The sequence below is a fragment of the Urocitellus parryii genome, chromosome 16 (genome assembly GCF_045843805.1).
Source record: "Urocitellus parryii isolate mUroPar1 chromosome 16, mUroPar1.hap1, whole genome shotgun sequence".
NCBI lineage: Eukaryota > Metazoa > Chordata > Mammalia > Rodentia > Sciuridae > Urocitellus > Urocitellus parryii.
The window spans coordinates 20,574,962-20,647,050 of NC_135546.1; the positions used below are offsets into that span (position 1 = coordinate 20,574,962).

Below are 72,089 nucleotides of genomic sequence, written 5' to 3' on the forward strand. Positions count from 1 at the left end.
AACTTTCACCCAACAAGTACATGAAAAAATGCACACCATCTCTAGCAGTCAGAGAAATGCAAATCAAAACCACCCTAAGATACCATCTCACTCCAGTAAGATTGGCAGCCATTATGAAGTCAAACAACAACAAGTGCTGGCGAGGATGTGGGGAAAAGGGTACACTTGTACATTGTTGGTGGGACTGCAAATTAGTGTGGCCAACTTGGAAAGCAGTATGGAGATTCCTGGGAAAGCTGGGAATGGAACCACCATTTGACCCAGCTATTCCCCTTCTTAGACTATTCCCTAAAGACCTTAAAAGAGCATACTGTAAGGATACTGCTACATCGATGTTCATAGCAGCACAATTCACAATAGCTAGACTGTGGAACCAACCCAGATGCCCTTCAATAGATGAATGGATTAAAAAATGTGGCATTTATACACCATGGAGTATTACGCAGCACTAAAAAATGACAAAATCATGGCATTTGCAGGGAAATGGATGGCATTAGAGCAGATTATGCTAAGTGAAGCTAGCCAATCCCTAAAAAACAAATGCCAAATGTCTTCATTGATATAATGAGAGCAACTAAGAACAGGGCAGGGAGGAAGAGCAGGAGGAAAAGATTAACATTAAACAGGGAGGAGAGGTGGAGAGAAAGGGAGAGAGAAGGGAAATTGCATGGAAATGGAAGGAGACCCTCATTGTTATACAAAATTACATATAAGAGGAAGTGAGGGGAAAGGAAAAAAAAACAAAGGAGAGAAATGAATTGTAGTAGTTGGGGTAGAGAGAGAAGATGGGAGGGGAGGGGAGGGGGGATAGTAGAGGATAGGAAAGGCAGCAGAACACAACAGTCACTAGTATGGCAATATGTAAATCAGTGGATGTGGAACTGATGTGATTCTGCAATCTGTATTTGGGGTAAAAATGGGAGTTCAAAACCCACTTGAATCTAATGTATGAAATGTGATATGTCAAGAGCTTTGTAATGTTGTGAACCATATCTCCCCTGGGAGGACCAAGATGGAAATAGTGGAGTTTTTAAGCCCTACGTGTTAGCATCTTTACCAGTAAATCTATGGGGAAGGGATGTATTCGGCAAATTAGGATTATTATTGATGACTCTGAATTCTGTGAGTTCATTTGAGGAATTTAATCAAGGGTTTCTTCCTGGGGATCGTGAAAAAAAAATGATCAGGATGAATATCTGCTTACGAGCCAGTCTCCTCGACACAGATTCGTAAATACTCCAGACCCCAATTTTTTTTACTAGGGGCCCTGAGTGTCTCCCCGATCCAGAAGACAGCAGAAAAAAATCATCTGGTTCACAGAAGAGCCTATATGGATTTCTCTGTGACCCATCTCAGGGGAGAGACTGAAGATAACTCATAAGTTGGTTGAGGAACCACTTCAGGCTGGTCCTATAGAATCAACGCTTAGTCCTTGGAACTCCCCCAGTTTTTTGTTTTATTAAGAAAAAAAATCAGGTAATTAAAGGTTGCTACAGGATTTAAGGGCAATAAATCATGCAACTCAGCCTCTGGGACCATTGCAGCCTGGACTTCCTTCTCCTACAGAAATTCCTTTAAATTACAGCTTAATGGTGATAGATCTAAAAAATTGGGTTTTTTTCCCTCAATAAAATTACATCCTGAGGATTATGAGAAATTTCAATATCCCAACCATTCATTTTAAAAAAACCAGTGAAGAGAAAGGTTTTGCCTCAGGGAATGTGTAATAGTCCAACTTTATGTCAAAAATTCATAGATCAAGCAATAACTCCTATACGGAATGAATTTCCTGATGCATATATTATTCATTTCGTGGATGACATAGGATTAGCTCCTGCTCATCCAGAAGTACTTTCAGACATTTTTACTCAGTCAGAGGCTTCCCTTACAGCAATGGGTCTGTGCATTGCCCCCTCAACAGGTATAAGAGATGCCTCCCTTTCAATAGTTGGATCACGTAATTGAAGGACATACAATTTGTCCACAAAAATCTACAGATAAGAGCTAAGGAGTTACATCCCCTTCATGATTTTCAAAAACTATTAGGAGATATCAATTGGCTGAGGCCATCCTTAAAACTAACTACTTCTGATTGAAGTCCTTTATTCCAGATGTTACAAGGAGATCCTTCTCCAACTTCTCGTCAGCTGACAATAGAGGCTAGAGCAGCTTTAGAAAAAGTTAACATTACAATTAAAAATGCACAGCTTACTGGAATTAGTCCTCAAGGACTGGTAGATTTATTAATATTTCCAACCACTCATGCCCCCACAGGAGCTATATGGCAAAGATTGGGAGTTATTGAGTGGATTCATTTAGCCCACTCTCCCCCAAAGACATTAATTCCTTCCCATGACTCTATTGCCCCATTAGTAATAAAAGCTAGAACGAGAGTTTTACAACTAGTTGTGTCAGAAGCTGACATTATAATCATTCCATTTTCTGATCAACCAAATAACGGGCTTTTTCGAGCTTCTAGTTTATGGCAAGTAGCTTTTGCTGATTTTCCTGGTCAGATAGAAAGTCATTATCCTCATGATAAAATTATTCAATTTGCATTAATAACGCCATTTTTTTCCAAAGATGGTACGTGCCCAGCCCAGAGATGGAGCCCCAACAGTGTTCACTGGTGGTTCAAGCTCAGGTAAAGCAGGTTTTTATAGTCGTGTTCACACAGAGGTAATACAAACCTCATAGGCTTCTGCCCAAAGAACAGAGCTAGACGCTCTCATTTGTGCCTTAGATTACTTTGCAAATGAGCCTATGAATATTTATTCTGACAGCTTATATGCAGTCGGAGTTACCAAAAATACGGTAACTTCAGTTATTGGGTATATATCATCCCAAGAGCTATTTAAATTATTTCATAATCTACAAAGGGCGATGCAAATGCAAAAATACCCATGTTTCGTAGGACACATACGAGCTCATAACTAATCTTCAAGGACCTCTAACTTCAGGTAATGACAAAATTGATCAATTGGTAGCTGTTTGTCAATAAATGTCTCCCTATGATTGTGCACAAGCCTCACATTCTTTACATCATCAAAATGCTTCTAGTTTGCGTAAAAAAATTTAATATTACCAGAGAACAAGCTTGTCAAATTGTAAGTCACTGCCCCAAGTGTGTTATTCACACTCCATCTCTGCCATCAGGGGTAAATCCCTGTGGATGAGGACCAAATCAATTATGGCAAATGGATGGAACTCGTATTCCTCAATTCGGTAAACACTGTTGTGGGTCCCCTTGAGCTCTAGGTTGACAGCCCCAGGGCACTGGTGAGTCGATCATCCTTCAGGCTAAAAGTGGCCTGGGGGCGTGCGCCAAGGGGACCGCTGTCCCCCCATCGCCCCAGGGAAGCCGATCCCCAGAGACAAGAGAGGCACAATAGCCTTCCCTACCTCCTCTGTCCCATCTGGGTGGCCAAAAAATGTTGTAGGGACCAACGAGGCCAGGCACCCAAGATAGCAGGAAACAGTTTTATTGGGCTGCAGCCAGGTTCAGAGGGCACAGCTTTTGCTGTCATCCATCCATCCCCTGAACCCCGAGTTCAGGGAGTTTCAGAGTTTTATACCCAGCATGCAAGGGGAGGGGCTCACAAGTTCACAGTCTGCAGAGGTTCACATAAAAGCAGCTTTTGCTTTCACTGTTCTGGGCAAGTTCACTCTTCAAGGACAGCACCTGAGAAGGGGAGAGCTTCTTCTCCCCTTTCTATTCTCTCCCTGCCAGCTGTTACCATGGAGCCCAGTTGGTGACTTATCTTAGAAATGTGGACATCTCTGTGAAGCCCGGCTCAAGGCCAGAGGCCTTGTTTGCACAGTTCTACAAACTACTGCACTGGATACATTTGCTCCAGCACCTGGAGTTGCTGGTGTCTTCCCGGCCAGTGGCCAAGTAAAACAGGGCGACATGAAAATAGGAAGTTTATCTGCATTGAACTTCTGCAGTCAGCCCTGGTGAAGATTTCTGGAAAAGCCCAGGTAAGACTTTTCTGGGGACAAAGAGGGGTGCCACTTCACAGTGGAGCCTGGCCAATGGACGCTGCCTGAATGGCAGGCTTGGTGGTAAGCCCACTATTTCCTCTCAAGTTAGCTGTCCTGTAGCTGTACTTGGTCCATCCAGCCCTTGTCTGTGTGTGTGTGTGAGTGTGTGTGTGTTGTGTGTGTGTGTGTGTGTGTGTGTGTGTGTGTGTGTGTGTAGGTGGACAGACCGCCTTTGTTTTCCTTGTCTATTTTTAAGTGGTGCTGACAATGGAACCCAGGGCCTCCTGCACGCCAGGCAAGCACCTTGCCACTGAGCTACAGCCCCAGCCCTCGCTCGTCTTTCAAGTCACGCCCCCCCACGCGCACGCCCCCCCACGCGCACGCCCCCCCACGCGCACGCCCCCCCACGCGCACGCCCCCCCACGCGCACGCCCCCCCACGCGCACGCCCCCCCACGCGCACGCCCCCCCACGCGCACGCCCCCCACGCGCACGCCCCCCCACGCGCACGCCCCCCCACGCGCACGCCCCCCCACGCGCACGCCCCCCCACGCGCACGCCCCCCCACGCGCACGCCCCAGAACGCCTCCCCGTCGTGCGTCGTGCGTCGTGCGTCGGCGGTGGGTATTAAAGAGGATGCGCTGGGGAACCTGTGGTCAGTGGCTGAGGTGCCAGACCTGGGACGGCCACGGGGGAAGTAGGGCCTGGGCGACGTGGAACAAGGAGCACGCGATGCTCCGAGGTTTCCAGTTCCCGCCCTGGGTCCGCAGCCAGACGACAGGCTAGGACGGGCCACGGCAGGTGGTGGCGGGAGGCAGTGGGGGCCTCAGACGCCGGGGCGCCCTCCCGCCGCTGGTCCTGGGCTCCCCCGGGACATAAGCGAAGACCCTGGGCGCGTCCCTCGCGCAGGCGGTGCTACGGGCGAGGCTCCTCGCAGGGAAGCGGGCGCCTCAGGCTCAGCTGGGCCGCCCCGAGCGGGTAGCGCGTGGCGGCTGCTGCGGCTTCCCTGCCGCCCGGGCACCGGCTCTGTCCCCGCGTGGTGTTGGGTTCGCGGGGGCAGCGTCGTTCTGGGCGTGTGCCTCTGCCGGGGCTCCGGGCCTCGCTCGGCGGGGCAGGGTCGGGGCCTCACTCTGCGCTACGGGGTCGGGGCTGGGGCCTCGCTCGGTGCCTCAGGGTCGGGGCCAGGACTGGGGCCTTGCTCCGCGCTTTGGGGTCGGGGTCGGGGCCTTGCTCGGCGCGTCAGTGTCGAGGTCAGGGTCAGGGTCAGGGCCAGGGTCAGGGTCAGGGCCTGGGCCTGGCTTGGCTCGGTGGCGTTGGGGCTGAGGCCCGGGCCTCTCTCTGGCGCGTCAGGGTCACGGTCAGGGTCAGGGCCGGGGCCTTGCTTGGTGGTGCCTCAGAGTCGGGTCCGGGGCTGGGGCCTGGCTCGGCTCGGCGGCGTCGGGGCTGAGGTCGGGGCCTCTCTCGGGGCGTCAGGGTCACGGTCAGGGCCGGGGCCTGGCTTGGCGCCTCAGACTCGGGCTGGGGCTGGGGCTGGGGCTGGGGCCTGGGCCTCGGCCTCGCTCGGCGCGTTGGGTCCGGGGCCTGGGCCTGGCTTGGCTCGGTGGCGTCGGGGCTGAGGCCCGCGCCTCTCTCGGGTGCTTCAGGGTCAGGGTCAGGGCCTCGCTTGGCGCGTTGGGGCCGGGGCTGGGGCCTGGCTCGGCGCCTCAGACTCGGGCTGGGGCTGGGGCTGGGGCCTGGGCCTCGCTCGGCGCGTTGGGTCCGGGTCCGGGTCGGGGGCTGGGGCCTGGCTGGGCTCAGCGGGCGTCGTGGCTGAGGCCAGGGCCTCTCTCGGCGGGTCAGAGTCAGGGTCAGGGTCAGGGTCAGGGTTAGGGCCGGGGCCTGGCTCGGCTGGGTCAGGTTCGGGGACGGGGCCTGGCTCGGGGGTCAGGGCGGGGGCTAGGCCTGGGCATTGGGGGCCTGGCTCCTTTGCCGAGCCTGGCTTTGAACCCATGATTCTCCTCCATGTTCCACGCCGCTGGGGTACAGGCCTGGGCCGGGGCCAGGCTCTTGTTTTCTGGTTTTGGGGTCCCTGTGTCTTACCTTTTTAATGGACTTTTCTTGTCCCTTGCCGTGGAGGCGGGGGTGCTGGACCACAGTGCGGCGGTCCCTGCTGCTTGGATGAATGAATGGATTCGTCGGTCTGGAGGCCGGGTCTCCCTCAGTTGCAGGTGGCCTGGATGCTCCTGAGGCTGGCTCTGGACCTGGGGTCCTCCCGCCTCCTGCTCTCTCCTGTCTTTTTTCAAGCGATTTTGTTATATGTGAGGCAACGATTTTCTGCCGACTGATTACTTCATTTATATTCCTTAATGGTATCCTACATGTGAATTTTATTTTAAAATAAAATTCAGTTTTTTTAATAATGTTACTTAGCTTTTGAAACAATCATCTTTATTATTACTATTATTATTATTATTATTATTATTATTATTTTGGGTGATTGAAAACAGCTGTGCCCTAGTACTCAGCCACCTTTAAGTCCTTTCTAAAGTTTGAAAAAGGACCTAAAGGTGGCTCACAAACTTCCTCCAGCAGACCTTGATCTTGCAAATCTTCTACCCTTTCCTTTTAAGTAGCTGGTATTGCAGTCACACAAGGCTGTATCCACTGTTTCAGTTCCGCCCTTATAACTTTGGCACATCTTGTGTTTTTCTTCTGCATATGAGTATTTGCTTACAAGTGAATGACTTATTGAGTCATATCAGGAAAGGCTACAGTGGAATTTTTTGTCATGCAGATATCCATTGTCCCAGCAGCTTTCTTTGGAAAGGATGTCATTTATTCTCATTTTCTGCACTATAGTTTCTTTTATCATCGTCTAAATGGCTAGAGGCTTAAAGGATTCCGTCTTTAGTTCCACAGGACTAATTACTCTTCATGAGGTCTGTGCTGCTGGGTATGATGTTGAATCCCATAGTCATATGTGGCACAATGTTTCTGTCAATGATGGACTTTATGTACACTGATGGCTAAGTTATACCCTAGGTATGTAATGGTCTGTGCCATCTAGGATTGTGTCAGCACCCCGTATTATTTGCAAAATAACAGAATCACCTTATGATGCATTTTCCAGAATGTATCCCCATCATTAAGTGAAGCAGCATTATATATGATCATACGTGTTACAGTCACAACGTATGTAAATACTACCAAATTTTTACTCATGAAATTTACCAGAGCTTTTTCAATTTTATTTCTATTCTAAATGCAATATCGGGAATTACTTATACTTTCTATGATATGTTCACTGTTAATACTTCAAATTTTGCTCCTTTGCTTAGTGTTTTTCCTTACTGTCTTTATAAATATTGAGACTGATATTTAGCTAATGAATTCTTAGTTTTATTTTAAATTTATCATTTAATAGTGTTATTTCTGTTTAATCTCATCTAAGATACATAACATTTTTCAGGTTTATTCATATAATTACTATACGTATTTAAGATATGTACTTTGTTCTTTTGACATATGAACACATCCATAAAACCAGTTCAATAATAAACTTATGTATTTATTATCCTAAAGCATTTTTAGTACCTTTTTAAAATCTCTGCTCTTCTCCACCTTTTTTTTTTAAAAAAATTTTAGTTATAGTTGGACACAATACCTTTCTTATTTATTTTTATGTGGTGCTGAGGATCGAAGCCAGCACCTCACATGTGCAAGGCGAGTGCTGTACCACTGAGCCACAATCACAGCTCCTTCACCATCTTTTATTTAATGTATTTGATATTATTTAACAAGGCAAATACTGGACTAGCATCAAACATGTACAGATGAGCAAATTATTACAAAGGGAACATATATATAACTACTATTTGTATCAAAAGTAGAACATTAATGATGCTACAGAAAATACCTTCATGTCCTCTTGCTTTCACATACCCTCCAGTCTCCCTAGTGGTAATTTCAAGTGTTTTGTTTCAGCTAGTTCCTTTAAATTATTCTTCCTTTTTTAAAACAAAACAGAAGTGGAACCATTTATTTATTTAATTACACAAGGAAAGGGTAGAATAAGGTAGCTCATTGCCCAGGAAACCCAACCTGCCCCATCTTGCTTGATGCATTGTTGGTGCAACAAATTGGACGGTGATCCAGGCATCGGGATAAAGAGGGGCAGCTCATAATGTCAGGGTCGGGGCATTAAGAGTGCAGTTATGAGAGGTAACCTGAGGATAATGGTTTGGGGATAGGTTGAAGAAAAAAACGAGTGGGTGTGGGTTACTAGGGACCAGCTCGGGGAGCTCAGACAGAAGAGACAGGAAGTGAGCAACAGATTTAATTTGGGTGAGCAGTGGCTGGCTTCAGAGTGACATCTCTGGTAGGGCTCTAAGGGCAGGGAGCCAGGTGTGGGCCACACTTGATTGATTACACCATTAACTCCTGGTTTTCAAGAATTCTAAATGAGGCCAGTGTCATAAGTGTCATGCTGGCACGATATTTCCTGTTTCTCCCACCTTTTTCTCACCTCTGCATCTTTTTTCCTGGCGGAGTGTGTGTGTACACCAGGGATTGAGCTCAGGCGACACTTGGACCATGAACCACATCCCCAGATCCCAGCCCTATTTTGTGTTTCACTTAGAGACAGAGTCTCAGAGTTGCTTACTGCCTCACTTTTGCTGAGGCTGGTTTTGAACTTGGGATCCTCCTGACTCGGCCTCCTGAGCTGCTGGGATTACAGGAGTGCACCACTTCGCCCAGCTCATCTCTGCGTCTTGTACATCCTCTGCAGTTTCTTCTTCCTCCTCAGATCTACCGTCACCACTTTTTCTGCTGTGTCCACTTTGCCTTTTCTCCCACTGTCTTCTCCTTCAGATCCTTGACTCTCAACTACACCAGTTTCCTGTGCTTTTTACTGACGTTATTGTGGGCTGGGCAGAGGCTTGTGGGAATCTTGGTGACTGGGGCCCAGACTTATGGGGCCTGGACAGTGGAAGGTGATGGCAGATGCAGTCCAGTTTGATGAAAGCAGCAGTGGCTGCTACCTTTTGGAGCCTCATCCACCCATCATACAGTATATTAAAACTTGATTCATATGCATTTCAAGAATTTCATAGTCTTTCATAAAATTATTTTAAAAAGTTGGAATTTTAATTTGTCTCATGTCTTCAAAAATTTCCAGTACAGCTGGTCACGGTGGTGCACACTTATAATCCCAGCAGCTCTGGAGGCTCAGGGAGGAGAACCGCAGGTTCAGAGCTGGCCTCAACAAACTCGAGGCCCTAAGCAACTTGGTGAGACCCCTGTCTAAATAAAATACAAGAAAGCCTGGGGATGTGGCTCAGTGGTTGAGTGCACCTGAGTTCAATTCCCAGTACCCTCCCCCTCAAAAAATTTCTAGTACAGTTTGCCATTAAAGTAAAACTTCCTCATATCCATCTCAGTTCCTTCCTCAACAAGATAAGGCAAGAATATTTTATGGAAAAAAATGCATATTTTACAGAAAATATGTGGCCCAAGATCCAAGAGATTACTTGTTAAGGTTTTTGGCTCCCACGTCATGTCTTCAGTGTAACCAAGAATCTTTTATTTTTCCTTTAATAATCCTACCTCCCCATGACTGACTCAGCTACTCATCCAAATAAGTCAAAGGGTGGGCCAGCTCAAATACCAACATTATTGCCCACAAGGTAGGTAGGTGGGTTCTGTCTGGCCACACTGTAGCACACCAAGAAGTCAGCTTCCTGGACTGACATATCCACAAAGACTGAACTCCTACAGAGAATGCCCCCACACCGTTGCATTCACTCATGTGCTTCATTCTTGCCAGTGTAGCCAACCCACAACTTCTGCCTTTGGCGAATGGCTTTATTAGAGAGAAACCCAGACTCTGCAGCAAGTGGTCACATACCACTCTGCAGTATTTCTACTGAATCAAATATATAAAACCAGGAAACTGCCAGACTGCCTCATTAGGTGGAAGGAAACTTTTCAGTAATCCTCAGGTGCTTCCACAAGTCCCTTTTTAAAAAATTTTTTTCTTAGTTGTTGATAGACCTTAATTTTATTTATTTATATGTGGTGCTGAGAATCGAACCCAATGCCTCATACATGCCAGGCAAGTGTTTTGCCGCTGAGCCACAGCCCCAGCCCTCCACAGGTCCCTTTTAAGGACCAAGTACTACTAGATAGCTTAAGCTGTGATTACTAAGCACCACATGGATGTCTTTTGCCCTGCCTTTGCAAATGAACACTATTAGAGACTCCAGAAGGCCAGTAACAGAGCTAGCATCAACAATCAACAAGTCCTAGAAGATACCCAGAAAAAAATCAGACTCTATGACCAGGTTACAGTGTGTGTGGATAGCAAGCATTTCTCTTATGTTTTCTCAGTCCTCTGGGAGCTACCTGAATGTCCCAGAACAGCCTCTCTCCTATCTGAGTAGCAGTAGCATAAGGTGAACTGACATTGAAATGGGATCTACTTCTCTCTCTCTGGTAAATTTTGACATATGACACCGTATTTTTAAAAGGCCTTTTAAAAAGTAATTCCAAGTCTGGGCTTTGAGTTTCTACTTAAGGGACTTGTGAGGTTTTTTTTTTAAGGACTAATATTAACATAATTTTAAAAAGATCGATTGAATTTTATATTAGTAAATGGCTTTTTATTAGAACATATACTTTTTTTTGCATATAGAAGAAAGGAAAGGAGCACTCTTGAAGACTTGGAAAGACCATTTATGGGTAACCAAAAGGAAATTGCCAGAAGCGGACGCTTGTATCCTCCCCAAGTTCATATATTGAAGTCCTGATACACAATATGATTGTATTTGGAGAGATCGTCTTTGGGTGGTAATTACAGATAAATGAGGCCACAGGATGGGTTAGTGTCCTGAAAGGAGTGCCATTTTTGTTCACCATTTGAGGACACTTTGAAAAGGTGGCCAACTATGGGAACCTGACCACACCGGCATCCTGACCTCAGAATTCTAGCCTCCAAATCTATGAGAAAATGACTCCTCTTCTAGCATGAAATAGAATAAACATAGGGATAGTCCTGTTTATCCTATAGACTTGAGTCTCTGTATTTTATTGAATAATACATATTTCAGTTAATACTACTTAAAGCAAATGTCTATTTCTCTTTCCTGTTTATTCAATTATTTTATTTTAATGTATTAATAAGTTTAATATATAATCTGTATTTATTTTAATTAATCATTAATATATTCTATACTTTAAATATTTAATAGCCTATGGGGTGAAAATACACCAATACATGTATATATGTACACATAATATAAATAAATACATAGGAAAACAAGAAAGGAAAGCACAGGAGAAATTTTGAGTTAATAACTGAGTACATGATACAAATGAAGTCAGTCATTGTACAATTAATATTGTAAGTCAGGAACTGGCTCCATCATGTGGACACTGCATGCATTGCAAAACTTTTGCAGATAGGTTGCAATGACTGATTTTCTTTGCCACAAGATGTGACCTTTGCATTTGAAAAACCCAAACTTTTGACATCACTAAAACACTTTTTTCACTTGTTTCTTTTATTGATTCTTTTTAGTTATATATAACATTGGAATACATCTTGACAAAAATCATGAAAACATGGAAGATAATTTGTTCTATTTCAATCTCCAGCACTTCCCCCATCCTCCTCCCTCCTTTCTCTGTACTTTCTTCCTGCAATTTGTTTGTATTTTTTATTTTTTTAAGTTAGTGTCTTGTGAAGATACTTGATGTTGGGATTGTTTTCTCTGCTATGCAGAATCTAATCCAAAATGAAGGCCCCCAAAGAGGTAAAGGGAAAAAATGGGGGGGGGGAATTTCATCCAAATAGAGGAAAGATCAGTAGAGTGGTATGAACAGGGATGGAGGGGGCAGAAAGAGGGACCAGAAAACAGAAAATCTGTGGAGTGAAGTTGATGGAAGTTTGTGTATACATACATGAAAGAGGCACAAGAACACAAAACACATTTAGTTAAGAAACCCGAGCTGAAATATCCATTCACCACTGAGTAACTGGCATGTAATAAGCACGCTGTAAGCCCAGGAAGAGCACTACATAAAACAAGAAGGGTTCTTGCCCTCAAGGAACTTACATTCTAGTTCCAGCAAGCAGGAATACTATGGCTTGTATATGAGATGTCTCCCAAAAGCTCCTGTGTCAAGTAATTATACATCCACTGGCAGTGTGTGCAGGATTGTCCACTTTAGTACTGAAACACTTTAGTTTCATGAATAACATGAATGAAAATAATCAGAAAGACTCAAAATTTAGTTCTGAGCACAGTTGGGTTGGCAGGTCAGCATTTAAATGACATTTTTTATTTCTATTAAGACTGTATAAGACTTAACAAAGCTCTCTATCTGGGAATTGTTGCAAATGTTCCTGCTGAAGAGGATGGACTGACCATAGGAGATGTTCTTTTTTTTTTTTTTTAAAGAGAGAGTGAGAGAGGAGAGAGAGAGATAGAGAGAGAATTTTTAATATTTATTTTTTTGTTCTCGGCGGACACAACATCTTTGTTGGTATGTGGTGCTGAGGATCGAACCCGGGCCGCACGCATGCCAGGCGAGCGCGCTACCACTTGAGCCACATCCCCAGCCCCAGGAGATGTTCTGTTACTAACTTCAACAAGAAGTTATTATGATAAGTGTTCTCAGAAAAGTAATAGATTTTGTGAATGAAGGCACCAAGCCTCTATCCCTTCATTATTCTCTAAGAACTTTTACAAAATCATTATAATGGAAAGTTCTGTAACAGATTATCTTTGCTATTCTCTTTATTTTAATAATATGAAAACCACTATTTATTTAAGTTTTGAATTTAGCAGTCAAGTATGATTCGTCATTCCAGTGGTGCAATTGAAAACGATGAATGAAAATAATTAGACTCAAAATTTGAAAGCCCTAGGCTAGAACACCCCTGCCAATACACACAGAAGGCTGAGTGTTTGGATGGTCATTTGTAAGTCTAGCTTGAAAGTTAGCACTTGTGGGTTAACTGACTGTCAGGAATGTTCAAAAAAGACAAGAAGCCACATAAACAAATTTGGAGAGTGATGTGACAATTGGATGACATCAATGCTAAAGTAGAAGAAATAAATTTAATGGTGTGTGTGTGTGTGGGGGGTGTATATGTATAAAAGGCACAAAAAGAAATGCTAGGGCTGGGACTGTAGCTCAGTGGTAGAGTGCTTGCCTCACAGGCGTGAGGCACTGAGTTCAATCCTTAGCATCACATAAACATAAATAAAAGACTGTCTACAATTAAAAAATATTCAGTAAAAGAAATGCTAACATATTTGAAGCCTATGTGAAAAGTTTCAGATTTGTGACCTCTGAATATACTCATTACATTTCACATTTGTAAAACAATTCGGGCTGGGGTTATGGCTCAGTGGAAGAGCACTTGCCTTGCACATGTGAGCCACTAGGTTCGATTCTCAGCACCACATAAAAACAAACAAAATAAAGACATTGAAAAGAAAAGATTTAAATCCAAAAAAATGCGTATTTTAGGGTAAACTAATCTAAATTTTAAATTCCCCAGACAATGTGTAAATTTTATTTGTTTGTTTGTTGGCCATTTGTATATCTTCTGTGATGTGCCTGTTCAGTTCCTTTACACATTTGGTGATTGGGATGCTTGTTTTTACATTGCATGATTTCTTTATATATCCTGAAGATGCATGCTCAACCCGATGTGCAGGTGGCAAAGATTTCCTCCCATTGTAGGTTCTCTCCACATTCTTTTTTTTTTTTTTAAGAGAGAGAGAGAACTTTTTTAATATTTATTTTTTAGTTTAATATTTATATCTTTGTTTGTATGTGATGCTGAGGATCGAACCTGGGCCACATGCATGCCAGGCGAGCACACTACCACTTGAGCCACATCCCCAGCCCTCTTCACATTCTTGATGGTTTCTTTTGCTATGAATGTGGTTTCTAGTTGGGCAACTCATGTAATTCTTGAAGCAGTTCAGTGATTAATGATACATGGAAACCAAGAATATAACTTACCGTAGATTATAAAAACCAAGAATATAACTCATCATGGATTATAACTTACATGTGTATCATGCTCATTTAAAAAAATTGTAGCTTTAGAAGGATATAATGCCTTTATTCTATTTGTTTACTTTTATGTGGTGCTGAGGATCAAACCCAGTGCTTCACACAAGCTAGGCAAGAGCTCTGCCACTGAGCCACAGCCCCAACCCGTATCATTTTTAAGAGCCCTATCTCCAAGAGATAAAAGCAGTAATCACCTTATTAAAAATCAAGAATATGGGTTCACAAAATGTAGGCCCTTTAACCAAATCCCAGTTTCAGTAAGGCATAGAGTACAGGTGGAAACCTAGCTCTGCCCTGTTATTTGTGCTTTCCCTGAGCCAAGCTGCAGTAACAGGCCCAACAATCTAATGAATTCAGTTTGTTTGAATAGAGATAATAAGACATTCTTATTAAAACCCGTCAGCCCAGATAATATGACGGTCTAGCATTATGTCCTCTTTGCCAGTGTTAGATATCTGACAATTTAAATATTGTTTAGCATTCATCACAGATTTTCTAACCACAGATGTTTGGGTGAGTGAGGTAGGGGGAGAGGTTCTGCTTGTAATCATAAAAAAAAAAAAAAAAAAAAAAAAAAAAACAATTGGTTCATCCAAAAGTTGACAGATGTTGCTGAAGGGTGTTAGAACAGTCAGTGAAAGAACTCAAAAGAACTCAGAAGCTTGTATTCTCATTGCAACTGATACATGTATAGAAATGGACTAATCCAAACTGCCATTTGTTTTGCCTGCTTTTCCCCTCTTGTATTTCCATTTTGACTTCAGAGAGAAGAAAGAGAGAAAGAAGAAAATGGATGAACAGATGCAGGAATAGATAAGAGAAGCAAAATTCTAAGATCAGAAGCAGATGGAAGAGTAAGTGTAAAGGACTTCTCTATCTTATATCAGGGAATGACTTTATTCTGCTTCAGAGTAACAGGTTTATAATTAGAAAGAGCCCCTCTGAATTTCTCCTCTGATTAACTTCTAAAAGATCACCTTTTTAAGGAATTTAATAATAAACTCTTAATCAGGTGGTAGTTCAATAAAAGTTTGAGGCACATTCAGTGCCTTTTAGATAAAAAGATCTAAGAGCTTGGGAGATGTCAAAGCACAACTATGTGAATAGTGCAGCATAGTTCATTCAGAGCATGTGGTGAAAACAAAGCTTGTATCCTGGGAGGCACCTGACTTTTGTCCAACAGCTGGCAAATAGTCCCCTCCTAGGAGTTCATTTTCAAGTGTGAGGTTCCAGATGAGTTGGTAAAATGATCTGTTGCTTCAGGGAGAAGATAAAGATGGTCTGCTTCTGCACCCTGGAGGTGGTGCATCAAGGGGTGTGTGGGCTCATGATTCTTTACATTCTGTAAACCATGTGTGGGCATTTTGTGAGCTTGTTGAGCACTTATGGAAGTAAACACAGGCTTTGCTGTACCTTTTGATGACGAGCACCCTGCAGAGCTGCTACGAGGTGTAAGCACTCCATAATCAGCATTTCTTCACAAACCACCATGTGTATACAAGGGCTACTCTGAAAATAGAATCATTTCTTGAAACAGGAGCCTGTAGACACAAGGTAAAAGGGAGTTTTTCTAAAAGGTTTTGGTGTCATCGTCAGTGATAGAGAAGACTGGCAGACTCCAGGTGTTCCCAGACTCAGGCCCATCACTGGGAAACAAGTAGTCAGGAGATGTGACTTAGTGGGAAAGAAATCAGGTTCACTGAAGGTCCAGCACACTGGGGGATGGGGGAGGGCGCTGTCATCCGCATAGTGTCCTCTTGGGGATCTCAGGGACACAAAGGGCTTTTATAGGGAGAGAAAGATGGGATTGTGTGGCAGTGGGAGGGAAGGTTTCTCTTAGCAGGGTTTTTGTCTTCTGAATGGACCACCACAGTGGAGCTTGACTTTCTGGGGCCAGCACCTGTACTTTCTTTGAATTGACAAACTTATTTCTGCATGTGAAGAGCCACAGATATTTCTTGTTTTGTGTTGATTTATAACTAAAGACTAAGAAGAGGCATGACACATTCTGATTTTATCAGAGGATCACCGGGTGTTCTGGGTTTTGTGAATCTAAAGGAACATATACAGCAGTTCACATCTTAATCAGTTAGCCACAGCTTTTCTCCAGAATTTAGAAACCTGGGCAAAAGAGAGGGTGTGACTGGGGGTGCACAGGGAGGGAAGCTGGAGTAACTGTCCAGGATAGCTCCCAGTGGAAGTGTCCTCCCCACTTGGCTAATGAATCCAAAGGCACTTTACCATACAACTGTACTCATATATCTTTACTTTTTAAAAAAAGTTGTGCTAGTCTCTAAGTTGACACTGGCCTCAAAGTTGAGACATCCTGTCTCCGCCTACTGAGTAGATGAGGTGACAGGTGTACACCACTGCACCTGGATAAGGGTGACCGTGGTTACCCAGAAGCATCCTCATTTTTATTTTTAATGTGTTGTTATTAAAATGTTGAAACACAGAAATAGAAGTACATAGAACACCATCCCACCCTTTCCTGTGTACCCATCATCCTGTTTCAAAACTTGTCTCTAGAGTACTGTGCATGGAAGGGTAATTCTTGAGCAGGACACCATGTGTTTACAATATAGATTAAAAGATCTTTTATTTTTTAAAAATGCACAAAAACTTTTGAAGTTTCCTGAAAATGAGCCTTTTTTTGGTGTGTACTTTATTATAGATAGAAGAGGGACAAAGAAAATGACAAGAACGGCTCACGGAAAACATGACAGCTGTTAGCAGATCCTGGATGGGAAGCCCAAGGTAAATACAGATGACATTTAATCTCAATTCAGTAAGAATCACAAACTTCCTGCTTCCTGTAAGCAGGGTTGCATTCCCAGGAGGCTGGACTGTGGTACCTGGACTCTTCTATACCGTCCTGGATGATGTCACCTGCCAGCCCAACCCCAGCAGCAGGTAGGGAAGGCTCTAGGGGACCAGCACAGTCTTGCTGAGGAAAGTTGGGGTGAGAAGGAGACAGGGGAGGGGAGACCATTGGACCCTGGTGCAGGGGTTCTCTGCAGAGCAGAGGAACTGAAGTCTGGGTGTGTGTGGAGGGCAGCAGCCTTGCAGAGGTGATGGCATGCCAATCTTGGGAACAGGGAGGGGTTGGGTGTCTTGGGGCTTTAGGATGTGGGGATTGGAGTGGGCAGGGGAAGCACACTTGGAGTGGAATAGAGGAGAGATTTCTTTCATTAATAAGTGTCCTGAAGCGATGTCATTTGAAGTCAAGGTTCAGAATGTGAGCCGCCAGTGGTAGTGTTTCCTCTGAAGAAGAACCTGCAGGTCTCCAGTGCAGGTCTGTAGAACAGGTGAGCTGGTCTCAGGAGTGGGTATTTTCTTCTTCACTGGTTGTTCATCCCAGTTCAATGGAGTGATACGGATCCACTCTTTTGTATGCTAAAGATTCCCACGTCCATGTACCAACGTAATGTTACCAGAAACATTTTGTGTACTTCTTCCTTGACTTTTCTTTTAGGTCTTTCCCAATAAGCAGAGTAGCTGTCCAGTGGTGTTCGTCAACACGGTCCCCAGTGTCTATATAGACACTGGGAAAGACCACAGGAGATCCTTTTTGAAGTGCATGATGAGATGACTTTGAGTCCAAATAGAATTCACAGGCGTACAATTAAGTGCTCAAAAGTGTTTTGAGGATTTATCCTGGCACCACTATTCTGAGCCTGAGGGGGACCATGACATTCTCAAGTATGAAGGACAAAGGATTCTGCAGTATGAGCCTTCAAAGTATCTCTGAACAGAAAAGTGTTATGTGGAGAGAAAAATTTAGCCATATATTGAGATTTGTGTGTATCTTTCCTGGATCGAAGAATCTGGAATTGTTTTAGTTTAGCCTTGATCTGTTAGTACTGTGATAATGGTGAGGACATTGCCGTGCCTTTCCTTATCTGTCTTGCTTCCAGTTTCCTTCTGTATGTAAACTTAAAAAAAAAAAGTCATGTGGGAGTGAAGTTCTTATTTTCTCTCACATTCTGTTGTAAATGATGTTTATATTTTGACCAGTAGAAACTTAGATGTGTCAGAGTTGTGCACATTCATGGTAGTTAAATATTAACATGGGTTATTTTAGCTCATTCTGTTCGTGCTCAGTGTTGATAAATGCATCCCTGTTGTCTGAATGCTTAGTAAAACACTGTGGTTGGTGTTAGAAGTGTATGGAAAGAGCAGCACCGTTGCCTATGATCCGTGGCCTGGTCGTTTTCAGGTCTTGATTGCTGAGTTGAAGGTTTCCGAGCCCCAGGTCAGTTTCTGCTGAAGAGTATTTCCTGGTAACTTTGCACTCTCGTTTCTTTTCTTTGTATGACAGGTTGTGTTGATGGGATGGGATGCCAAGTAGAATAGGAAGGATGGTGCTCCAATGCCAAGGGAATGGCCCCTAGAAACATCAGGTCTCACACTCAAACCAAGTGTGATCTTGCAGGTGCTGGAGAGGGATTCTGAGACTGGCCGTGAGTCAGTGGATGGAGAGCCTTGGAGGCCACTTGGCAGGCACCACCAGTGCTTGAGGATGGAAGAGAGCCCCCCAGATCTGGGTAGTGCTTGACTCCAGGGGAATGGAACAAACTGGGGGTTAGTTGGGGCCTACATGATGGGGAAGTGTGCTCCTGAGCATTGCTACTGGGAGGACCACCTGCCTTCTACATGCACCACAGGGCCTTGGCTGCCTGGAAGCCCTGGGATGTGTGTCTAGGTTAGTGATCAGCAGGAGAGTGGGAGGCAGTGGGAGCTTCCAGAAAGGGGAAGAGGTAGAATGCAGGGCCCTGTCAGGACAGGGTTCTTGTGGGGGTTAGAATGTGTGGGGAGGGGAAGTGGTGGGAGGCAGTTCCGGGGCTCCTGGCTGAGGAGTAGCAGTTTGAGTCTGGGCATTGGCTGAGTGATTCTTGCAGAGGTTAGAGAATGCCAAGCCTGGGGACACACACCCACTAGGGATGTAGGGCCTGCACCTGGGGGTGAGGTAGGGTGGCTGCAGGGTAGGGGAGGTGTTTCATGGTAAATGTATGTGAGTGTTATTTAGAGGGGACCTTCCTTTGCTTATTAAGCATATTGAAACAGTGAGTGTGAAATCCAGGTTCTGAACACCATCTGGCACTGGTTTTTTTCTCCTTCATAAGGAGTCTTGTGCAAATGCTCAGTGCAGGGCTTTGCCACACTCGATTCATCTTACTTGTGACTTTTTCCCTGTAGTTGATGGGTTCTTGGTTTCATTTCTTGTACACCAATGACTCTTATAACTTAAAACAAACTCGCATTGCCCCAAACGGTCTTTGTATCTCTTCTACTACTTGGCAGTTTATTTTACCTTTGCCAGTAACCAGTGTCTTCCCACTGGCATTTGTCTTCAAGTTGTATGAGCTGAGTCTTTGGTAACACTTGGCTGTCACAGTCAACGTATCTTAAGGCTCACCCATCTTAAGAGCTACCTTGCCACTGAAAAGTTGAATATGCAGGTTTCCTGATGTAAATGCCAGCATGTTGCACTTTGTACCCCCAATCCCCCAAACAACCACAGCATGCCAAGATGGAGGATCCTACCTGGGCGAGACCTACAGCTCCAGGAGCAAATTCTCTTCCCTGTTTGTGCTTGAAGGGAAGAAGGAGCCCTCAATGCTGGCAGCTGGCTTCCGAGCATGGAGCAGAGAGGCCCAGCAATTGAGAAGCCAGATACTGCAGGAGCTGCAATAGTGTCTGGACCTCCTAAGAGTCCCTGCAGTGTAGGCCCTGTGTCAGTGGGAAGGCCTCCAGCAAATTTCACAGGTTGCTTCTCTGGGAGCTCAGCTGTGTGTCTGAAGGTTGTGGGTGCATTTGATCAGCTCTGTGAAGTGGACCTTCTCAAAGTCACAAGGAGAAGGGGAAAAAGGAAAGACCAATCTAAGATCAGTGGTAAGAAACGGATGCATAGTGCTAGTCTGACTTACTCCTCTATTGAGGTTTGGGGTTGAGAGAACAGGAAGTTGTTCTGACCAAGGAAGTAGAGCTGTGAATGGATGGGGTCTTTGTATTTTCGGGAGAGTAGAATTGTCTGGTGACTGGTCTTTGGCTAACACCATGCACCCCATTTCCCAGGAACAGGCCTTATAATAATGACCCCGGTAGGTGATCACTGTGTGTGAGTATTGCATATCGTGCATCAACTGTGCTGCTGGTGACATTGGCATTCTGCTCATGGGCCATTATCTATCTGTCCCTGTTTTGGCAGCTCTCTGTTTGGAGATTTGGAAGTTCCTGCACTCTGTTTGCTGGTTAAGACATGATGTTTTTGGTCCTGGTGCATCAGTAGCTGATCAGAGCAGACTGTGTACTTGTATTTATGTTGGAGAACCAGCCTTTGTCCATGGACTTGAGGTGACTTGAGGAAAGAAGTTGTGATGGACTGCAGAATTGGACCAGAAGCAAAGATGGCAAAAATGGATATTGAATTGTACTTAGGACAGACATGTCAAAACCCAAGAATCTACCAAAAGATATGAAAACCATGACTGAAGTGAAGAAAGTGAGAAGTTCTGGGATTCTTCTCAGTACCAGCAGCCCTCCCCTCTCTGCACTCTGTGCTGCCCTCCGGGGACTTATGAATGAGCTGTCTCCATAGCCTTAGTTAATACATGTGCAGTGTACCTCTCCTCTGGCACTTAACTCATCTGATGTTTCTTAGGGCGTAGACTTTTGTTTTTAATTTAAGTCCTCATTGAGAGAGAATTCTCAGAAGCTTCAGGGCATTTTTATTTATTCCAAAGTACATTTCATCCTGTAGCTCCTGCTTTACCCTCTTACATCTTTGTAACCAGTCAGATAGCTCATCGCCGTGTGATTTTCTTTCTATTTTTATGTGATCCCCTGTTTGTTCTTCATATTTCTCTCTAGCTTTTGCATTGGAGATAAAACACACAACACTTTACATTCTGCATCTAAATTATTTTACTTATGATATTTTTAGTTCCGTTCATAACTTTGCTGGATGTAGCAGTCTTGGTTGGCAAGTGTTTTTCTTTCAAAGCTTGGAATATTTCATTCCAACCTCCCTTGATCTTAGAGTCCAAGGTGAGAAGTTTGAAGTGAGGCATTATAAATAAATATAATCAAACTTATACAAATATAAGTTTATATGAATAAAGTTTTTATAAATGTGACCTGATGTTTTTCTTGTGTATCTTTCATTATTTCTCCTTCTTTCCTATGTTAGTCATTTTGGTTATGATATGTCTTGCAGGGCTGCTTTTCATAAAAATGTTTTAGTTGTCAGTGGGTCTTTATTTTATTTATTTGTATGTGGTGCTGAGAATTGAACCCAGTGCTTCACACATGCTAGGCAAGCGCTCTGCCATTGAGCCACCATCCCGGCCCCCAGGGTTGCTATTTTCCTTAACCTTTTCTCTTTGGGATTCTGTATGGATTGTGTATGTGTATGACTTCTTTGTAATGTTTGGAATTTTTTCTAGTGTTATTTCATCAAAAAGTTTAATGCCATTAACCTGAATCTCTATGTTCTTTTCCACCTTTGCCATGATGCTGTCATTGACCTTGGACCCAAAGAAATGGTGTTTGCCAACCATGGACTGAAAGCTTTGAAAATGTGAGCAAAAATAAACTTTCCTCCTTTAAATTGATTTCTGGTGTATTAGTCCTATTAATAATTATTAACAGGGAAGGAGATAATTTTTATCAAAATTTTGAGCTTTTGTTTTTCAGTTTATTCTTTTCTAGGTTTTAAGGCTATTTTGAAGAACTCAGTGTATCTCAATTTTATATAAGGTTTACATTTTCAGTGATACCAATTTTGCTTCAATGTCAGTTTCTCTTCTAACTAAAATTGGACAAAGTTGACTGTAATATAATTTGATCCATCAGACCCTCCGGGAAATGTTCTTAGTAAATATGCATGAACTTATCTCAAATGATTTGGAGAGTTCTTCAGGCCTGGGGGCTTGATTCGAAGAGAAGGAAAATATAAATTAAAAGCTGCAAGTTATAAATGCATTTGGGAATCCACTCACATCCTCCTCAGCTATAATGCTAGTTCCTGAGAGGAGTGGCGCAGGACTGATCACACACACACACACACCTGGGACAGGAAGCGGGGTTAATTGTCAGAAGCCTGAGAAGGCTACTCTGCACAAAGCAGGGACAGCAGCAGCAATGCCACCTTTAATGTTTCCTTTTATGGGCTAGAATCATGGCCACGGTGCCAGGGGCGGTTTAGTCCTGACTGACAGAGTGAGCATCCCCTGATCTTGTAGAAGGCAAGTTTGTTTCTGGGGAACAGAGACAGGAAGTTTTCCTCTCTCACAGAAAAGTGCCTTTTCTTCTCCAGGAAAGAACAGGAAAACCAGCATGTCCCCACCTCAGGCTCTGTTAAGTTGTCTCCTGTCTCTCAGAGAACAGGGAGAGACCAGCATGTCTCCAGGCCGGTAGGGTTTATCTCAGGCTGCCTTCTATTTCTTGGGAATAAGAACAGTATTCATAAAGTGGGGGTGGGGCAAAGGACGATGGCTGCAATTATGCTAACAGTTCTGTTATAACTTGTTGACCACCTGTGGGAAATTTCACTGCGATGTTCTCATTAAGATTTATCTTGCAACTGTAGATTTAATATTTAGTGATAATTTTCTCAAGACAAATCATAAGCGTGTTTTCCATGGATATTTTGAGAACCATAGTCACTACACAAATTTTAAATATCAGATATTGCCATCTAAATCGACTTTCTGACAGGGTGTCGTAAGTAAATGTGGTGTGGATTTGTATGGAAAAGTAAATATTTGTACCCAACAGGCAAAATAAAAATCTGATGTGTCTGAATCACAAATATCAAGGTACATTTCTATTGCAGATGTAATAAAATAAGAGAAGATTTTTGACTCCCTCCTTCTTCATACTTATAAACCATTCTTATTTTTTAAAAAATGATTGTAGTAGAGTGACATGATTTTAAAGAAACTCTTAAAATTATATGAATTACAATTGAATGGCATTCCCTTGTCCCCCATTAGTTCTTGACCATATGACAGAGTGAGAATTCAGTAATGAACTTTCCTGTGGTTGGTAGTATGAGAGTGGTGTAGAAACGGAGGATCTGTCCCTGAACCACAAACATAAATGCTCTTCAACAGGGAATAAATGCTCATATAATTAGATATCCAAAACTATAAGCTACCATAACTTCTATTTTATGTAAGTATTTTAATGTTGCCTTTGTAAGGCATATGGATAAGGTTACTTATTTGTTATTCAGAAAGTCCTTCTTAGTACCTCCTTTGCATTTAGCACTATTTTGTTTTATATATATATATATATATTTAGTTGTTGATAGACCCTTATTTTATTTATTACTTATATGTGGTGCTGAGACTCGAACCCAGTGCCTCACGCATGCCAGGCAAGTGTGCTACTGCTGAGCCCCAGCCCCAGCCTGCATTTAGCATTATTTTGGATGCTGGAAAATATATAATAGCATTTTGACTCTGGTATTTTTATTTTTTACTTTCAAGATTGGAAAGATTGTCCCTTTCTGTTTTAGGACATGGATATATTTGTGTGGATTTTAAAATGGGGATAAGATCCATAAAGGACCCAACCAAAAAGACGTAAGCTAGAAAACCACAAACCATTATATAAAGGGCATGAATCATACTGTCTTTAATTAAGTGGGCCTGAGTTTAAAAGGCCAGGGGCTCGTCCTGTTTATGAATAGGTTGAGTTCTTTCCTGGGTCTTGATTGTGTTACATGTCTATAATATATGCATACATTTGGCATAGTAATATACACATATGCAGAAATACTTACATATGTATATACATGGAATATGGCTTCCAAGAGACAGAGGGACATAAAATGATTACAGATGTTTGTAGACTTTTGAGCTGAAACATAATCAGTGCCAGTTGGCTTTTTTCTTTCCACATCTTTTAGTTCATGCATTATAATTGTACATAACGAGATTTTTTGTTGGATATTCATACCTGAACACAATCTAATAATGATATAATTTGGCCAATATTGCTCCCCAGCACTTTGCCCCTCCCTGCCTGCCTCCCACCCCTTGGTCTGTTTCCTTTACTGATCTCCCTTTGATTTTCCTGAGATAATCCCCCACACCTTTTTTTCCCTATTTTCTCTCTAGCTTGCCCATATGAGAGAAAAAATATGACCCTTGACCTTCTGAGTTTGGCTTATTTTGCTTAACATCATGATGTCCATCCATTTTCCTGCAAATGACATGACTTCATTTTTCTTTATGGATAAACCTCCATATTACCTCACTTGTCTTCGGATTCCTGGTGTTGGGCACATAGGGAAGCTAGTGCTGGTCCACTGCATTGATGATGGAATAGCACAGCCCCTCTAACTCCTTCACCTTCAATTTTGGTGTTCCTCCCGTGATCCTTGTGGGTGATCATTCATCCTTGTGCTGGAATAGTATGACTTGCTGTAAGGATGAAGGGCGCTAAGCCAGAGAAGGGATCAGATAGCAGTGGGGGGAACTCCATTAGTTTGACTCCATGTCCAAAGTCCCATATCACCTTTTTCCTTGAGAAGAGTGGGTGCCAATTTTAAGCCAGAAAAATGTCCTCAATATGAGAATTGCTTTCATCTTATAAAATTTCATTCTCATTATCTGTCACAATCAGCATTTTTCAGATATGAACTATAATTTTTTTAAAAAATATTTTTTTATTGTTAATGTACCTTTATTTTATTTATATGTGGTGCTGAGAATCGAACCCAGTGCCTCACACATACCAGGCAAACATTCTACCACTGAGCCACAACCCCAGCCCTATGAACTATAATTTTGATAATTATTTGACTTTCTCTTCTGGCTGGGCCTATGTTAGTATTGTAATAAGTTTCTTCAATAGTAAATTAGGTGGATTGGATCAGGTGATTTCTAATGCTGCTTTCATCTTTGATACACCTTTTAATCTTTTTCCAGTTATTTGATGTTTTTTCTTCCTGAGCACCTAAAAGCATTTTTATTCATTCTATTTAGTTTTACATAGCAGTGGAATGCACTTTGACAGATCATACATAAATGGAGTATAACTTCCCATTCTTCTGCTCGTACATGGTGAGACTCACACTGGTCACGAAGTCATATATGCACATAGGGTAATTATGTCAGATCCATTCTGCTATCCTTTCTACCCCTATTCCTCATCCCTTCCCTTCATTTCCCTCTGCCTGATCCACAGTACCTCTGTTCTCCCCTAGGCACCCCAACCCTTATTGTGAATTAGCATCTGAAAATCAGAGGAAACATTCGCCCTTTGGTTCTCAGGGATTAATTTATTTTGTTTAGCAAGATATTCTCCAGCTCCATTCATTTACCACCAAATGCCATAATTTCATTCTTCAAGGCTGAGTAATATCTGGTTGTGTGTATATATACCACATTTTCTTTATTCATCTGTTGAAAGCACCTAGGTTGGTTTCATACTTCAGCTATAACATTGATGTGGCTGCTTCACTGTAGTGTGCTGACTTTAAGTCCTTAGGGTATAAACTGAGAATTGGGATAACTGGGTCAATTCCAAGTTTTCTGAGGAATCTCCATACTGCTTTCCATAGTGGTTGCACCAGTTTGCCTCCCCACCAGCAAAGTATGAGTGTACCTTTCCCTACATCCTCACCAACATTTATTGTGTCTTGTATTCTTGATAATTGCCATTCTGACTGGAGTGAGATGAAATGGCAGTGTAGATTTGATTTGCATTTCTGTAATTACTAGAAAAGAAGATTTCTTTTCATGTATTTGTTGATTGCATTTCTTCTGTGAAATATCTGTTCAGATCCTTAGCCCATTTATTGATTGGGCTATTTATTTATTTGGTATGAAGTTTTTAGAGCTCTTCATATATTCTGGAGATTAACGCTGTATCTGAAGTGCATGTGGTAAAGATTTTCTCCCATTCAGTAGGCTTTCTCTTCATGTTATTCTTTTGCTGAGAAGACGCTAAAAGGCTTCTTATTCGATTCTATCCCATTTATTGATTCTTGATTTTCTTGTGCTTTAGAGGTCTTGTTAAGAAAGTAAGTTCCTAAGCTGACATGGTGGAGACTTGGACCTACTTTTTTCTTCAGTTAGCTGCAGGGTCTCTAGGGTGTGGTGCCTAAGTCCTTGATCCACTTGAGTTTTGTTCAGGGTGAGAAGTAGAGGTTTAATTTCACTTTGCTACATGTGTGTTTCTAGTTTCCCTGGCACCATTTGTTGAAGATGCTCTCTTTTCTCCAGTGTATGTTTTTGGTGCTGTTTTCTAGTATGAAATAACTGTATTTATGTGGGTTTTTCTCTGTGTCTTCTGTTCTTTACCATTGTTCTGTGAGTCTGTTTTGGTGCCAATACCATGCTGTTTTTGTTACCATGGCTTGGTGGTGTAGTGTAAGGTCGGGTATTGTTTGTGATGCCTCCTGCATCATTTTTCTTGCTAATGACTACTTTGGCTATTCTGGGTCTCTAATTTTTCCAAATGAATTTTATGATTGCTTTTTCTAGTTCTATGAAGAATGTTATTTGGATTTTAAGAGTAATTGCATTGAATTTGTATAGCACTTTGGGTAGTATGGCCATTTTGACAATACTAATTCTGCCTGTCAGGAGCATGGGAGATCTTTCCATCTTCTAAGGTCTTCTTTAATTTCTTTCTTTTTAAAAATTTTGTTGTAGTTGTAGATGGACAGAATGCCTTTATTTTGTATATAAGTAAGGATCGAACCCAGTGCCTAGCACATGCTAGGTGAGCACTCTGCCACTGAGCCACAGCCCAGCCCTAATTTCTTTCTTTAGTGTTCTGTAGTTTTCACAGTAGAAGTCTTTCACATCTTTTGTTCAGTTTATTCCCAAGTATTTCATTTTCTTGAGTCCTATTGTGAATGGGATAGTTTTCCTAATTTCTCCTTCATTTGATTTCCCATTGGTATTTAGGTATGTCATTGATTTGGGGTAATCACCCAATAGATTTTGATGCGTCTGTATTCTCATTTATTTCTGAAAAAAATTGTTATTTCTCTCCTGATTTTATCTGTGATCCAATCCTAATTCATCTAGTATTTTAACCACCAGGCATTAAATGGTTTGTTTCTTGTCATTAACTTCTCACTTCATTAGTTTATGGTCTTATGGGATGTAAGAAGTTATCTCTCTTTCTTGTATTTACCTTGTACCCAAAAATATGAAGTTTAGGGGCTGGGGATGTGGCTCAAGCAGTACCGCGCTCGCCTGGCATGTGTGCGGCCTGGGTTCAATCCTCAGCACCACATACCAACAAGGATGTTGTGTCTGCCAAAAACTAAAAAATAAATAAATAAATATTAAAATTCAAAAAAAAATATGAAGTTTATTTATTTATTTATTTTGGTACTGAAGATTGAACTTGGGGGCACTTGACCATTGAGCCACATCCCCAGCCCTATTTTATTTAGAGACAGGGTCTCACTGAGTTGCTTAGCACCCTGCCATTGCTGAGGGTGGCACTGAACTCCAGATCCTTCTGTCAGCCTCCCAAGCCGCTGGGTTTACAGGTGTGCTCCACCGCACCAGGAAATAGGAACTATTTTAAAGAATGTTCATTGTTTCATGGAAAAGCAAATAAACTCATGGTTGATGGATCAGAGAATTCATATCTGTCTATTAGGTCCGTCTGATTAATATTATTTAGTTCTGAAGAGGCTGGGTGGCAGGGTTTCCTTCTTGGGTGGGCATGGTACAGAAGAGTCTCCCCAAACCTCAGCAGTGTGAAGAGCCTAGAGTGTGGTCCTCACAAGGCCTTGTCTGCCACCACAAACTCTGTTCAATGTGTGGCTCCCTCCAGTTGTCACTTCCTCCGGCCCCCACCAGCACCAGTCCACTTTAGTGTACTTTTTGTTTAAAAGCATGGACACAGCTGTTGGGTATATGGCTTAGCAGCAGAGTGCTTCCCTAGCATGTATGAGAACCTGGGTGTGGTGCTCATCTCTTCAAAGAAACTCTTGCCCATGAAGAAGCTCCTCAAGGGAGATCCTGGCTGGTGTGGGCCATGTGGGGAGGTCCTGCCTCACAGCCTAGAGAAGCAGAGCGGCCCTGAGTGTCTCCATGCATCTATTGACTTGTTTCACAAGTTTGACTTGAGTCCTGGAGGCCAAACTGCGAGTCGGTTATGTAGGTTAGAGCAGTGTCCAAGACAGTATGTCTGGCCTCCTTCATTTCAGTGAATATTTAGGGATAAAACAAATTCAGTACAATCAATGCAATGAAGGAGGGTCTGTAAGGGACGTGAACCGGGTGTTAAGCTTTCAGGATCCAAGACTGGCTTGCTTCTGAGTGAGGCTTCATTGTCCTGTGATGGGCAGGAGGAGTGGGTCCAAATCTGTAAGGAGCAAGGTGGAACCAGAGGCATTGGAACAGGTGCAGGGGTATGAAATGAAGCCCTAGGCCCGTGTGCTGTGGGCCTCCTGGACTAACCCCAATTCTGCTCCTGCATTCTTGCTGTCCTCCAGGAGGGCAGACACGCCCACCTCTCCACGCCCTAGCGTGGAACTGGGCAGACAGCTGCAGGTAGGGAAGCTCAGTGAGCAGCGTGGTGTGTGTGTGGTGGTGGAGGATTAGGCCCTGGATGCAGAAGTGTTAGGGACCCAGGAGCTGGACGGGGTACTGCAGCTCCCCCTACTGGACAGAAGAGCCAGGCGCAGAGCACAGTGCAGGAGGCTGGCCCACCAGGAGCCAATCACCGGCGGCCAGGCAGATTGTGGCACGTGACCGTGCATGCGTGTCCATGCACTTGTGTCTACCAGTGTCTTCCAGCAACGACTGTTTTGCCCGATGGCTGGCGGATGGCTAACGGAAGAGCCGCCTTGGTAGGCCGCTGGACACAGGCAGCTGGCCATGTCTGCAGGAATGGCCAGAGCCTGGAAAAAGTTTGTTTATTTAAGCCTTGGGACCAAGGTTATTGGATATAACCCCATTGGGAAGATCCACCAGGCTGCCAAAAATTGTGAACTGAAAAGAATTGAACACTATCTGGGACGCGGCTGTCATGTTGATGATACTGACCAAAAAAATAGGTAATAGGGTCTGGAGGCCAGGGGCTGAGGGGCACAGGGCCAGTGGGGAAAGCTGGGCTGTTGGAATGGAAGCCTGCTCCATCCAGGCTGTGCCAGTGGGGGCAGAGCAGAAGGGAGACCGGTTCTCTTTTCACCAGGATGTTTGACCCGTGGAGTCCTCAATATCCAGGACCTGCAAACCTTGGAGGTCCGGTGCCTAGGACTTCTAATGGGCAAATAAACAAAAACAAAACTTCAACTGGTTTCCCAGACACTTAAAATTTCCCTATAGGGTGACTTGACTTTAAAAAAAAATTAGATATACACAGCAGCTGTTAATGTGCACATTTTCAAAAGCATGAAGAAAGGTGTATGAGGAAAGTATTCTCATCATACAGCAACACCAGGGCTAAGAAAAGTTTTCAGATACAATATCTGTTGTGTTCTGAGGGCCTTACAAGACTCTGAATTGGGAAGATGTTTCCATGTTCATTCTTGTTTTGTTTTAAAAATTATTTCACACTAGTTTATTTAGGGGTGTGGCTTTCACCCCTAAACTAAGCTTTTACTTATTTCTCACATGCTTCACTCACTAGTTCATCAAATCCTCAGGGATAACTTGGTGTCATCCTGATCATCCAGCCATCTTCATAACAGCACTTGTTGACAATCCCTGAATTTTCTGCAAATACTTCCTTAACTGCAGGTACTTTTCCAGAGAGAGGACACTAGAGTCACTGGCAGCTTTCACACTTTCCAAAGCACCAAACACAACATGCTTTTTCAATTTTGTCACCACATCGGGCACGCTACATTAAAAAAGCATCTGCGAAGAGCTTCCTGCACAAAATTGCAAATTGCTGATTCCACTGTTCCAGGATCCTCTCCTGTAGTTATCCATTACTGAGTATGTGTTCAAGCAGGTAGAGCAGAGCATTGGTTGAGAGCATCCAGGCAGTGCAGGCTCTCAGTCACTAGGGCCAAGGGAGCAGCACACAAAGAGTGCCTATCCTGCAGAGATGCCTGCTGCTGTTCTGGAGAGACTAAGGACGTCAAAGGTAGGCCCTAATGGTGGTTTGTGCATAGGAATACTCGTTGACCCAAAGTGTGAGCTCTTTCTGAGGTTATCGATTTCACAAATACCAAATAAAAATATCAGTACATTTTTGAGTTCCACACGCAGTCCTTTAGGGTCATGATGACCTAAGGAAATGTTTGCAGTGAACAAAGACTTGCCATTCTATGTATCAAAATACATTATTATGGGCTGGGAATGTGGCTCAGGCGGTAGCGCACTCGTCTGGCATGCATGCGGCCCGGGTTCAATCCTCAGCACCACATACCAACAAAGATGTTGTGTCCGTCGAGAACTAAAAAAAAAAATAAATAAATATTAAAAATTCTCTCTCTCTCTCTCTCTCTCTCTCTCTCTCTCTCTCTCTCTCTCTCCCCCCCTCTCACTCTCTCTTTAAAAAAAATACATTATTAACTTTCACAAATTACTTGTTCACCAATGGCCAAAAGATTAGGGACTGGAACAGGATAAAAAGAATACTCAAATATCTGGAAGAGTAAAATGGAATTTGGTAGGTAGCAGCTTGCACAATTTCAAATGATGCACAGAAGTTTCCATCAAGTCATCTGTTTGGGGAGCTAAAACCTTAATAGCCCAGTGCTGCTGCTCTTTATTCTCAAACATTGAAGCTGAGAAATGTATTTCATTTGTTAGACTTAAATTTCTTCTCGTAGCAAGGATACTAAATATTTTTTCTATTTCATATGTCACTGTCACTTGAGCATCTGTAAAAGAGTACTTTGATTTAAATTAGATTCCAGGGTTGGAAATGTAGCTCAGTGTTAGAGCACTTCTTGCCTGGCAAGCTCAAGGGTAGGGTTCAGTCCCCAGCACAACATCAGCAGCAGCAGCAGCATAATAGATTTTAAAAAGAGAGGTAGAACAAAAGGAAGTTTTCTTTTCAATTCATTCTTTCTTAGAACAGTCTTTGCCAACATAAAGAAGCATTTGTATTTTCTTCTAGTAAACTTGTATATAGAAGTTCTATAGTACATTTCATCTATTGTGGATATTAGTACACATACATTTTATTTCATATATGCAACTATAGGTTAATAATTTTGTTCTGGTTGCATCTTGATGAAAATAGAAGAAAGCAAGTATGAAAGATTATTACTACTGCAAAAGTATTGCTTTATAAAAGTTTCACTTAAAAATACTGAAGTTCTCACCTATACTCATCTATTTTTTAATTCTATTCATTTGTACTCATGCACTGAATACCTATTTTTATGCTCATAAACTGCACAGCTATTTATTTTGTAATTAACATATTCTATCTCACAGAATTTTCTTAAAAACTTTATGTGACAGTTTATTAAAACTGAAGTGAATAGGACTCAATACCAAATGAATTGGTTCTTCCTCTTTTTCAATCAAGCATTTATGAAGATAGGAAATTGTGAACTTCCCTTTTGAAAAGTTAAAGTATTAAATACTGAACATTGGAAATACCTGATTTACATATATCCTGTATGTCTAAATACTGAACAAATTTAACCAATACTAATTCATTTGTGTTCTTTTTCCTTTGGCTTTCAATTACTTGGGGGAAAAAAAAGCAAAGATTACTTTGCTTTTAGTTTGGTCTTTTGCTTTTATTATTCAGCCTGCTTTACCTATAGTACATTTAAGAACTGAATTTAAATGGTATCCACGTGATGAGAACTGCCATAAATCTATTGTTTGTTTCACATTTTACTTAAGGTAAGGCACCATAGATTATGATGGTCCTTTATTTTGTGAATGAAGGAAAAAATTTAATGCTGCCAATTATAGTTGAAATGCAGCTTGAATTATTAGTGGCATTCCTATGTCAGTGTTAAAATGATAGGAAAAAAGCATCTTAAGACTCATTGAAATACAGTTTTTAAAAGATACCTGTAAAATCACTCTATTGCTACTATTTTATTAATTGAAATACTCTTTGTTGATTAATAGCAATAATCTTAGATACAATAGCTACCAATTATGGAGCTGTTGCTTGTGCTAGAAACCCTTCAGATGTTTTACATAGATTCTTTATTAAGCATCACAGTAGTATCCTGGGAGATAATTACTCATTTTAATCCTTACTTTATTAGTGAAGAAATGAGGGATAGGAAGACTATGGGATAACTAGTACATCAGAGCTTAAAGTAGAATTCAAACCAAAGATGAGCTAAATTCCAAAGCCTTATTCTTTCTAGGCAAGTTGGCTGCTCTGCTCTGAGATGTGGCTCTTTGGTAGAGCCCTTACCTAGAATGCTCCCAGCCTGGGTTTTCATGTGCTGGTCCCCAGCACCATGAAAAACCAAACAAAAATAAGTAAAATCATTGGGACTAGGCACAGTGGTACATTCCCATAATTTCAGTGACTAGGATGCTGAGACGGGAGCATTGGAAGTTCAAGGCCAGGGTAGGCAATCTAGTGAGACCCTGTGTTAGGAGCCACAGCAAAAATATTGATACAGGCACCTTTGGATTTTATTGACTGCCAGCCAGCAATTCACATTCATATGGTAATTGGACTCATGCTGTCTAGCTGGGCCCATTTTCAGGACTCAGGTTACTCATGTCACTCTTGTAATGGGAGAGTTCCCATTGGTTGGGAAAGGATGGTAGGAGGGTGTTCCGGGGGAAGAGGAAACCCCCCCCCCCCGGCTCAGGTAGAACACACACGTGGCGGACCCACCTGTTAGGGGACGCACACGGCCTCTCTCTAAATAAAACTTTGTCTCAGTTTGACTGGCTTGTGTTTTTGTGCCCAACCGGGTTGCAAGATTGCAAGCCCGTGTGCACTGACAGCTCAGCAGGGGATCGCTCAGCAGGGGTGCCGCAGGCAGTGCTCGGCAGCAGGAACGGGACTCAGCCGGCCCGGGGCCGGGCAGTTTGCGGCATTTTGGTGGCCCTGTACTGGGAACGCCCAAAACTTAAAGGTGAGTAATATCACTCGCCCCTAAGGAAAGGCGACAGAATGGGTATTTCTGTTTTGATTTATTCTGCTCTTATTTCAGGCTCTCTAGCCTTACAATTTTTCCAGACGAGTTGGGATAAATGGCTGACTCAAGGTTTGAAGTTATTCGGCCCTGAGAGAGAGAAAATTGACATAATCATTTTCCTCCTCTCCGTTTCTGTTTCATTCTGTTTTGGCTTTCTTCTATCCTATCTTATTGGGTTACATTACCTTTATAGTAGATTAGAATCTAGTAAAAAACAAACCGAAAAACTGTTAAGTAAATTGTTAGAGGTCCAAGCCATGGCAGAAAACATATTAGGTCAAGCAAAACAAAAGGTCTCTCAAGCTAGTCAGATAGAAGAAAATTTGAACAAGGCAAGCTCAGGGAAAAAACGGTCGTCAGATAGGGAGGCTGCTACTAACTCCGTTCCACCACCAGAGGGCATAGTTCAACCAACAGCTTTACCTGCCTCCATAGATGATGAACGGAATCCTGAGGCGGGACCCCAAAAACTAGCATGCCCTGTAGTTGAGCAGGGAGAAGAAAAAGAACGAGTTTACCGTGCCTTAGATTTCAAAATAATAAAGCAATTAAAGGAAGCTGTAGCAGCCTACGGCCCGGCCGCTCCCTTCACAGTCAGTATGGTCGAATCTATTACCGGCTGGAACTTAACACCAGCAGATTGGGCTAACGTGTGTAATTCTGTGCTAAATAGAGGACAGTATTTATTATGGAAAATTGCCAATGAGGAATTTTGCAAGGAGACAGCTAGGCGAAATGCAGAAGCAGGTTACCCTGAACGAGACCTGAAGATGTTACTGGGAAAAGAGGAGTTTCAAGAACAGATGCAACAGCTCAGATATGATCCTGGCGTATACGCTCAGGTCGCTATAAATGCAATTAAGGCATGGAAAACTTTAAAGGGACAAGGGGATTTTCAAGGTCAACTATCTAAGATAATACAAGGAGTTAATGAGCCCTACGCTGACTTTGTAGCTAGACTTATTGAAGCAGCCTCTGAGACATTTGAAAATACAGAACAGGCAATGCCATTTATAAAACAGCTGGCTTACGATCAAGCAAATCGTTGCTGCAAAGAGGTCATTAGACCGTGGAAACAGGAAGATTTAAACACATATATTAAATTATGTAGAGACATTAATGAACAAGGACAAGTCATGGCAGCTGAAGTAAAACAGGCTTTAAGTACCAAGCCAAAAACATGCTATAATTGCAATCAAGAAGGACATTTTAAAAGAAATTGCCCCATAGGAGGAGGGTTTAACAAAGCTAGGTATCAAAAGAGTAGAATCCCGGGTATTTGCCCACGATGCCATAGAGGGAGACATTGGGCTAATGAATGCCATTCTCAAACCACCATAGAGGGTATTCCGTTATCAAAAAATGGACAAAGACCAAGTGTCTACCCACGATATCGTGGAGAAAGGCATCAGGCCCCGTTGTCAAAAAACGAATTGGAGGGCCCAATGCCCCGGGGCCCAAAACCACAAATATACGGGGCAATGGAGGAACCCAGCAGCACCATCAAGGTGGTGCCCAGGACGCATTATCCATCAGATCCCTCATCAGACAGACTAGAGGGAGCGCAGGGTTGGACATCTGTGCCTCTGCCAGAGCAGTATTAACTCCAGAGATGGGAGTTCAAATCATTCCCACAGGAGTAAAAGGACCTCTTCCCCAGGGAACAGTAGGCTTATTATTAGGACGCAGTTCTTCTACACTTAAAGGGCTTATGATAAGTCCTGGGGTAATTGATCCCGATTATGAGGGTGAAATAAAAATCATAGCTAGTTCTCCAAGAGGTATATCAGTAATTTCATCAGGAGATAGAATAGCACAGTTATTAATAATACCAAGCCTACATGATAAATTTTCCAGTTGTAATGTAGAAAGAGGTTCCAAGGGATTAGGCTCCACAGGTGTAGATTGGGCTATGCTATCTTTAAATTTAGATTCTCGCCCTATGCTAAAATTAAATATTCAAGGGCATGATTTTAATGGACTGCTGGACACAGGCGCTGACCTCAGCATCATATCTCGCCAGGAATGGCCTAAACATTGGCCATTACAGCAAGCGACCCAAACGCTTAGAGGCCTAGGAGTGGCAACTAATCCCCATAGAAGTGCAATGGTATTAGATTGGAGGGATCCTGAAGGATGTGAAGGAACTATACAGCCCTATGTATTGGACCATCTCCCCATAAATTTATGGGGACGAGACGTCCTAGATCAATTAGGATTGACATTAACAAATAACGTCAATCCTAACGCGCCCACTACTAGGGCAAAACAAGGCTTTAGAAAAGAAAAGAGATTAAGAGATCAAGAACAAGATATAACAGCACCAATTCAAGTAGATCAAGAGATAGATAAACATGGATTGGGTTTTCAAAAAGGGCCACTGAGACAATCAAAATTACTTGGAAATCAGAAAGACCAGTGTGGGTTCCTCAGTGGCCCCTAACTAAAGAAAAGATACAAGTAGCCCATGATCTGGTCAAACAGCAATTAGCGGAAGGACATATACAACCTTCCGTATCTCCCCATAATACTCCCATTTTTGTTATTAAAAAGAAATCTGGTAAATGGAGATTATTACAAGATTTAAGAGCCATTAATAATGAGATGGTTATTATGGGACCTGCTCAATCAGGGATTCCCCAACTGTCTGCTTTACCAAAAACGTGGCATGTTCTAGCTATAGATATTAAAGATTGTTTCTTCTCAATTCCAATTCACCCCGAGGATAGTCCACATTTTGCATTTACTATCCCTGCACTGAATCATGAAGGTCCTGATCAGAGATATGAATGGAAAGTACTCCCTCAAGGGATGGCTAACAGCCCAACTTTGTGCCAAATTTATGTTGATAAAGCAATCCAGCCACTTAGAATTCAAAACCCTGAACTACAGATATTTCACTATATGGATGATGTGTTAATGGCACATAAAGATAAAAACACATTGCTAGAATGTTATGCCACGCTTACAAACTTATTAAAAAATTATAATCTAGAGATAGCAATAGATAAAGTACAATTAAATCTTCCAATTAATTATTTAGGAGTTCTATTATCCTCAACCATGGTCCGTCCACCAAAAATTCAAATACGAGTAGATCAACTCAAATCACTTAATGACTTTCAAAAGTTATTGGGAGATATAAATTGGATAAGGCCTTATCTAGGCATACCAACAGGAGAATTAGGACCTTTATTTGATATTTTAAAAGGTCCATCAGATCCAAATTCACCCCGCATGTTAACGCCTGAAGCTAGAAAGGCATTAAAAATCATTGAAACATATATGGAAAATATGCATTTGGATAGAATTGATATAAGTTTGCCTTTATTATTTATTGTACTACCGACAAAAAATATTCCTACAGGGGTATTTTGGCAAGAAGGTCCATTATTATGGATACATTTGTCTTATTCTCCTAATACTATTCTTACTAGATATCCTGAGGCTGTAGGGCAATTAATACTCAAAGGAATAAAGGCAGCAAAAGGAGTGTTTGGGATTTCTCCCAATAAAATTATTACTCCATATACTATGGATCAAATTGATGAGTTAGCTAATGAGTTAAATACTTGGGCAATAATCACGTGTAAATCTAGTGTTGCATTTGATAATCACTTGCCATCTAATCCTTTGTTGTCCTTTTGGTCTAAGCATCCTGTAGTTTTTCCAAAAATGACAAGAAAAACCCCTATCATAAATGCTCCAAATATATTCACTGATGGGTCAAATAATGGTACAGCAGCAGTAGTTACTCCTGATCAAACTTTTACATTTTTAGTACCCAAACAATCAGCTCAAAAGGTAGAGCTCAATGCAGTATTGCAAGCTTTTATGATGTTCAAAGATTCTACATTTAATTTATTTTCTGATAGTCAGTATGTAGTTAATGCTATCGTATCTCTTGAAGATGCTGGTAGGATTTCTCCTTCCTCTACTGTTTTCTCTTTGTTTTCTGCTATACAAAGTCTAATCTGGGATAGAAAGGATCCATTCTTTATAGGACATATCAGAGCACATACAGGATTGCCTGGAGCCCTTAGTTTGGGTAATGAACTAGCAGATAAATCTACACATGACATACATATTTTCTCCACAATAGAAGAAGCTATAAATTTTCATAAAAGGTTCCATGTCAATGCTAATACTTTACAAAAACGTTTTAAAATAACTAAAGAACAAGCCAGACATATAATAAAACAATGTCAAAATTGTGTGACATTTTTGCCACAAGTTAATCTTGGAGTCAATCCTAGAGGACTGATACCTAACCATATTTGGCAGATGGACGTCACACACTTGCCAGAATTTGGAAAATTAAAATATTTACATGTTACAGTTGATACTTCTTCTGGATTTTTGATGGGCTCCCTTCATCCCGGAGAAAAAACTAAAGATGTTATAGCTCATTGCTTACAAAATTTTGCCACTGTGGGTGTTCCTAAACAGTTAAAAACCGATAACGGTCCTGGTTACATCTCCAAGTCTTTTAAACAATTTTGCTCATCATTTGGCATTACTCATATAACAGGAATCCCATACAACCCACAGGGACAAGGCATAGTTGAAAGAGCTCATCAAACTATAAAAATGTACTTATTAAAGCAAAGGGAGGGAATTAGTAAGGGGTATATATCCCCCAAAGATAAACTTAAAATAACCCTTTTTACTCTAAACTTTCTAAATTTGGATTCATCAGGACTTAGTGCTGCGGAAAGACATATGTATCCGAAAAATGTACATAAGCCTAAGGTACTTTGGAAAGATATTCTAACAGGACAATGGAAAGGTCCGGACCCAGTAATAGTCTGGAGTCGGGGCTCCGTCTGTGTTTTTCCACAGGAGGAACAGCAACCAATTTGGATTCCAGAGAGATTAACTAAAACAATTTCTACAGAAAAAGAAGATGATTTGACTCAAATCCATAACAGCTGATATCCAGAGTTCCAGCCTGGCTATTCTTGCATCTGCGACAGTGATTTACCACGGTGCCTTTTTCAATATCTATTTTATTATTTGCATTTTTCCCACATCATAAAGTTCTATTTTATTTTATTTTATTTTACCTTATTTTTTAAGCTCATACAAACCTAGGTTAATGTTTTTCTGATCAGTTTTATTTTTTTTTTGACTGTGTTTTATTTATTTATTTTTTTTTTAACTGTAAAGTTTTTAAACATTGCAATGGAGATTTCACCTAGCTATAGCTACAAGGCCTTTATTTACTATTGTCTTATATGTTCTATGTTATGTATGCTGTTTTGTGTTGTATGTCTGTATGTGTGTATGTCCATATTTCATTTATAAGGAGCGCTCATGTATATATAGATACAAGTATTCAAAAAAAAAAAAATTTAGTCACGTGACTTATATGGTTTAATTTACTTTAGGTAAACAGCTGTTATTAAATTTTGTTTTTAAAGGTGGTTAACAGATATGTTTGTTTACTTTCACCTTTCCTTTTCATTATATTTCATAATTCTGTTCAGGATAATGTCTCTTTAGCAACATGGCCATAATTCCCATCTCCATCCCAGTGCCGGTGAAGACTAAGACCAAACTACAACTTTTATGATAGCTATCACTATAAACTGTATAAATTGATACATCAATCAAAATAACTCAATAAGACTGCTCAATCAAGGACTTAATTTACTTTGGGAGGAAATGGACATATTGATAGACTCCTCCAATTTGAACTGCTCAATCAAGGACTTAATTTACCTTGGGAGGAAATGGACATATTGATAGACTCCTCCACTTTGAACTGCTTACACAACTTGTCTGGACTATGTATCACCTGTATACATTGTGTTCTATTTGTTGATACAGCGAACTGGTAGTGCTAAATATCTTAGCCGATGTGTCACCAGTGTTTCCATAGGAGCCGTCAATTGGCTTGGTGTCGTGGCAATTCTGCGTCTTTCTCCCTTCTGCTAGTGATGGTCTAAATTTGGGGGCCAACAGAGGTGAGGCAAGAACCTCACCCCCCCACTGGCACCAAGGTTAAATTTGGGGGCCAACAGAGGTGAGGCAAGAACCTCACCCCCCCACTGGTGCATAGGCCTATTACACAGGTATGGCTATATACTGGACCGGTAGTCAGTGACGGGTATGATTCGGTTACAGTGGTATCAACCTAAGCCAGGAGACTGACGCAATAAGGTCAGTTTTCCCATGACGGGTAAGAACCATATGTGAATTGGACATACCTAACAGGCACGGTCCCTAGCCACATTTGCCTGTTGTTTATTTAAACAGTAGGGGGCAGATGTTAGGAGCCACAGCAAAAATATTGATACAGGCACCTTTGGATTTTATTGACTGCCAGCCAGCAATTCACATTCATATGGTAATTGGACTCATGCTGTCTAGCTGGGCCCATTTTCAGGACTCAGGTTACTCATGTCACTCTTGTAATGGGAGAGTTCCCATTGGTTGGGAAAGGATGGTAGGAGGGTGTTCCGGGGGAAGAGGAACCCCCCCCCCCCCCCCCGGCTCAGGTAGAACACACACGTGGCGGACCCACCTGTTAGGGGACGCACACGGCCTCTCTCTAAATAAAACTTTGTCTCAGTTTGACTGGCTTGTGTTTTTGTGCCCAACCGGGTTGCAAGATTGCAAGCCCGTGTGCACTGACAGCTCAGCAGGGGATCGCTCAGCAGGGGTGCCGCAGGCAGTGCTCGGCAGCAGGAACGGGACTCAGCCGGCCCGGGGCCGGGCAGTTTGCGGCAACCCTGCATCAAAATTTTTTAAAAAATAATAATAAAAAGTGCTTAGGATATGACTCCATGATCGAGTGCCCCGGATACAATCACCAGCAGTATCAGAAACAAGAAATAAGAAAGTGTCAATGGCATAGGCCAATTATTCATTAATTTAATAAGTAATGTCAGCTAGTAAATATTGTACCTTCTTCAGAAGAAAATAGAGGAATTACGAGTAGCTAATGTTTATAATTGCATGAAAAGTTGTATATTTCAAAAGGTGTCTTATGAATTCCTAACAAAGCCTCTTACTTGCATAGAACCCCTCTACATTATGCCTGTGCCTATGGCAATCCAGCAGTGGTGACTCTTCTAGTAAAGAGGAAATGCAACGTCGACCTGTGTGACAGTGATGGCAACACACCATTAATGAAGGTAGATGTGGCCAGTGGTTTTGCAGGAAATGAATTTGATGAAATGCTTAGAAGAAAAATTGATTAATGCCATTTAGTTATAACTAATGAGTAAAACGTGAAATATTTTTCTTGGATTTCCCAAATTTACAATCTATTTCTTGGTTAAAACCAACAGGCCCTACAGTACGAGGAAGAGGAATGTGCAATTCTTCTTCTAGAACATGGTGCCAATCCAAATGTTCACAACAAGAAGGGTGAAACTCCGCTCCACTGTGCTATCTTTTATAGGAGCACATCAGTAGCAACAAGACTGCTTTCATTCAACGCAGATATTGAAGCCAGAAACATGGTATACATCAATCACCATTATTTCCAAAATATTTGAAATGTTTCTTTAAAATTAACAGTAATGTGTGTTAACAAATACTGATTATAAGCAGAATTTTCTCTATTAGAATATTAGCAAATGTTGGAAGTTCTCCTTGTATTCCTCCTCCTCCTCTTCTTGTAGCTCATGTGTATATTTAGTTTGTCTCCATGAATTAGAATCAAGAGACTCGTGCAGAAATCTGAACTTCAAGCTTCTGTGAAGGAACCTGATGCGGTCCCCTTGAGCCATAGTACTGTGTGGTGTGGTGTGCAGGGTTTGCCTCCCACATGCTGGGCACACATGTTCTTCAGTTTGCTACTGGCAACTGCAGCATTCACTAAGATCACCTACTTTGCCTCTACTTTTATAATATGTTTTGATAAAGATTGCATGGAGGTTTCTACTGATTTACAAAAATATGGCCTACATAATATGAATCTCTTTGAAATGGGATCAAATTTTGGAATTTAGAATTTGGCATTTAAATAGTTTTCTTTCTTTATACCATAAAAATCATGTTCTCATTGGAATTTTTGTAAGCCTGATTAGGTTACTCATTGCTATAAGTGGATAAATTATTGCTAGAAGTAGATAAGTCATGGATGTTATAAGCTGTCCTGTGTATTACTCTTCAGCTTTGTTCCTTAAAAATGCAAATGATTTAGTCTTTCATGATGCTAAAAATAATCTGTGTAGATCAGCATAAAACTTGTTGATACACAAAATTTATGAATTACATTTTGCCTAAAATTATAAATAAGTTTTAAGTAGCAATTAAAGTGGAACCAGATTAAAAAGAATTTTGAAAAGTAGCTTAGCATTATGTTACCAGGATAATCATTACAAGTCAGAATGTATTTTTAATATTACTTTTATTGGAGTTTATAGTCACGCATAGTAGTTGGGTTCATACCAACAGAATCATACATGCATGGAATTCCAGTTGAGTTCATGATCCTCTCTTTTCCCTCCTGTCCTCCTCCTCCATTCTCCTCCTGTTTCCTGGGCTTCCTTTCACCTGTCTATTTATTTATATTTGATTGCTTCTTTCTACTTACACATAAAGGCGTAGTTCCCTATAGTATATTTATATATGCATATAACATGATTTTTAAAGAATTCCTTCTTCATTGCCTTCCCTTCCCTATTCCCACTCTGCCTCTCAATCTCCTTTTTTTACCCTAATGATCTTCCCTACATCTTGATATTTGTTCTTACCTTCTCTTTTTCTTTTCTTAACTTCTACATATGAAACATTTGACCTTTGATGAGTTTCTTAATAAGTTAAACTTATTTCACTTAGCATGATATTTTTTGTTTCCATCCATTTACCAGCATATGCCATAATTTATTCTTTATGGCTGAGTAAAACTCCATTGTATGTATGTGCATCACAATTTCTTAATTCTTTCACCTATTGACAGGCACCTGGGTTGATTTTGTAATTTAGCTATTGTAAATTGTGCTCCTATAAACACACATGTGGCTGTATTACTATACTAGGCAAACTTTATTTTAGTAATTTTGGGAAAATACTGAGGTGTGGGCTGGAGATGTGGCTCAGCGGTAGCGCACTCGCCTGGCATGCGTGCGGCCCGGGTTCAATCCTCAGCACCACATACCAACAAAGATGTTGTGTCTGCCGAGAACTAAAAAATAAATATTAAAAAAAAAATTAAAAAAAAAAAAAGAAAATACTGAGGTGTGGAATAGCTGGTTCATGTTGTGGTTCCCTTCTTAGATTTGGGGGAATCTCCAAACTGTTTTCCAGAGTGGTTGTACTAGTCTGCAGTCCCACCAGCAGTGTACAAGTGTGCCTTCCCCCGACACCCTTACCAGCATATATTACTGTTTGTGTTCTTGATCATTACCATCTTGGCTGGAGTACGATGAAGGTGAAGTCTTAATGTAGTTTTGATTTGCATTGACCTAATTGCTAGGGATGTAGATGAGCTTTTCATATTTTTTAGACATTGTGTTTTTTTGAGAAATTTATGTTCAATTCTTTTGTCCATTTATTGACTGAGTTTGTTTTTTGGTGTTAAGTTTTTTAAAAAATATTTAGTTTTTAGTTGTAGTTGAACACAATACCTATACTTTAAATATGTGATGCTGAAGACCGAACCCAGGGCCTTGCATGTGTTAGGCAAGTGCTCTACCACTGAGCCACAACTCCAGCCCAGTGTTAAGCATTTTTGAATTGGTTATTTATGTTTATTAATCTCCTACTAGTGGATTAGCTGGCAAAAATTTTTCTCCAATTCTGTAGGAAGAATATATTTTTGTATTGAGCTTTCTAACTTAAGTTAAATATCTTTTATCTTATAATAAGAGAAGACAGAGACCAATTAAGAAAAAGCAATATAGTTTACTCAAAATCTATATCTTTTAATTCAGAGCCCATTATCTTTGTGACCTTTTGGAGCAGGAATGCCTGACATTGGTATCTGGGATTCTGATTCCATAAAGAGGAGATAATCAAGAGGACTAGTATAACATGGAGGAAACTTCCATGTCACTGGAAAGCTCTCAGAACTCTATCCCTGCAATTTGAATTCTTCACATGGGAATTTTTGCTATGAAAAATCAGTGTCAAATAGGGGTTAAGCAATGATAAAGCTATTTCTGTAATACTGGACATGCAATGCACAGTTCTGTAAATTTTATCTAATAGTGAAACAAAGAATCTTTCTGATGAGTCTTGGTATTTCTGGAAAAGTAGACATTCTTCAGAATCTGATTGATACACCCTATGAATGAGTTGAAAATTTGGCTCATTAATCAAATACTTAAATCCTTTACTAATATGTGTTAAGGAATGGGGCTTCTGAGATAGAAGATATAGATCATGTCCTCAAGATGCTATTGGTTGAGTTTGTGCGGGTTACATAACTCCAAGATGACATGATGAATGCTCGACAGAGACAAAGATCCGTGGAAACAGTCATGTCTGAAGCAGTTTTGGAAATGACTGGAGTTCATGTGGCCACTCTAGGCACAGGAGAGGCATTTCAAATTGAAAGAGCAGCACTTATGGAAGAGAAGAGAGTAGCTACTCTTAATTTACATTATTATTATGTGCTTATATTCATACAGTATTTTGTAAGGTTAAGTTGAGAAGAATTAATTTTGAGAATAAACTATTTTTGTTGTTTTGCAGAGTGGCCAAACACCACTTTTATTCGCCATAAAGAAAAAGAGACAGATGATGGTAGAATTTTTTATTAACAATAAAGCAAACATACACGCAGTTGATGATAAGGGAAGGTATAGTACTTTATTGGTTTTTTTTTGAAAAAACTTAATTTTGTAGTAAAAATCACATAAGTTAATCTATTAAATTAATGGGAATGATATAATCATTGGAATATATGTGTGAATATAGGTGAAATATATGAACAATGAACTACAATTAGGGAGAAAAGCAGTTATTAAAACTGAGTAACACAAATAAGAGTATATGGTGTGAGTCACCTGCCCTGATAATTATTGGCTGATGATTAGTATTTGATTTTGTTGATCACATGATCTTGTGCTAGCTAGAGTTTTCATTTTAGTTTTGTAAAATATGGACTTTTAGTTTGCTTTGTCCGTATTGGATTTTTTAAACTTTCTGTTATATTTTGTCTTCTCCTGGTATAGTTTTCTTTTAGAAATGCTGTGTTGAGCATAAACAGACATTGAAAGTAATTTCGTCCTTTGGATGACTATTTGCTTTAAATTACTTTGTAGAATATTGATTTTAGATTATTTCTGAGTGTTAATTGCTATTGAGTGATTTTATTTTTAATTGGCATGGACAAAGGAAAGAAAATAACTTCAAAGAGAAAAATACTTCCTTTAATGAAGATAAGATATAGGCAGGTGATAAAGAAAGAAGAAATAAACTTTAGATTCACACATGACTGGATTGCATTCCTAGCTTTCCAAGTTGCAAAATGTGTGACCTTGAAAGCAATCCTAAATATGGGTAATGACTAAATATGTTTCCTGATATGAAAAAGAGGATAACATATGCTTGAAAGCTGGTTGCCAGATTGTACATATAGCACTGATTTCAATGCCTGGCAAATGCTTCTCCAAGTGAATGACTGAAACAACAATGACTGTTATTACCACAGTGCTACTGTTATCATGTTAGGCCTGCAAATAGCTTTTTTTACTTCTTGACCTTTGGCTGACTCTGAGTTACAATGTATTACATCATCCTAGGAAGAAAAGGGAGGTTTTCTCATTGAAATCTTTGCCAACTCCAGATGAATGACATCATCATAGTTATGGTCTTTATTTTCCTCTTAGACATACAAATGACTTTCAAAGATAAAGATATGATATCTTCCAAGATGTTTATGTCTGTTAGTGTATGTAAAGCAAGATATCAAATTGGTAAAATGTAGTAAATTGGCTATTTAAATAAATTTATTAAAATGCCTAAGGTTGAAGTTATCTCTCTCATTTTAGAACAACCCTCATGTTTGCTGTGGAACATAAATCAACACAGATAGCTGAGCTGCTGCTTCAATGTGGTGTTAATGTGTCTGCTTCAGATAAGTGTGGACAGATTGCCTTGTCTTATGCCATTGCTAGTGGCAGTACTGCGTAAGTGTTTACATGACAGTACTAATCAGCATTAGATGTAGATCCACAATAGTTAACACCTGTTGCATCTCACACGTGAAGTGAGACTTCATAGTGTAACTATGTAAGGAACAGTAGTGAGTTAGGACAGCTCCTCAGTGTAGCCTAAAAGTAGAGATGAAAGTTTGAGCAAAGAAGGAGGGAGATCAGGGGAGGGGAAATGGGGGCAGGAAAGATGGGTAGAATGAGGTAGACATTATTACCTAGGTACCTGTATGACTGCACCCATGGTGCGACGCTACATTGTGTTCAATCAGAGAAATGAAAAATTGTGCCGCAGCTGTGTACAAGGAATCAAAATGCATTCAGCTGTCATATACATAATTAAAATTTAGAAAATTTTTAAAAAGTAATTACGCGTGCATGAGTCACCTGCAGGGTTTGTTATGTCTCTCCTCCCTTTTCCTCCTCTTCTCATACATGCAAGGAAATTGTTCTAGCACCAAGGTACACCACTAGCCAATACATTAGGACTTCTGCTAGAACTGACCTTGCAGTCTGGTAGAGAGTAGCTTTACTACATGTTCTCACGGATCCAATCCCTGAGTCTTCATGGTAACACACACTTAGACTCAAAAGTTACAACACTCTTTTTAGTTCTCATGCACTCATGCTTTTTTATTTAACCATTGTTCCCAAGCAGCAGCACTCTGCTTTGACAGTTTGGCCTCTAGCTTTGGCCAACACACAATAAATGCTCTGACCCTGTCCCCTTTTTAGGAACCTTATGTAGAACCCCCATATTGACTTTTCTTTTTCTGGTGCATTATCCTTTGAGGACTTTGTCTTTTCTGTCATAAAATTGAAATCATGAAAAGCTATCAGAGAACTTCAAGTAAAGTCACTGAAAGAGATCAGAGTTTTCTACCATCTTGGTTAACAGATATGTACCTGGAAACCTTCCATCCCTTGAAATACATTTCCTTTGACTGCAAGTGGCCCCGTAGCACTGTTTCCTAAGGTGGATGCCAATTGTTATTGCACCTCTAGTGGTTGGTTTTCCCGAATAATGAAGATTTCCTAAGCTGTTGGAATCACTATCTAAAGTTTTCAGCATATATTAAGTTCTTCCCCAGACGAAGAGATTTAAGCAGATTCATTGAATCTCAAGAGAGCTAAGCCACATGATGACTCCTCAGAATCCATTGTGTTGAAGAGGATTTTTGTCTTCCAAGGCATTTGGGGATCAACGTGGGGATGTAGCTACTCTTACAATGGTCTGCCGATTTGGTTCAACTAGGTAGAGAAGAAATAGTAGTCCAAGCCAGTCCTTGGCATTTGTTAATTTCTTGCCTTTGTTATTGATGAATCTCAAAAAAGGGGATGATTATAGTCTCTAAGGAGATATTTGTAAATAAAATTGTGAATTACTTAATCGCTGATTTGCTCTGAGTTACAAAGCACAAAGAGCAACAATGATAATGAAAATTAAGACTCAAGCATTTTTTAAAAATAATTTTAACATTTGAATATTAGAACCTGTAAAAATATACAATAGTTTTGAGATTCTAAATAGTTAAATATGCCATTATTTTACTATTTCTTTCAATATTCTTAGTAAATCTTTATTACAACCTGGTGAACTAAAGTCATAGAACCCTTATTTTTTAGAAATTCTTAAGCCTAAGAGAAAGGACTTTACAAGAACAAGGAGCTATTGTTTACAGAGGGCGTTTTCTGAGTTCACACTCTACACTAGTTAATATATTTACCTGTCTTGCTCTCAATGATCATTTTACCTTAATTTTTTCTTTAAAAAGTATGTTTTCAGTGGCATGTGCATTCACCCCAGCTACTTGGGAGCCTAAGGCAGGACAATTGCTTCAGCCCAGGAGTTTAGGATCAGCCTGGGCATCAGAACAAACATTGTACAAATAATTTTCTTTTTTAATTTATTTTTTAGTTTTAGGTGGACACAATATCTCTATTTTTTACTTTTATGTGGTGCTGAGGATCAAACCCAGCACCCTGCACATGCCACGCAAGCACGCTACCGCTTGAGCTGCATCCCCAGCCCCACAAATAATTTTCAAGTTATTAAAATGTCTATAAGGCTTACAAATTTGGAGAGCATATGAAAAAGTTCTGATACTAGATCTAAAACTCTATACAAAGTATTCAATTATATTTGGTCAGTGTTTTCATATGATTATTAAAATACCAATTTTATTACTTTTTTCAAATATAGCAACAGGAATTTGATTCTTCAGTATATGAAAGAAGAATCTAGAACATCAGCAATTTTCAGTTCAGGTAAGACTTACAAAAGTGAGTTACTCTTGGTGTTTATGCCCTGTATTAAAAAAAAAAAAAGAGTAAGGAAGTTTTGATCACAAAAGAACAATGGAAAAAATAAATCTTTAAATTCCATTCATATTTTTCTTAATTTCCTTCTTGATCATCTAGAATCCAGAATTATTTAGCAATTAATTGTAGAAAAATTATCATCTAAATGATATTATCTGAAGAAATTTTACATTAATTTTGAACCCTGAAATTTTATGGCTTTGCATAAATAAGAAAAATATTTTTAAATTAGTGTGTTGTGTTTCCTATATGGTGACATTATAGCAAATTGGACTTGTTATAAAAACAGGTGTTCTTATCAACTATTAATATCAACTCCTATTGTGGGCACAAGTTGGTGGATTTCACAGTGATATTTCTATACTCACACACAATAATTGAATCCTGACCACTCTCCCTACTTCCATTTTCCCCCTCCCCAGTTACCTTCCCTCTTCCTTAATAATCTCTCTTCCATTTTCTAGTCATTCATATTTTCTTCCCAGATTCCACATGGTAGGGGGAGCATGTGATACTTGGATTTTTGTTTTTGATTTTTTTTAACCTTAACATGATGACCATCCTTTCCATTCATGTTATAGTTTTTGTCCTTGTTTACTTTTAAACATTTTTTTATTCAGTGTTTAAAATATACCATTTCATGCTATCCTGAATCTTAAAGGTTCTACTCAGAAATCTAATATTTTTTCTGATGTGTTTATAATTTCTTTGGCCCTTTCTGTAGATTTCAGTTTACCTTTGGTAATTTTATAGACTAATTTTCTGGTCATGTCCATTTGGGATTCTAAAACCTTATTATGCCTGAATGTTCATAACTGTCACCAGATTTAAGAAATAATTTCTTTTATTCACGGAGAAAGCTTGCATTGTCTATAGCCTGTACCTCTCCTCCATTGTGTGAACCAGTGATTCATAAGAGTACTGTCTATGAATTGTGTTCAGTGGGACTGTAAGTTGATTACAATTCTTCTGATTGTTGTTAGTATTGTCTGAATGTGGTATTTTGTCAACTTCAAACTCTGATATTTTTTTCTTTCACTTGATGTACTCTATGGGTTTGACTTCAACTAGATATTTTTATTTGAGGTATGGAGCTCTTTATTTTCAAGATTCCTAATTGATTCTTTATCAGAATCTGTATTGAATTATTCTTTCATGTCCTGCACTGTTTTCCTTAATTTACTCAGTTTTTCCTTGTTTCATCTTTGAATTCATTCATTATTTTAACATTCTTTAGAAAATTTTTCTGGAATTTTCTCTATTGTAATATCTTTGCAAAAAGTTCCTAGAGTTATAAACTGTGAAAGAGTCATACTACCTTGATTTTTATCTTCTTACATTTCTAGATTGAAATTTGTACATCTTCAGGGATATGTCTCTTCCACCTTTATGTGAGGGTTTACTTAGGAAGTAGCCTTCTCTGGATGATGTGTCCTGTGGTATTGGTTTATTGTATAAAGTTGAATTCATTTCCAAATGGCATCCATATTGCAGTTTCCTGTGTCTTATCTGTGATTCGTGAGCTGTTGTCAGTTTGCACTGTCAGTTCTGAGGTAAGAGCTTTCTGCATCAGGGTTGAGAGTGGAGTCATGTTGGTGGACTAGTGATATAGGCAGTAGAGAATCTGTGGTGGTTCCTCCAAACTTGTCAATAATGTGCTGTCTGCAAGAGTATGGGAGAGACCTAGGCTGAGACCTGCATAATTTTGTAAGAGTTGCTTCATTTATTTCTAGCTTTGCTTTAAGGTGAGTGTCCAGACCACTGAATTTTAGACATGTCTGTCCATTCCTAAACGGGTATATGTTAGGTGGGAGCTTTTTTTTATCTCCTCTGTTCTTATTTTTATTTTTTTTCAGCACCAGTTTTTATTTGTATATCTTTAGGTCTATGTAACAGTAGAGTGTATTTTGATATGTGATACATACATGGTCTATAACTTATTCTATTTAGGATCAGAGAACATTTGGCCTTTGGTTTTCTGGTATTGTCTTATTTCACTTAGTATGATAGTCTCCAGTTCCACCCATTTACCAGCAAATGCCATAATTTCATTCTTCTTTATGGATGAGAAATAAGTATTGTGTCTATGTACCACATTTTCTTTAATTTTTAGAATCTTTTTAAGGGCACCTAGATTGATTTCATAGCTATTGTGAATTGAGCTGCTATAACATTGATGTGGCTGTGTCACTTATTATGTTGATTTTAAGTCCTTCTGAGTAAAATGGTGTTTCCATTCCAAATTTTCTGAGGAATCTCCATACTGTTTTCCAGAGTGCTTGCACCAATTTGCAGTCTCACTAGCAATGGATGAGTTTAACTTTTTTCTCACATTCTCTCCGCATTTATTGTTGCTTGTCTTCTTGATAATGCTAAACATTTAAAAAATATATTGACCAATTGTATTTCTTTTTCTGTGAAGTACCTGTTCAGATTATTTGCCCATTTATTGATTGGGGTGTGTGTATGTGAAGTTTTTTGAGTTTTCTTTTTGGTGTGGGGGGGTGGTGCTGGGGATTGAACTCGGGGACATTCAACCACTGAGCCACATCTCTAGCCCTATGTTTTGCATTTAGAGGCAGGGTATTACAGAGTTCTTAGTGCCTCACCATTGCTGAAACAGGCTTTGAACTCTCCATCTTCCTGCCGCAGCCTTCTGAGCTGGTTTTTTTGAGTTCTTTATATATCCAGAAGATTAATGTCTCTCTGAGGTGCAGGTGGTAGATTTTCTCCCATTTTGTAGGCTTTCTGTTCATGGTCTATCATTTTCTTTACTGTGAGAAAGCTTTTTACTTTGTTATCTTCCCATTTATTGATTCTTGAGTTTATTTGTTGCAATTTAGAAGTCTTGTTGAGGAAGACAGTTTCTAAGCTGACATGATGGAGAGCTGGGCCTACATTTTCTTCTGGTGAGTGCAGGATCTCTGGTCTAATGCCTAGGTCCTTGATGTACTTTGAGTTGAGTTTTGTGCATGGTAAGAGTTAAGGGATCAATTTAATTCTGCCATATTTATATTTCCAGTTTTCTCGGTACCATTTGTTGAAGAAGCTCTTTTCTGTTAATGTATGTTATTGGTGCCTTTGTCTACTAGGAGATAAGTATATTGTGTGGTTTTGTCTGTCTGTTTCATTGGTTTCTTGCCTGTTTTGGTGCCAACAGCATGCCATTTTTGTAGCCCTATAGTATAATTTGAGATTGGATATTGTGATGTCTGCCTCCTCCTTCACTTTTCTCACACAAGGATTGTTTTGGATATTCTGGGCCTCTTGTTTTTCCAAGTGAATTTCATGACTGTTTTTTTCTATTTCTATGAAAAATTTCATTGAAATTTTAGTAGGAATTACATTAAAACTATAGTGTTTTGGTAGTATGGCAATTTTGATAATATTAATTCTGCCTATCCATGAACATGGGAGATCTTCCATCTTCTAAGGTCCTTTTCAACTTCTTTCTCTAGTGTTTTGTGATTTTCATTATAGAGGTCTTTCACTTCTTAAATTGTTTCCCAAGTATTTTAATTTTTTTGAGCCCATTGTGATTCATCATCTTTTTTATAATTATTGTACAAGACCATAATTGATGTGTGAGTGTTAATTCTATATCCTGCAACTATGCTGAGTTGAGTTCTAAAAGTTTTGGGTAGTTTGGGGGGTCTTAATAAGTATAGAATTTTGTCAGCAAATTGAGATGTTTGAGCTCTTCTTTTATTATTCCTATCCCTTTAATTTCTTTTGCCAAACTTCTCTGGTTAGAATTTCAAGAACAGAAGTGGTGAAGGAGGGCATCCTTGTCTTGTTCCAGTTTTTAGAGGGAATGTTTCAGTTTTTCCTCCATTTGGAATGATGTTAGCCTTGGGATTTTTTGGTGTATAGCTTCAAAAATTTTCAGGTATATTCTTATTTATTCCTAGTTTTTCTAGCATTTTGAACATGAGTGGATGCTGTATTCTGTCAAATGCTCTTCATCTATTGAGATAGTTATGTGGTTCTTTTTTTAAAGTCTATTGAAAAATTATGTTTTTTGATTTCTGTAGGTTGGACCAAACTTGCATCCCTGGGATGAACCCCACTTGATCATGGTTCACTATATTTTTAATGTATTTTTATACGCAGTTTTCAAGTATTAGGAATTTTTGCATGTATGTTCATCAGGGATATTTGTCTTAAAGCTTTACTTCCTTTATGTGTCTAATCTGTTTTTAGTATCAGGATGATTTTTGCTTCCTAGAATGGGTTTGGAAGGAAGGATTCCCTCCTTTTCTATTTCATGGAATAATTTGAGGAATATTGATGTTAGTAGTTCTTTAGAGGTTTGGTAGGAATTGCCAGAGAATCTATTTGGTCCTGGACTTTTCTTTATTGCTATGTCAAAATACTGATCCATGAAAAAATAACTGGCTTCAAAAATGCTAGAAATGAGAAAAAGAAATATGCATGAGTATAAATGTTCATAAATCAGTCAGGTCACCACTAAACAGGAAAGAAAAAAATATATAATTTAAAAAGTAGATCTCAGTGCTTTTGTGGTGCTAGTGATTGAACCCATAGCAGCATGAAATTAAGGCACATTCTCTGTGAGTGGGCTACATTTGTAGCCCTTATCTTCCATTTTTAGTAGTTTGGTTCATCAGTATAGGACATGAGGGATACAGATTACATGCTGAGAAAGTGTGCAATCTATGAAGATCTGCCACTTATGAGGAGGATTGAGAAAATTGACATCATGCTGTATGACACAGTACTAACTGGACCATCCTGCTCTGCTGGGACCATATAAACTCTTCTCAGTGGAATCTGACAATCTCAAGAAGTCATAGTTTATAAAATTGGCATCAAAAACTCTTTTACATCTATCTACCTTGTCATAGGAAATAAGTGAATAGCATGCATGAATTGAAATAATCCTCTTTTGAGTGGTAATTATAAACTCAGTCTATATAATTTTCATAGTATAATTCTTTAAAAAAATACCATCACTCTTTATTTCACTGTCGGGGATTGAAGCCAGAGCTCATACATTCTATGCAATACAATCTCTGGCCTACCAGTAGATTCTCTCAGGAGAAATGCCACAAAAGTCGCATTGTTTTTGTTTTTGTTTTGTTTTATACTTTAAATGAAGTGGGAAGGAATTTCTTCTCCCATATGGAGGGGCAATAGTTAGCACATTCTGAAAGCATGAGTAGGCTAATAGCCTATTTAAATATTTTAAGATATCAGCTATTACTGCACAACAGCTTGCTGCTACCTTCCTAGTGCTTCTTTCTACATTTCCCCAGGATAATGCAGTATGGATGAAAGCATATAAACTCTGAAGGGTGTCATCTTTCAACAGTTTTTACCTCTAGGGGAGGTAAAGCTTCCTTTGTACCACACATAAGATAAGTAGCTGGAAGTAAGAGAATAGCATCTTTGTTGTCTCCTATGCTGAAATGTCTTTGTAAGCCTTCTGTCCCTGCTTTGTTTACTGCGTAACTCTGATTTCTATAAATGTTTTTATATATTTATTGACCGTTTGTATTTCTTTTGTGAAGTACCTATTCAACTCCTTTTCCCATTTATTGATTGGGTGGTGGTGTGTGGTGGTGCTGTTCTTAGGGTTAAGTTTTTTGAGTTTTTTATCCTGGAAGTTGATGCTTAGAATTTCTAAGGCATAGGTGGTAAAGGTTTTTTTCTTAGTCTGTTGGCTTTCTTTTCAATACCTTGATTGTTTCTTTTACAGTGAAGAAGCTTCTTAGTTTGATGCTGTATCATTTATTGATAATTGATTTTACTTCGTCTGTGGTGATATTTCAATTTTCACCATAGATTTTGATACTTTGCTTTTTTCTCTTAATTAGCTTGGCTGAAGTTTATCAATTTAGTTTATTTTTTAAAACAACCAACATTTTGATTCGTTGTGGGTTTTTTTTTAATTTTAAAATCTTGATTTCATCAATTTCACCTTTGATTTTTATTATATCCTGTCTGTTGCTAATTTTAGTGTTTTTTTTCCCCTAGGGCCTTGAGATGTAATGTTAGATTATTTACTCAGTAACTTTCTATTCTTTTAATGTATGAGCTCAATGCTACAAATTTTCCTCTTAGAACTGCCTTTATAATGTCCCAAAGATTTTTATAGGTTGTATCACTATTCTCATTCACATTTAAATATTTTTTAATTTCAACCCTGATTTGTTCAGCTGTCTATTCACTATTAAGTAGTGAATTTAGTCTCCTAGTGTTAGTTTTTATTTTTTATCTTGATTTCTAGTTTTATTCCATTATGATAAAGTGCAAGGTATTAGCTTTATTTTTTGTATTCGGTAAATGTTGCTTTATGTACTAAAATGTGATTTATTTTGGAAAATGTTCCACGTGCAGCTAAGAAGAAAGTGTATTTGGTCCTTGCTGGGTGAACTATTCTATGTATCTCTGTTAAGCCTAAATTATTAATTGTAATTTTAGTTCTTTACCTTCTATATTTAATCTTTGTTTGTATGATCTGTCTGGTGATGAGAGAGACATGTTAAAGTTCCCAATATTATTGTGTTGTGATGTGTTTGATTCATGATACCGAGAAGAATCTGTTTACATATATGCTATGGAGCTTATACATTTACAGCTGTTATTTCTTGCTGTTGTATTACTCCCTTAAGCAAGTCCATTATATCAGATATGAGAATAGAAACGCCTGCTTACTTGGGAGACCCATGTGAATGACATGTTTTTCCCATCCTTATTTCCAGTCAGTCTATGGATAGCTTTTCCTATGAGGTGAGTCTCTTAGAGACAGCATATTGTTGGGTTCTGTTTTTTAATCCAGTCTGCCAGCCTATGTCTTTTAATGAGTTGAGTCCATTAACATTCCGTGTTATTATTGAGAGATGATTTATAGTTCCTGTCATTTTGATTTATTTCTAGTTTTCAAGTTGAATTAGACTCTACTTTGATCAGCTACTCTTTTAGTTGTGGTTGTACTCTCTGCTGGGTTTTATTTGTACATTTTATTTTTTCTTCTGAAATATTTTATTTGAGTATGTTTTATCATGCCAGCTTTCTAGTTGTGAATTTTCTTTAACTTTTGTTTATTATGGAAGGTTTTATCTCATATTCAAATCTGACCTAATTTACTATTCTTGGTGTGGTATCCATTTTCTTCCAGAGCTTGGCATGTATCATTCCAAGACCTAGCTTTTAGGGTCTGGGTTGAAAATCAGCTGAGATCTGGATTGTTTTGTCTCTGAATGTGACAAAAAATCATTTTTCTCTAGCATGTTTTAAAATTCTATCCTTATTCTGTACATTAGGCATTTTTATAATATGCCTAGGAGTGGGACTGTTGTAATTTTATATATTTGGAGTTCTATATACCTCCTGTGTTTGATTTTCCATTTCATTCTTTTAAGATTTTGGAAATTTTCTGTTATTTTGTTGAAAATATTGTGGTTTTTGTTTGTTTGTTTGAAATTCAGAGACTTAATCTACCCCAGTGAATCTTAAATTTAGACTTTGAAAAGATAAAAATATTCCATATTTTTAAAAAATTCTTTTCATGGTCTGGTAATATCTTTTCTCCATGATGAAATATATTTTCAATATTAGGTACTACTTTCATTACCTGAAAATCTTTCAAGTCATCTAGTCTATTGGTGATGCTTGCCATTGAATTTTTAATTTGGTTTATTAATTCCTTCATTTTGAGAATATCTGATTGATGTTTCTTTAGAACTTCTATATCCTTATTTAAGTCATCTTTCCCTTCTTGTGTCTTCTGTGTGATTTCACTCCTTACATCATCTTTTATCTTATAGATCAGTTTAACTATAAACTTTCTAAATTTCTTCTCTGACATTTCCTCCACTATTGTTTCTGTGGAATCTGCTGTTGAGTCATTCTGGTTTGATTGGGATGCTTTGTTTCCTTGCTTATTCATATTGTTTCTCTGTCTACCCATGTATCTAAATGGATCTTCAGCAACAGAGCTTCTAGTCTGCACATTTCTAGTGATCCTGTAGATATCCTGTGCCTCACAGATTAGTAGGGAGCCAAATTATTGCAACCAACTGTGCCTACATATGTAGCACTAAATTCAGTACTTAATTTTAATTTTCACACAAAGTTAATTGACACAATAAACACATGGTAGGCTTATCAATTTCTGTCAGTAAAGACAGTAAGTAATCCTGAATCATCTTTCATACAATCAAAGAATAGGTGTTCCTGTGGCTTCAGTTGTATTAATGGTTGCTGTAGCATTAGTGGTGGTGTCTGGAGTTCTGTAAACTCCAGCTGTGCTGTCAGCTCCACCCCCAGTTAGTGTTAGAAGTTAAGAATAGAGTTCATTAAGAGGAAAGAAGCAATTGCCGGTAGAAAAGGATTTGTGGTTTCTAGATAGGAATATGGCAGATGCAGAGGTAGTGCAGGATGTGTTTATGAGGAGGAATGAGAAAAAAAGCAGTAATGGAATTAAAGAGGAGAGAGTTTTCAATTAGCATATTTTGGATTGATTTTGAAACAGAATACAAAATCAATCCAAAATATGCTAATTGAAAACTTTAATCCTCAAAAAACAGAGTAAGGAAAAGTAACTATGTTTGAGATTGCTAGAAATGAGAAAGCAAAAACAAATGTTCATGTGTAAAGTGTGTAAATGTTCATCATGTATCCATCAGTACATTCAAAAACTAAAGAAAAAACCACAGGTTGTCGCTGAGACTACACGCTTGCTCTCTGTGCCAAAGCTCTGTCCCTTCTCCATGGAATGGGATTAGCTGTGGGAGGTGCTGTCAGCTCCTCCCCTGGGTACAGGTTATGCTGGGTTCTACAAGATGTTCTCAGGGGAGGCAGTGAGGTCTAGTCCTTGCCCCAGGTGTTTCATTGCATGGGGAGTCACTGGGCATAAAAGAATCAACGCACCTTTAGCACTCTACCCCCCTCTTCTCTCCAGCGCTACACTCTTGGGAAGGGGAAGCCAGTTCTTCACTAGCTCCGTTTTTCAAGAGTACTGTCCTTTCTGGCCTCCTGAGATCTGCCCCCAAACACCAAGCTCCATCCCTCTTGCTCATTCAGATTTTGAAGCCACTGCCACTGGTCCTGGGCAGTGCTGTATCAAGGGAAGAGGAGGGCAGGCTCTCTCTGGCTTCTTTGACTTACATTACCCCTAGGAAAAATGCTGTCCATGCCAGAAATTCTCCTGATGTGCTAGGCTCATTTTCGAGCTTGTGGCTGGTGTCTGCTGGATTCATGTATGGGACTGGGCCCCAACACATGGATCTAAGTTCCCAGTCTGAGTTGGTGCCGCTGCAGTGCAGATGTGCAAACATGTCTCCAGCTTCAGCTCCCTGTGCATAGCAGGCAGAGCAGGGGTGACTTCCAAGCAGTAGTTTAAGGAGCAGAATAGCTTGTGAGTCTTCCCAGGCCAGGTTGCCCCTCTGGTCCCAGGTTCTGCATGCCAACACTTTCTGCAGTAATTTTTCTGTGGTGCTGAGGATTGACCCAGTGCCTCATCTGCAGCACTTTTCAGTCTTTCCTGTCCTCGTGTACTCATTTCCCCCACTCCCATCAGTACCTCAGCTCCAGTTCTGTTTCTCATCTTTGTCTGATGCACTCCAACTTCCCCGGTTTCCCAGTCTCTCTGTTCAGTATTGAGTATCGGTGGCATCTTTCATCACCTACCTCACAGAGAAGCAGTTTTCTCCCTCTCTGGTCCCATGTCTTGGAGCTGTGCAAAAAGCCACTTCTTGCTAATCCACCATTGTGTCTCCCCTTGTTTGACACTGATATCTTTATGCTACTTTATGTGACAATGATAAGGTTTTCTTTCATCTTGCAGTTTTGAGTAAGGATCATGGTTTTGAGACAAATGACTTACTTTTAAGTATCAAAATTTTATAATTTCCATGTTTCTTGCATTTGATAAGTACAGAGTAGGAGACATAGGAGTTGTTAATACACTACTTACCTATCAGAAATACAATTAATATTAATTCTAAAAATGTTTCCAGGTATGGGCCTGGAGGAATATTTTATTATAACAAAAGATCAGAGTCATAAATCTTTAATATTTTATATTTCTGTTGATTAAATATAATTTTACTGTTTTCTTTAATAGTGAAAGAAAGTTCTAAAGCTGACGCATTAATAAGGTATGAATTTATAGGTTTAAAAAAATTGTCTATTAATTAAGTAGAGTGTGAAGTTAAAAGGAACCAAGTATTTGCTGAGTGTTCTAGTCTGGGACAGACACCACATTAGTTAACACTTGTTTCCTAAAGTTGTCTCATGAAGACTTTGGAAGTGCCTGTGATATTATAACCTGTTAATTACTAATTAACAGGCAGCTGTCATTCATAGAGGCTGACTATTTGTTCCATATTCTCCTAATTAATAAGTATCAGGGCCGTGGTTAGACTATAGCCTTACCTTGCTGAGAACTCCACTGTGTTGCCCACTGTACAGGTTGATACCAAGATGTATCAATTCAGAAGTCAAACGCTGTTGTGTGTTAATTCTGATTTACATTTTACCTGAGAAGCCTAGTTATAGTCCAAGATTTTGTCCTGACATTTTTAACAGTTCCACTGGTAACCAGCTTTTTTAATACATCAAAGCTTTTATGGAAAATCTCACAGAGCTATGGCCATATGGTTTTCTGATAAACAAGATCAGGCAAGTGCTGGAGAGAAATTATCTTTCTGGAAGTAAGAATACCATTGTTTCGACAATGTTGTATTAATTATATTAATCCTTAGAGGACATTCTGATTTCTCTACTTCCTGATTTTCTAGTTGGTTTCCCTTCAATTACTACCCCTGTTCATTTTATGAAGACTTTTACTTTTATACTCTTTTTTTCTTTTCTATGACTGTAATCTTTTCTTTAATTTCTATCTTTATTTTCTGTTTTGCTCCCTTGGTGATTGTTTTATTTTGTCATTTGAATATTTTCTGTTGATAGAATCAAAAGTTCAGAGAATTTCAGAATTTTTAAGGAATTTTAGCAACTAGTCAAAGTACCCTCTAGTCTTTCAGCATGTGTTTGACAGGCTGGCCAAATCATCGTTTTGAGGATGAACCTGAAATTTAAAGATATTAAAGGGACTTTTCTGGGTAGAGAAAGTGGCAACAATGAGATTTGAACTTTGGTTCTTGAATTCTAAGCTCAGTACTTTTTCTGGTTATCATTTTGAAGGTGAATGTTTTCATAATAAAATGGGGATTGACTGTAGGAACCCAACTAAAGAGGACAAGAATAGAATTAAGTGAACAGAGTGGTAGATGATCAAAATGTAACTAATGAAGGAAAGGGCTATTCTGAAGAGTAACAACACTGTGTTGGGTAGGAGGAATAAGGGTTTTAGAAAAGAGACCAAAATTGTGGGGTTTATGATCAGTTTGAACACAAAACTGGAATTCAGGGCGCAGAATATTGAAAGCTCTCTATAAAGGCATATTAATATATACAGTATTTAGAGGAAGTTCTGATAGGTTGTATTTTTTTGTTTGTTTTGTTTTTTTCCTGTTTGCATCTCTGTGATTCAAAAATGGATTATTGACTAATGAACCAGGCACTAGAATTTGATAGAATATATGGATCTGTGGCCCAAAGTGGGTGTCTGTTCACCTCCACTTTCTTTTCAACTTGCTGATGTCCTTACAATGTACATGTAGTGTTGGGCACAGGAATGATTGGCAGGCAAAGCCGTCACACAGCTCCAGTTAAGTAGTTGGTAACGTAGTTAGACTGAGGCCAGTCTCCATCACTGGCCTCCATTTAGTTGAACCTTGTGTCAGGAATCTGCATGCTCATGAGATGTAGATTTCAAGTTTGGAGACTGCCACTGAGGCCTGCAGATGAGGGACTGGGAAAAATGGATCCCAGAGGAAGGAGGACATTTAGAATAATACTCAGGGAAACAGGTACAACTACCCAAGACTCTGCTTTTCTGGCAGTATTTCCCCTTGAGTATCTGAGTGTCTATAAAGGTTTTAAAGTGCTTTCTAGTTTATGTGGACCTGAATGAAGTGGGATCTATATAGGAAAAATCCATTTTATGATTTATTTCAATGTGCCTGACAAAAATACTCTAAATAGCATATACATTCACTTTTTAACTTTCAAAAATTTTAAAAAGTTTCAGCAAACTCTCTGCACTGCTCTTGGGTAAAGGGGGAACAATAGGGTGTTTTTATTGGCAACTCCCATGGTGCAGAACGAAGTATTTGACTCATGGATATCCAGGAGAGGGAACTGTGCATCTTGCTACCTTGTCTTGGGTTATCAGAGGTTTGTTTCAGTTCAGGTAGAATAATTATTCTCAGGTTCTGCTAATACATTGGCTATCACTCTGAATTGGAACTGAGAGTGCCTTCATTGAATATCTCATAGATTCAGAGCAGTAGAGACAGAAGGAGGTAAAAAAAAAAGAGGTCATATTTTAATTATGATTGATAAATCAAGAAATACCACTTAATAAATTTTACCTAAACGTTAAATAGAGTTTATTTTAAAAAGAAAACCACTCACCCGTTCTTGTTATACATTTTTGCTCTAAAGATCTCCCGAAAAATCTGATCCAGGTAATTCCTGCCTTGCAAAGGGTGAGGGCAACTATGAAGCTAATATTAAGGTAAAGTGATCTTTCATGAAATTCATGTTCTTGCTCTGAATTTTGTATTTTAAGATGTTAATGCTTAAAATTTAGCTATATTTTTTTCTGACATTTTATATGAAGATTTGCTAAGAAGAATCCGTTTTAGAGAATTATGCTGAATTAAAAAGTTGTTTGTATCATTGTTCTCTCAAGTACCTGAGCGTCTTGGGGGCAGGGAGAAAAGATGGGCTGGAAAACACATAGTGACAGAAAAATTGCATTAGGAACAGCTTTCTAACTGCAGAGGAAATGTGAAATTTAGTCAAGGATCTTTTGAGTAGTCAGTTTATATTACTGTCGTTTGTAAATCATACTTACATGACTTACAACCCATGTCTAAATTAATTTTTATAGAATCGTGGGATTTCCCTGGTGCCTTTAGTTTGGAATGTATGATGTACATTGCAAGTTGCTTTTTTTACTTGGACCCTTGATGTTTTAGTATCATAACATTTTAGGAGAGGTTTTTCTCTATTTCTATCCTTGGTTCTATATTTATACTAAAATAATATTAGGAATTGTGGCAAGTCAGAAATCTAGGATCTATATCTTAATACTTGTATTAAAAAAGGCTTTTGCATATCCATACTTTGTGAGTCTTTCCACTAAAAGTGACACTAATTTTAAAAACTATAAGTAGCAGAAAGATCAGTAGAACAGAAGGAAATAGTAGATGCTGAATTAGAACAAATTTTATTCTATGCTTTTATAATGATATCCTAGTATATAACTTCTATTGTGCTGTGTAACTGAAAAGAACCAATAAAAATAAAAACAAATGTGAGGTAATGAACTTTTTCTAAAAATTTCCTCTCCATCTAATCAAAAAATAGATGGCCTGTACAAAGCAATAACCAGTTCTGGAAGCAGAGACTCTCAATAATTGTATGATAAAAACTTTCAGAATTATTGTTCTTTGATGATAGTTTTTCTTAAAATGTCCAAATCCTATGTCACATTCTGAAATTTTGAATTTTAGGTGTTTCTGTATTTAGTGATTTAAATATTCATTGTAAAACTCTACCATTTTTATGAATTATTCCAAGTTAGGAAATATATTTGCAAATATCCTGGAGCAGCTAGAATAAGGTTTCAAATGCAAAAGACTTCTCTTTTTTTTAAAATGACTTTAATTGTATTTCAGTCATGAAGAACTAAATATTATGTAAGAAGGGTGTAATTTTTATTTTGGGGGAAATAAGTATACATCTATCATACTGTATTCCATTTAGAATGCTATTATGTTATTATTTACATTAAATGAGCTCATTTGGCCTGGAGAAATGCACGTTTCTAAAAGCTGCTGTTATAGATAGTGTTGAACATGAGTAAATGTGACAAAATAAATGTCTACTTAAAGAAATGCCCTACGTAATATAATATGCATGAGATAACTACTAATTAAGCCCACTGAATTAAAAAACATGCTTTAAATTTATATTCTCTTTTAATATATGGGATGTAAAGTTTGAGTAAGTTATCTCAAATTAGTGGAGGAATAAACAAGTTAGATTAATGTCATAAATATGGAAGTAGGAACCAAAATATCCTCCAAGCCTGCTTCAAACTTGACTTTAGATTTGGACTTCAGATGAAGATTTGCTTGTTCTTCCTTCTTGCTTATCTTTTTAAAAACGACTTATTTCAGTGTCTTGTTAACTATGCCAAGCAAACCTGGTGATGTGGTTGGCAGTGCCACCTGTTTTTTTAAAGTATTTTATATCTTATTGTTTTGTTAACTTAATTATATGAAGGTACTGGAGTAAAAAGAACATACATCCCTTTCTAAAACAATAACTTACTTTAATACTTAATAGTTCCCTGCAGAAAACATCTCTTCAGTGTCTATTCATTGTGCCATCTCTGTCACCGAGGTTCGAGTTAATGTTTCTGTTTAGCAATTCTGTGTTGTTTTTATTCATTGATATTGTCCCCACAAGATTGCTTTTTTCATTCTTCTTTTTCTTGGAAGAAGCAAAATTTGTATGAGCATTTATCTTTAGCTATTTAACACATAAGATGGGCAAAACTTCTACTGTTTTTGAGTCCAATCAATCTCATTTAATAGATACTCTACAAGCTCATGTCGTGTGTTTTCCCCTCAAGAGGTAATTCATGCCAATGTAAGTCATAAAAACACCTTAAAATATCACACATAATTTCTCAAAATGTTACTCATTTTTCAAAAGTAGTCTAAATATAGATGGCTACATCAATTCAGCTGAAGAAAATGGTATAATGGATTTCAGTATTTGTGTAACAATCAATTGGAGATAAGGGGAGTGACATTTTGGAGATCTCTGTCAAGGCTCATAATCCTTCCCCCATGAGAAGGTATGTCTTAGGTAGTGAGAGAACTGGAGTTTGAGTATACATCGGAATGACTCAGAAACCTCTGCTCTTTCTCGTATACCCTGCTATAGTAGAGAACATTAATTATTTCATCAACTTTGGTTTTTTATTATACCTTAATCTTTTTTTCTTCCTAGAACATCCTGGAAGAAGGAGGAAAATTAACTGAAGCTTCCAGGCAATCCACGAAGGATGGTAAGCTATTTGAAGACTGCCTGTTGTTGTGCTGCTTATTGACTGAAATTACAGAATTTTTATATACTGTTTATTTTGTTTTTATTCTCAGAAGCAAAATATGACACTGGGGGCCGAAGGAGTGAAAACTTACCTGACAGCAGTACCCCTGCCAGTCAAAAGAAGGAAGTAGTTGAAACCACACTGGTGCAGGAAATCAGAATAAAGAATGATTCTCCTTTCTTTCCATCACCTGACTCAAAGGTAATGAGTTTTTAAAAACTCTTTCCATTTTTTTCACATATCACCTTCCATGATGACAAACATCCTATAACAAGGTTATACTAGAAAACAAGGATAACAATAGGTGAGGTATATATAGAGAATTAACATTGACAGAATGTGGTGGGAATAAACACTTCTTTGGTGTGCCCTTATGGAAGGAAAGAAATAGAAAAGAAGGCAAAAGAAGAGCTTGATGAGTATGAAGCTGAGAAAAAGGGATGCATAGGAAGAATTCATTTATGAAGGAAAGGATAAGTTTCCATATTGAATAAGAGAGACAAGATGGCTGATATTTAAAATAAGAAGTAGTGAAATGAAGGGGAGCAGCGAGTCAATATTAGGCCAAACATAAGAATGTTTAGGAGAAGTACATGCTGGATATGTCTATCATTTACTCTTTGATATTCTTGAATGACTAGGAGGCAGGGTGTGAGATTACCACCACAACCATTTTGTGATTATAATGAATAGAAAAATAAGCAAATAAATGTGGCATATTTTAGATCCTTAAGAAATCAATGTTTTCTTTGCTTCTGTTCTTATTAAAGCTTCAAGTAATTTATATTTAGCACCAGTTAATATAGTTTTAAAACTATTAAGATAGTCAATGCTTGTTGAATTATATCAAAATGGACTCTACTGTCATATATAATTAAAAAGAAACCAATAAAATAAAAAATACATATAAATATAAATCTAATCAAAAATATAAATCTAATCAAAACAAGTAATAGGGTAATGAACATGATAAAGTAACTTCTAAAAAAAGATAACCAAAATTTAAAAATTGCACCTTAAGTATACACAAAATTTCACTGTGGCATATTTGTATGTACATATAGATTAATTATACTCCCCCAGTCATATCTTGAACATTCCTTCCTCTAGAAGAATAGAACCTCCAGAGGTTCTATTCCCAATTTTTTTATTGATTTTAAAAAATGACAGAGGAATGCATTACAATTCTCATTACACATATAAAGCACAATTATTCATACCTCTGTTTGTATATTAAGTATGTTGACACCAATTTGTGTCTTCATACATGTACTTTGGATAATGATGTCCATCACATTCCACCATCCTTGCTAATCCCCTGACTACTCCCTTTCCCTCCCTCCCCTATTTCCTATCTAGAATTCATCTATTCCTCCCATGCTTCCTCTCCCTACCCCACAATGAGTCAGCCTCCTTATATCAAAGAAAACATTTGGCATTTGTTTTTTGGAGTTGACTAAGTTCACTTAGCATTATCTTCTGCAATGCAATCCATTTACCTGAAAATGCTATGATTTCATTCTTTTTTATTGCTGAGTAAAATTTCGTTGTATATATATGCCACATTTTTTTAAATCCATGCATCCACTGAAGGGCATCTAGGTTGGCTCCACAGTTTAGCTATTGTGAATTTTGGTGCTATAAACACTGATGTGGCTGTGTCCCTGTAGTATGCTGTTTTTAATTCCTTTGGGTATAAACTGAGGAGAGGGATAGCTGGGTCAAATGGAGGTTCTATTTCCAGATTTCCAAGGAATCTCCAAACTGCTTTCCATATTGGCTGCACCAATTTGTAGTCCCACCAGCAGTGTGTATGAGTGTGCCTTTTTCCCCACATCCTCACCAACGCTTTTTATTTGTCTTCATAATAGCTGCCATTCTGACTGCAGTGAGATGATATCTTAGACTAGTTTTGATTTGCATTTCTCTAATTGCTAGAGATGATGAACATTTTTTTCATATGTTTGTTGATTGATTGTATGTCCTCTTCTGAGAAGTGTATGTTCAGGTTCTTGGCCCATTTGTTGATTGGGTTATTTGGGGTTTTGTTTGTTTGTTTTTGGTGCTTAGCTTTTTGAGATCTTTATATACCCTAGACATTAGTTCTCTATCTGATGTGTGAGGGGTAAAAATTTACTCCCAGGATGTAGGCTCTCTGTTCACCTCACAGATTGTTTCTTTTACCAAGAAGAAACTTTTTAGTTGGATTCCATCCCATTTATTGATTCTTGGTTTTAATTCTTGCGCTATAGGAGTCTTATTAAGGAAGTTGGGGCCTAATCCCACATAATGAAGATAGGGCCTACTTTTCATTTTATTAGATGCAGAATCTCTGGTTTAATTCCTAAGTCCTTGATCCACTTTGAGTTTGGTGGATGGTGAGAGATAGTGGTTTAATTTCATTTTGTTGCATATGGATTTTAGTTTGCCCATCACCATTTCCATACTCCCAATTTAATCTATGCTAATGGATAAAATTTATTATCCATCTATTTTCATGTTGAACATTTCCCACCTCTAGTTTTCCATATGAGAGCAATATATGATTTTTTTTCTGAGTCTGGCTCATATTGTTTAACATGATGTTTCCCAGTTTAATTCATTTTCCTAAAATTGACTTCATTTTGTTATCTATGCATAGAAATCTTCCTTGTGTATATCTACCACATTTTCTTTATCCATTGTCTTATTTTACAAGCATCTATCCTGATTCTATAACTTGCCTATATGAATAGTGTCATGATAAAGATGAGCATATGTGTATCTCTAATGAATGTTGACTTTAAATATTTTCTAATACTGAAGAGTAGTATAGTTGGATCATTAAGTAGGTCTATGTTAGTTTTTTGAGTAGCCTTCATACTGATTTCCATAGAGGTATAATAATTTATAATAATTTGTGGTCATGCCAAGAGCATATAAGAGTTTTTTCTTCTAAATTCTTCCTAGTGTTATTTGCTTTCTTGATGATTACTTTTCTGAATGGTGGAAAATGGGAGCTTGATGTTGTTTTGATTTGCATTTCCCTGATTGGTAAAGATGTTATGCATTTTCTCACCTAAGTGTTGGCCATTTGTACTGATTATTTTGAGAACTAGCTGTGCATTTGCTTATTGATTGAAAAGGTTTTTGTGTTTCTGGTGTTAAGATGTTTGAGTTAATATTTTCAGGATATTAACCATCTGTCAGAAGAGTAGCTGGCAAAGCTTTTCTCCCATTCTGGAGGCTACTGTTACTGTCTTCTTACTGTGACGTGTTTCACTTACTATGCAGGAAGGTTTTAGTCTGATGCACTCCATCTTATCTATTGTTGCTCTTTATTTCCTGAGCCATAGGGAGCTCTATTCAGGAAGTCATTGCCTATCTACTGAAGTGTTTTCCATATATTTTCTTCTAGTTGTTGTAGTTTCTAGTCTGGTAGTTATGTCTTTAATCCTTTTTGAATAAACTCTTGTACAGTGTTAGAAAATAGGCATCTAGTTTTCTTCTGCTGCATATGGATATCTAGTTTTCCCAACACTGTTTCTAAAGTGTCTTTTGTCTTTTCTCCAACATGTTTTTGGCATTTTTGCTTAGAATCACATGACTGTACCTATGTGGATTTGGCTCTCTGACTTCTCTTCTTTGCACCAGGACCATGGTTTTTGTTACCATGGCTCTGTTTTATATTTTGAATTTGGGCATTGTAGTTTATCCATCGTTGCCCTTATGATCAGCATCACTTTGTTTAAGTCTTTTTTTTCTTCCATAAAAATCAGGAGTAATTTTTTTTCCCATTGCTGTGAAGAAAATCATTTGAATTTGAATTGGACCACATGGAATCTATAATTCACCTATGTACCTATGTGTGAGTTCATCTAATAAGTTTTCTATGTCTTTAGTCTGTATATACACTCCTTCCTTCAAGACCTTAGTCGCAATTGGTCTTTTAAAGTTGTCCTAGAATGCTTGAATGTTCTTTTTAAAGTCTCTTCTTTTTATTATTGTAATAAAGTTCTACTTCATCCACTTTGTCTTCAAAACTTAACATTTTTCCTTCTGCCTGATGTCATATACTGGCAGTACTTTCCATTTGGAATTTTATTTGAGTTAATAAACTTATCATTTCCAAATTTTCTGCCTTGCTATTTTTTTCAGAAACTCTATTTCCTTGTGGGAATGCTCTTTCAAAACCTGGATTGCCTTCATTAAATTATTTCTTAGTCCTTCAGTTCCTTAAACTATTTTCATAATAAATTGTTTGAATTATTTGCTTAGCATACCCTACACATCAATGTATGTGGATTCAGTTACTGAAGAATTAGGCACTTTGGGTATTAGTGCCTTGCTCTCTCATGTTTCCTGTTTTAACATGCAGATGTTCAAATAGATTTTTCTTCCCCTCTTAGATGTGGGTCATTTTGTTGAGCAGATTTCTCTTTGTATATGCCCTGGATGGAGTGTAGGCTCTATTTTCAAAGCCCCAACTCATTGAAAGAAATGCTGGGACCACTAACCCAAAGCACTTTAGGAGGAAAGAATAACCACCAGTAATAGCCAAAACTTAGAAGCAAAGCACATGTTGATTTATAACCAAAGCAAAAACTTTTAAAAATGATCTCTACAATTCCAGTATCCAATGAAGAATTGGTAAGAATACACAATGCCCAAAATTTAGGCATTAGTGATTCTAAAATTAATACTAAAGTATATAGGAAAAAACACTGGTAAGATGGAAGAAAGGAGAATAAGGATGACAAATGAAAAAGAAAAATGGTGCAAATATAAATGAAAAATAAGAAAACAAGTTCAAAGAAAATAAAAAAATTAAAAGATTATATAAATAGAAAGTGAAAAAACAAGTGATACATAAAAAGTCACTTAAAAATTGCTGTGCCAAGAAAAGTATGTGATTTTCTTATCTGATGTAATTCAAATGTAGACACTTTCTTCCCCAACTTCTAGTTTTAGAATTCACCATTTTGGGGGTGTTTCTGGGGAGCACCTATAGTTGTACTGGTTTCTTCTCATTCTAGCCCAAACAGGCCAATACTGGTTTTAGAGTCTTGAATGTGGAAAAATTTCATCCGTGCCTACCAGGAAGTGTTATAGGACCATTTTCATATGAAGAGGTAAATCATTCACGATATTGGTTTTTGGGTACCCGGGGATGGAACTCTGGATATAGTAGGGAGCTGTCAACAAAAATCTCACACATGGATCCTGTGGTCAGTCTGTGCTGAAAACCCCAATTCAAGACTTCTCCTTTCAGTGAGCTCAGGATCATGCAAGATTCCAAGTCTCTGTGGTGTTTGGCCCCACTTTGTCTAAGCATGGTAGAGGTGGGCTGCATGCAGGACCTGTGCTTGGTTGGAAGAGATTCGGGAAATAGGCTTTTCACAAGACTTTTCCAAGCACTCCAAAAATGTTCTGCCCCACAAAATCATACACGACTCATCTTCTTTTCTGTTACTAATCTCAAAACATCTGTTTTAACAGGGAGATGTTCCCGCTGCCCTTCATATTATAAGGCGGCCAACCAGCACACCCTGCTTCTTCCTGCTGACCAAAGCTTTCAACACATCCCTGTTAATCTGAACAAAAATGGTGGGCACCCACAATTCCAGTAAAGAGAGGCAGTCACTGTGTCTTGGAGATATAAAACATGCAGTGATTCTGACCTCTCAAAGACAAAGTGGGACCTTTCTAAAAGGGGAAACCCCTCCTTGAATCACCAAGGAAGTGACTATAATTGCTTTAGTTCTTCCTTCACATGCCTCTCAGCAGAGTGAGATGGCCAGACCTGGGAGATTTTAGCACTCCTTTCTGGAGATTGTAGCAGCAAGTTTTCTACCAGAACCAATCCTGACACTCACTGTCACATAGTTCCTGCAGGCACATTTAATTGAAACTCACCTCTGTTTCTATCCCTTGGTTGACCCATAACCATAATTTTTTGTAATTTTTTGGAGTGGAAACTGATGAATACTCTACCTTCATATATTGGAAAAAGAAAGAAAACCTTTTAAAAAAAGGTTGTTTTATTAAACTAGTTTCCCTATCAGTAAAAGTTTGATGAAAAGATATCTAGATTTCTTTAAGCCTTTGCTTACCTGAATGAAATAGTGAGAACATGGCTTCTTTTCTAATTGATGTGATATAATTCAGTCTCTATAACAAAATATCTTAGTTTAATACTAAAAGCTTATAATTAGAATGTTTTAAATGTTTAATGATAGGTAGCATATTACATATTTTATATATACGTATATGTATGTGTGTATACAAGTTACACAGTTATACATATTATATATGTTATATATGTTATAAGGTCCTCTTATTTTTAGTGGTAAGTGATCAGTAGGGTTAGGTGTAATGAAGTTATTTTCTTGTGGAAATATGCACATCAGTGTGGTCTTGGTAAGTAATTTTCTATTTGGCTGATTTTTCAGAGGACATAGGACTCTGTTATAAAATCTTTCAATTTTCAATGTGTACTTCTCTAGTTTTTAAGTCTAATTTATATCAAATCTGGAAAATTAGGTGTCTCCTTAGAATAATGATTAGAAAATCTTCATGCAGCTCATTAGTGATATTGATTTTACCAGATTGTCTCTCAGATTCCTCAGAATGATGTAGGCCATTTGCCTGGTGATGCACATCAAACAGCAAAAGATGATGTAAATGGACATATAGACGGTAAGGACCACTCATTATAAAATCATGGATAGAATGCTTACGTAGGACATGAGCACTTGCATGTTTTAATAGTGGAAGAATGAAAATAAGAAATAGTAAGGGGATTGAAATAGTGTATTTTATTAAGTTGCAACCACAGGGTAAGCTGGAGTGTCCCTGGAGGAGCTAAATTATTAGGTCCACTTCCAGACCTGCTTAGATGAGAGGAAAGTTGGGAAATAAGGGAGGGGAGGAGTGGGAATGAAGAATGAGAAAAGACTGCAGACAACAACAAAAGAAAAAAGAAGGTGCACGTTGGTCATGGCCTGATAAAATGTTCCCTGGAAAGATCATGACTTCTAATGCACCTAAATCTGGGGGACAAGATAGGGAGAATTTCAAATATGTAAATTAAGTGGCCAGGCACATGGTGCATGCTGTATTCCCAGGAGCTCTGGAGGCTGAGCCTGGAGGATTTTGAGTTCAAAGCTGAGGGGTCTCTCTCATTCAGCGAGGAGGTCCACGGCACAGGGTAGAGGAGAGTGTGGCTGTGGACCAAGCAGGAAGCAGGTCTGATTTTATTGCACAGCTAACAACTATATATACTCTGGCAGTACCTAGGCAGAATATAGGCAGCCACCAATACAATTTCTTGCTAACTGTCCTTGCAGCAACCAGTGGAGGAGTGGACCATGGAGCAAGTGAAGGGACTGCAACACATGGCCTCATGCCCAGGACTGTGCCTATGGGTAAGCAGCCTGCTGCTCAGGTGCCTAGTATGAGGGGAGTGGCCTGCCACTCAGATGCCCTTAACATAGGCCATGTATGCAGTATTTCGTGTACTTGTCCTCACACAAAGCCAGCTCGGTAACTTAATGAGACCCTCAGAAATTCAGCAAGACCCTGTCTCTAAATAATATATATATATATATATATATTAAAAAAAGGGGCTGCAGATGTGGCTCAGTAGTTAGGCACCCTGGGTTCAATCCCCAGTACCAATAACAAAATAACAAAGCAAAAAGAAACATCAAATAGGCAAGTTAGAGGAATTGGTTGAAGATTAAGCATGCCGATGAACTCTCAAACTTCAGTGAATCATATGTTGGGGACCATGTACAAATATATGTTCTAACTCAGCAGGTCTTTGGTTCTACATCCCTAATGGATTCAAAGAAGCTTCTAATGCTCCTCATCCACGTGCCACATTCTGAGTTGCAAGAGAATTAACTGCCTTTTAGAAGATCTAAATGAAGGGCCATTGTGTCTTATTTCAGGGCATACCAGAACAAGTGAAAGCATAAATCTTGCTTTCTTTCAGGGCATGTCTCTTGGCAAAGGGAATGGACAAAAGGATGAAGGCATAAAATTGTATTTTTTAACGATTTTTTTTAGTTATACATGGACACCTTTATTTATTTTTATGTGGTGCATAAACCCAGTACTTCACACATGCTAGGCAAGTGCTCTACCACTGAGCAAAAACCCCATCCCCTGAAAATTGTAGTTTTAAGATACAGTTGCTAAATTGGGAAGAAAAAGTAGTGGAAATAATCCAGACAGTAAATGTAAAAAAGAATCAAGACCACAGATGTAGAGGTTGTTTTTGAAAAGCAAAGGGAAGAGGAAATGAGGAGGGAACAAAATAAATTAGCTAGGTAATTTTGAAGGTGATAATAAGGAGACTGAGAGGATGCATTTCAGCTGGTTTCAGAATATTTGCCTTCAAACCAAAGTGAGAATTACTGGTCCAGAGATGATTCTAAGTGAGGAAATGGGTAGAATTGGGTCATTTCTCTTCTCCATAATTACCAAGCTTAGGGAAGAATGTGGCCTTGATGTCAGTTCAAATGAGAAACGTAGCATTTCAGAAGCACTGGACATTTTGAAAGATAGTTAAACTTTTCCTTCACTGAAACATGTCTTTGAGCATGCTAGGAATGCACTCGATTACTCTGCTAAGTCCTCATCTCTAGATAGTTAATGTTCTGATAAGATAGCTATTTCATGAAAATCCTTGAAAGTCTAACAAGATACACCAAACCAGGCTCATTTTGTAAACAGCAGACTCTATAGGTTTATTCTTTGAATACCAAAACTTGTTATTCTTTGTATATATGCCAATGAATTTGAAATGTAAAAGATTATTTATATCTGATAATTCTTTTGAATTTCCATATTTTAATATTTTATGCTTATTATACATGATTTATTAGATGTGGTTCCTATGTCTTCTCAAATGAGTGAATCAAGCAGCTTTCAGTATGTTAGACCAGAGGATACAGTGAAAGAAGATACACCACTGTCCTGCATGGGTATGGAAAAATAGATTAGTATAATAAGTATATATCTAAGCTGATCCGTTCACAGAACTTTCCTCAGTGCAACTGAATTATACTTTCCACTGGACTGTTATCACAACTTTGGTCTTACTATATAGGAGGACAAATGGAGGAACAGGATATATACCTGTAATAAAGTTGATTAAGTGATTGTTACAGGCTGCACTAAACACCCATGCTGTTAAATTTTTACTTCATTTTATATATTTATGCCCTGAAGGTCCTGCTTTGCTCCTCTGATTAGATATCCCCATTCCCTCAATCAGTACACTTGTTATGTGTACATTGCCT

The 72,089-nt window shown here is 39.1% G+C and overlaps 3 long non-coding RNA genes across 8 annotated transcripts in view; all 3 read left to right on the forward strand.

Moving 5' to 3' along the window:
• The first annotated feature begins 12,595 nt into the window (after positions 1–12,595).
• Positions 12,596–18,483, forward strand: LOC113198282 (uncharacterized). Of its 6 annotated transcripts, XR_013342521.1 has the most exons (5): positions 12,596–14,911; positions 16,732–16,814; positions 16,895–16,970; positions 17,282–17,365; positions 17,533–18,483. It is a non-coding gene; the product is annotated as an uncharacterized LOC113198282 (long non-coding RNA). The 6 variants fall into 6 exon arrangements; XR_013342519.1 differs by having other exon boundaries at positions 16,732–16,970; positions 17,257–17,365; XR_003302821.2 differs by having other exon boundaries at positions 16,732–16,970.
• Positions 18,484–20,677: 2,194 nt separating this feature from the next.
• LOC144250592 (uncharacterized) lies at positions 20,678–40,518 on the forward strand. Its single transcript, XR_013342526.1, has 3 exons — positions 20,678–21,639; positions 40,166–40,280; positions 40,437–40,518. It is a non-coding gene; the product is annotated as an uncharacterized LOC144250592 (long non-coding RNA).
• A 27,315-nt stretch (positions 40,519–67,833) lies between these two features.
• The window catches only part of LOC113198260 (uncharacterized), a 4,702-nt gene continuing 446 nt past the window's right edge, over positions 67,834–72,089 (forward strand). Inside the window, exons 1-4 of the long non-coding RNA XR_013342523.1 lie at positions 67,834–67,910; positions 69,387–69,477; positions 70,128–70,205; positions 71,673–71,771. This is a non-coding gene — a long non-coding RNA (uncharacterized LOC113198260). The remainder of the gene's footprint in view (positions 67,911–69,386; positions 69,478–70,127; positions 70,206–71,672; positions 71,772–72,089) is intronic.